At 39.0% G+C, this 72,089-nt stretch overlaps 1 protein-coding gene, 1 long non-coding RNA gene and 2 pseudogenes across 2 annotated transcripts; 2 read left to right on the top strand and 2 right to left on the bottom strand.

Annotated features, from left to right (window-relative positions):
- Nucleotides 1-40,244: 40,244 nt before the first annotated feature.
- Nucleotides 40,245-40,314, bottom strand: LOC116153766 (small nucleolar RNA U3; annotated as a pseudogene).
- Nucleotides 40,315-45,819: 5,505 nt separating this feature from the next.
- On the top strand, nt 45,820-46,634 carry LOC105086267 (NAD(P)H dehydrogenase [quinone] 1-like; annotated as a pseudogene).
- An 11,778-nt stretch (nt 46,635-58,412) lies between these two features.
- Nucleotides 58,413-66,657, top strand: LOC135321312 (uncharacterized). The gene is made up of 3 exons (XR_010380991.1): nt 58,413-58,658; nt 64,551-64,730; nt 65,796-66,657. It is a non-coding gene; the product is annotated as an uncharacterized LOC135321312 (long non-coding RNA).
- On the bottom strand, nt 62,122-65,594 carry SIX6 (SIX homeobox 6). Its single transcript, XM_010976682.2, has 2 exons — nt 64,806-65,594; nt 62,122-63,715 (listed from the first exon to the last, which is right to left on the bottom strand). The coding sequence occupies exons 1-2, from the start codon at nt 65,375-65,377 to the stop codon at nt 63,547-63,549; spliced, it is 741 nt and encodes a 246-aa protein (XP_010974984.1). The 5' UTR covers nt 65,378-65,594; the 3' UTR covers nt 62,122-63,546.
- Nucleotides 66,658-72,089: the final 5,432 nt, after the last annotated feature.

Below are 72,089 nucleotides of genomic sequence, written 5' to 3'. Positions count from 1 at the left end.
ATAGATATGATGGAATACTACTCAGAGATATAAATGTAAAAAACAAAACTATACAACATACATGTGTGTATGTATTATGGCATATATATGTGGTTTTGTTTTAAGATATTTTATGTATATATTTTGATATATATACAGAGAGAGAGAGAAAGAAGAGAAGAGAAAAGAAATTCTTCTCTATATATGACCTAGGAGATTCCAACTAAATGATTCACTCACCACCCAGCTCTACAAAGATTGAGTCACCAGACACTGCAGTCAATTACTGACCTTCAACACATCCTGAAAGGAGTTCAAGGCAGAGATAGGAATGAGGCTCTCTGTGCTCTGGGAAAACTGGCAGAACAGGCCTTCAGATAGATATTTTCAGGAGAAAATTTTATGAAGCCAATTTTTTGTGTCTTCCCATATTTACAGAAGCACTAAAATAATTTATCAAGGTATCTGTGCCTCGTGATTAGCAGAAACCTTCTACCAAGAAGTGTGCTTGATTGCATGTACCTCTTCCCTAAAATCATGTATATGTTGATCTCTCCCATTACCTATTCGGAGCAGCCTCCTCAGAGCTATCTGAGAGGCTGTATCCTGGGCTATAGTTCTCAGCAAGTCCCCAAATAAAACTGAAACTCATGAAAAAGAGAAATTGTGGCACATCCATACAATAATACACTCTACCGCAAGGATAATTAACAAACTACAGTTACATGCAGCAATATGGATGATTTCACAGATATGAGGTTAAATGAAAGAAATCAGTAAAATAGTTTAAATTTGTGTGATTTCATTTATATTAAATACCAAAGAAGGCAGATCTATGCTATTAGAAGTCAGTGTAGTGTTTCCTCTTAGGGAGGGAGTAGTGACTGGAAGGAAACATAAGGGTGGCTTCTGGGTTACTGGCAAGGTTCTGTTTCTTGATTTTGGTATTGGTGACATGGCTGTATTTAGTTTGTAAAAATTTATTGAGCTGTGCATTTATAATGCATCCTTTGTGTATGCACATTATTCTACAATGAATGGCTAAAATTAAAGCCATATGATCTTCATATATTTGGAAATTTAAAAAGTATTTACTAAGTAACTCATGAATAGAAGTACAGTCAAAATGGAAATTTGTAAATGCCTAGAACTGCTATAAAGAAAATGCTAAATCAAAATTTATGAAATATAGCAAAAACAGAAGGAAATGTCTACTTTTTAATGTTTACATTATAAAGAATGAAGGCTGAAAATCAATGAGCTAAACATCCAACATAAGATAGCAAAAGATCAGCAGAATAAATCCAAAGAAAATAGAGGAAAGAAATAAAGATAAGAGCAGACATGAATGAATAGAAAAAATAAAGATAAAATAGAGAGGATCAACAAAGTCAGAAGTTGGTTCTTTGGAAAGACTAATAAAATATACAAACCTTTGGCAAGACTGAGGATAAGGAAAAAGAAAAAGTGAATAAATAAACAATATTAATAATGAAAATGTTATCTAGTGCATATTCAGCAGAAATTAAAAAGATGATAAGAAAAAGATACGAATCACTTTATGTCAATAACTTTGCAAATGTAGATAAAATAAACTATTTCCTAGAAACATTTAACTTTCCAATACTGACTTAAGAAGCAACAGAAATTCTGAAGAATATGTAAGAAATATTATAACCCCTCACCCCCACTGCATGTAGAGTGCAGTCCCAGCAGGCTCCCATTGTGAGCATGCAACGTGGTGTGCAGCCTTAAGATCTGGTTGGACAACAATCTAGTACCTGTAAAAATCAGATATTGATATAAGCTGTGATGATGAGGTCCACATAGGTGATAGGTTGGATTTTGGACTAAGATGGTGGGGTGGGCCGCTCCTAAATTCCCCTCCTCTCACTGACATACTGAATATAGAGCTACACATGGAGCAACCATCTGAGAGAAATCTGAAACTAGTTGAGTGACTCATACACATTGGTGACTGAAATAATACCCACATTGAAATGGGTAAGAAAGGCTGAAACATACTCTTACTGTAAACCTCATCTCTAACACAATGTCATACAAGAAAGAGGGAACCCCAACTCCCAGCTTCTCCCTAAGGAGCAAATGATTTGGACCACATATCTAGTGCCCTAACTTTTATGACTGCCAACTGAGGGATGGGCTTCTGAAATGCCTTGCTCTAGTACCCAGTGGGGCTTATATTCACAAGTCCCACAGGACTATAGCAGCTCCTGCCATAGTCTGTGGCTATATACCTGGGTTCAGTGCAGAGGTAGCACACAAAAGTGCCCATCACCCAGTTTCTCCCTGGTAAGGATTTGACTGCATACTTTACCAGTTGCTTCTTGAGAGTCTGGCTTCTAGTAGCCTGCATCTAGATACTGACTATGATCCTCCCCTTTGGGACACTGATGGGTCTTGGCACACCCTCAATTACTGATAGCCACTAAGAACAAAGATGGCAGATTAAATAATCACAATAGTTAGAGCTAACATAGAGCTTAGGCTGAGCTGATTGATGTCAAAAAGACCAGAGATAACAAATGCTGGCAAGGATGTGGAGAAAAGGGATCCTTTGTACACCATTGGTAGGAATTTAAACTGGTATAGCCACTGTGGAACACAGTATGGAGGTTCTTCAAGAAATTAAAAATAGAGTTATCATAAGATCCTGCAATCCCATTTCTGAGTGTATGTCCAAAGGGAATGCAATTGTTATCTTGAAGAGATATGTGTGCTTCCATGCTCATTACAGTATTATTCACAAAGCCAAGGTGTGGAAACAACCTAAGTGGCAATCAGTGGAGGAGTGGATAAAGAAAATGTGATATATACATAAGAATATTATTCTGCCTTAAAAAAGAAGCTAATCATGCCATTTGCGATGATTTAGTTGGAACTTGAGGGTATTATGCTATGTAAAATAAGCCAGATAGAGAAAGGCAAATACTATGAGGTATCACTTATATGAGGATCCTAAAAAAAGTTAAACTCATAGAAACAGAATGGTAGTTGCCAGGGTCCAGAGGGTGGGGGAAATAGGGAGAACCTGGTAAAAGGGCACAAATTTTTAGTTATTAAATGAATAAGTTCTGAGGCTTTCATGTATAACATAATGACTATAGTTGGTAATACCCTACTGTATAACTGAAATTTGCTAAGAGAGTAGAACTTTAGTGTTTTCACAATAAAAAAGAAGAAAAGGTAAATGTGGGAGGTAATGGGTATGTTAATTAACTCAATCCTTTCACAGTATATCCATATATCAAATCATCATGGTGTATATTTAAGTATAATACAATTTTCTTTTTTTAATTATACCTCAATAATGTTGAAAAAAGAGAAAAGGGAAAAAATAAAGGAACGCTGCCATTTGAACTACTTGCTTTGTTAAAAAAAATCTAGATATACCTTTGTAAGAGACACATCTTAAACATAAAGACACATGAAACAACAGGATGGAGAAAGACACCTTGGGGAAAAAAAGCACAAGAAAACTTTTGTGGCTTTATTACTATAAGATAAAATGGACTTTAAGACAAAAAGTATTTTTAGAAATGGGAAAGATGATACTATAATGAACATACTATGATTCTACGCATGTATGCACTGAATATAATAGCCTCAAAATATGGGAAGCAAGTCTACAGAAAGAAATGGATACATAAATCCAATCATTATCATGGGAAATTTTAAGCATTGTTCTTAATTATTGCTAGATCAAGCAGACAAAAAACAGCAAAGATACAGAGAAACTGGATGGTAAAATTAACACATTTAATCTGATGTAAAAATATAGAGTTCTGTGCCCAACAACTAGAGAATATATATTTTTATCAATCACTTTGATAATATTTTTAAAAATTATTCATTCACTAGGCAATTAAGAAAGCCTCAATAAGTTTTAAAGACTATCACACACGCCATAATCTCTTGACAAAATGCAAGTAAATTAGAAGTTAATTACAAAAACATAAAAAATGTTCAGTCCTTGCATATTTCAAAATCTATAAAACACTTTGCTAAATAATTTGTAGTTTTTTAAGTAGAAATTTAAAAAATACCTAGAAGTGAATAATAATTACTGCATACAAAATTATTCTTCCAGAAAATTTAGCAAAGCCTGAAAATTAATGAGATAAATGTCCATTTTAAGATATTGGTAAAAGAATAACAGAATATATCCAAGGAAAATAGAAGGAAAATACCAAAAAAATGAAATAGAAAGCAAAGATTCAATATAGATCAATAAAGTCAAAATTGATTTTTCAAAACAACAACATCAACAAGGCACTGACAAAATTTATAAAAAACAGAAGGAGGAAGACACAATTTTGTGAATAAAAGGGAGAATATAACTAGAATAAAATAGAGGTGAAAAAATAAGAGAACACTGCCAACAATTTTGCAAATTTAGGTAAGAAGGAGAAAACTCTAGAGGAAAAAATTTACTAGAAGAAATAAAAGTTTTGAATAGTCTTATACTATTATAATAATTGAAACAATAGTTAAAAATCTTCCAACAGAGAAAACACTGATAGTTTTATAAGAAAGTTCTGTGAAATTTTTGAAGAATAGAAGAAAATTATTGAGGACAATCGAAATAGAGAATACTACCCAATTTGTTCTACAAGGCCAGTATAAGCTTCAAAGTAAAACCAGAAACACATTATAAGAAATAAAAATTGGAACAGAAAGAAAAATTGCAGGCTTATTTCTCTAATGAATATAAATGCAGTAATCCTAAACAAAATATTAGCAAATTGAAAAAACTGTATGAAAAAGATAATGCACTATAGCCAAGTTAGATTTATCCCAGATATGCAAGGATGGTTTAATAGAAGTGGGAAAATTCATCATGTTTATGCATTAAAAGAGATAATTCAATGTGATCATCTCAAAAGTTTCAGAAAAAGTGTGCATCATTCAACACAAACACTTAGGAATGGAAGGGAGCTTCTTTATTCTGATAAACATATTTATTAAATACCTAGTGCAAACATCATCCTAAATAAGGAAATGTTAGAAGTAGTCTCTTTAAACATCAGAAGTGAGACATTGTTTCTGAATTTGCATTGTCATCACTTATATTCCATATTGTTCTAGGGGTTCAAGCCGGTAAAGACAAGGAAGAGACAATGGAGGCTAAAGACTGGCTTCAACTAGTAGAATATAGCAGAAATGACTGTCTAGGACCTCCAAGCCCAGGCTTTAAGAAAGCTATGGACTTGTATGGCCTGCCTCTAGGAGTAGAGCCCCATGTAAAATGTCCAGCTCCCCTGCTAGGGAGACTCCATGAAGAGATGATGTGGAGCAGCCACAAGAAGAGGGAGAGGCCCTGAAACTGAAGGAACTGAGAAATCCATCCAAAAGAACCAAGGCCCCACAGTTATGACCCCAGCCATTTGAGTCATCCTCGCTGAGTCTCCAGATGTGTGAGTAAAGATCCCATTTTGAGCATGCCAGCCCCGGCAGACATCAGACAGAGAAGAGACAAGCTGTCTCTGTTGTTGCTCGTCCAAATACTGACCCAGAGTCTCATGAGAAAAAGAAAATGTTTATTGTTAAAGCCTCCAAGTTTTGAAGTTGTTTTACAGTGATCAATATTTGAGATACAAGGAGTCTAACTTTTTACACTACTTTCTTCAGCTCCATGATAATACATGATGTTCGTGATACATATATGATGGAGGAATGCTTGAGGCCTTTTATCTGAACTCTTGCTGTGGAAAAGTTTTCATTTGGTTGGCAATTTGTATGTGATATGGATTGTGTGGCACAAAGATGCCAAAGTGACCCCCACTGATTCCCATCTCCTATGTATGTGATGGGCTTTCACTCCCATGATTAGGTTACATTATGTTGTAAAAGTGATGGGATGTCATTCCTTTAATTATGTTACATTATGTAAGACTGCATCTTAGCAGACTGGAGCTAGAGATTCTCCTTGTTGGATGAATAAACAGCCATACTGAGAAAGCCCACATGTCAAAGAACTATTGGTAACCTCCAGGACCTGAGGAAGTCTCCAGTTAACTGCCAACAAAAAGTCAGAGCTCTTAGTCATATAATCACAAGAAAATGAAGTCAGCCAACAACCTGAAGAGCTTGGAAGTGAATTCTTTCCCTTGAGCCTCCAGAGGAGAATTCAGACTGGCTGATGCCTTGATTGCAGCCTTGTGAGAATCTGAGCAGAGGATTCAGTCAAGCTATGCCTGGACTCCTGATCCATGAAATTACAAGGTAATAAATATGTCATGTTTTAAGGCCCTAAATTTGCAGTCATTTGTTGCATAGCAATAGAGCATAACAGGAAAGCTTGTGTTGGAGTGAGTATTGATGGAGTATCCCTATGTGTCGAGCAAAGGAGAGCACTGCTAGGCAAGTAAGAGGTTATACCAAATTCCACACATTACTTCATTCATGAATATAGCTGGTGGTCATCAGTTTGCCTCCTGATTTTGATTTGGAATTGAAGAAAATAAATGATTCATTGTAGTAGATTGAAACTTTGGGATCACGTTGTGGTGAGAGTTGGTATAATATTAATGTGAGGTTTTGTTTGTTTGTTTGGTATTTTTGGCGCTCGGTTTGTGTGGTTGAGTAAGGCACTTCCATGGACCTTTCCTAAGATTTCTGATGGCTTACTTCTTTCTGAGTTTCCCTGTCTCCATGCTCCTGAAACCAGAAGGCTTTTAATATTCCAGCCGTGACATATTGGGTGCAGAATTCCATACCTTCCTGGTTTCTACAAGAAAGCCAGTGACACCAAGTGTTTTGTGATATTTTGGAAGAGTGAGAGGGGTAGTACCCCTTTACTGAAATTTTGGAGAGAATCAAAGTGGGGAGTCATGTGCAATGCCCTGTCTAATATCATCTTGGTGTTTCTTCTCCTCTCTTCCTCTTAGTCTCTCCTCGTTTGCTTTGGGAGCAATGAAGTATTTCCTCTCCTCCTCTCTTGCACAGCAGGTCTACTCTGCCTCTAGTCCCCTCAAGGTCTTAGCTTCTATCTGAATTGACTAATCAAGAGATTTCTTCCAAATAAACATTTTGTATATGTGGCAGGCTCTGCCACTTGCCTACCCAATAGCTATTCATCCCTTTTTCTTACCGACAAAACCCAGATAAAGTAATAATTTCCCCAGGCTTTTCTTACAGCCAGTGAGATGTATGTAGTCTGGTGCTTTGGGGAGAACTGTGCTTTTCTGACATAAAGGGACAGACTCAGCTGACAGGACCCTTTTGCCCTTCCCTCTTCTTCCTGCCTGGATAGATGCAGTGATTCACAGGGCTTCATCCATCTTGTAGGTGGAGACTTGGAGGAGATGGCAGGGCAGGGAAATACAAGGACTACCTTGAGGCTTCACTGAGCTGCTTCACTTGCCCTGATTATCCGTCTCTGGACCTATTATCATGGAGGAGAACAGAATCTCATATTGAATTGAGCCACTTATTAGTGGATTTCTGTTCTGCCATCCTGGTTAATACAGTTCTCTTCCTAGAAGCAGTTATGGTGAGTAGTTTGTTTTCTTTCCTACCTGTAGTTTTGCCTTTTCTGAAGAGCTTATTTTGAACAACTCAAATAACACTGGACTTGTTTGCTCCCTCCTTAAGTGCTCCCTCAGAGTGGTGGTTTATCCCAAAGAAACCCAAATCTGACTTCAAGAAGCTGTGCTACTTTCCCTTACAGCATACACAAAAATAAACTCAAAATGGATCAAAGATCTAAACATAAGACAAGATACAATAAACCTCCTAGAAGAAAATATAGGCAAAACATTATCTGACATACATCTCAAAAAGGTTCTCCTAGGGCAGTCTACCCAAGCAATAGAAATAAAAGCAAGAATAAACAAATGGGACCTAATTAAACTTACAAGCTTCTGCACAGCAAAGGAAACCGTAAGTAAAACAAAATGACAACCTACGGAATGGGAGAAAATTTTTGCACATGATGAAACCGACAAAGGCTTGATCTCTAGAAAATATAAGCAGCTCATATGACTCAATAAGAAAAAACAACCCAATCCAAAAATGGGCAGAAGACCTAAACAAGCTATTCTCCAAGAAAGACACACAAATGATCAATAGGCACATGAAAAAATGCTCAATGTCACTAATTATCAGAGAAATGCAAATCAAAACTACAATGAGGTATCACCTCACACCAGTCAGAATGGCCGTCATTCAAAAGTCCACAAATGACAAATGCTGGAGAGGCTGTGGAGAAAAGGGAACCCTCCTTCACTGCTGGTGGGAATGCAGTTTGGTGTAGCCACTGTGGAAAACAGTATGGAGACTCCTCAAAAGACTAGGAATAGACTTACCATATGACCCAGTCATCCCACTCCTGGGCATATATCCAGAAGGAACCCTACTTCAAAAAGACACCTGCACCCCAATGTTCATAGCAGCACTATTTACAATAGCCAAGACATGGAAACAGCCTAAATGTCCATCACCAATGACTGGATAAAGAAGAGGTGGTATATTTATACAATGGAATACTATTCAGCCATAAAAATGACAACATAACACCATTTGCAGCAACATGGATGTCCCTGGAGAATGTCATTCTAAGTGAAGTAAGCCAGAAAAAGAAAGAAAAATACCATATGAGATTGCTCATATGTGGAATCTTAAAAAAAAAAATACAAAACAGAAACAGACTCATAGACATAGAATACAAACTTGTGGTTGCCAAGGGTGGGGGTGGGAAGGGATAGACTGGGAGTTCAGAATTTGTAGATACTGACAGGCAAATGCAGAATAGATAAACAAGATTATACTGTATAGCAAAAGGAAATATATACAAGATCTTGTGGTAGCTCACAGGGAAAAAAAATGTGACAATGAATATATATATATGTTCATGTATAACTGAAAAATTGTGCTCTACAATGGAATTTTGTAAAATGACAATTTTTTTAAAATGACAACATTGTAAAATGACTATAACTCAATAAAAAATGTTTAAAAAAAAAAAAAGAATAAGCTATGCTGGTGTTTCTTGGAGCCTCCTGAGCACAGGGGAAATTGCCACATGTGGCTCACAGCAAAACTTCTCCAAATCCTTTTATGCAGCTTTCTCTCTAAAATCACCCACTAAACTACACCCCTCCCCCATCTCTTTGATAACTCTTCCTCAAAACTCTGTCCACCTCTCTTTCTTCCTGTTCCTCTTCCTTTAAGTTAAGTCTTCTCTTCAAGAAAAAGCTTTATGCTGCTGCTTTAAGTCAGCCTGCCACCTTCTTTTTTCTTTTACTTTGCAGCTTTACCTGTTACCCCTGGCAACACAACAAAGAATCCATGTGCAGTCACAGACTTGTCCTCAGAAGGCAGTTAAATGAGAGAGATGTGAACAGGAACCTTTGGGTAAATTTCCTCATGTATTAGTTGGGGCTCTCCAGAGAAACAGAACCAATAGGGTTTCTTTATTTCTTTTATTTATTTATTGTAAGAAATTGGCTCATGCAATTATGGAGACTGAGAAGTTCCAAGATCTACTGGTAGTAAGCTGGAGACCCAGAAGAGCTGATGGTGTAGTTCCGGTCAGAGTCCATGGGTCCAAGACCCAGGAGACTGGAGGTGTTCTGCTCTGAAAGCTGGTGGCTTGAGACCCAAGAAGAGTCAATGTTTCAGTTCAAGTCTGAAGGCAGAAAAAACCTGATGTTCCTGATGTTTCAGCTTTCAGGCAGTTAGGCAGGAGGAATTCCACCTTACTTGAGGGAGGGTCAGGCTTTTGGAATTTTTTTCAGGCCTTCAACTGATCAGGCAAGGCTCACCCACATTAGGGGGAGCAATGTGCTTTATTCAGTCTGCCAATTCAAATGCCAAGCTCATCCAGAGACACCCTTACTGACACACTCAAAATAATATTTGACCCAATATCTCGGCACCCCATGGCTCAATCAAGTTGACACATACCATTAACCATCACGCTCCATCACACTTATATCTCTCACACAACTCTCCACAACATGGCCAACTCTCTGAGCTCATTTTTTCTTACTTTCCTTATCTCCTCCCTTGTTCCTTTCACACCAGGCTGTTGTTTCCACATCCTGCAGTACTCTCTTTCCTCCCTACCTTTCTCGCCTTCAAACCTCAGTTCATCCTTTCAGACTTAGCTCACACGCTATTTCCTCTACAAAGTGGTTCCTTGCTTCCCCCAGTCAGATGTAATTCCTCCTTTTCGGCATGCCCCAGACTGTGTGACTCTCAGACACGCACTTATCACAAGAAACCTGTGTTCTGTTCATATCTGTATCTGACATGTCTGCATCTTGCAAGTGCTCCCCCAAGAGTTGTGGGTGTGGCTGAAGTGGTGGGAAAGGCTCAGTGATGTCGTATTTGCATAATTATAATTGGGCATGAGAGTAACTATTTTCCTTCTGCTAGAAAAGATGGTTTAATTGGAAGTTTTAAAATAGATATGTTGATGGTAATAGTACAAAATAGCTGTTACATAAAAGCCCTTATTGTGTCCCGGGCAGTGTGCTAAATGCTTTGTATAATTACTTGATTTAATCATCACATCAAAAATATGATCTAAATCCTAATAACCCCATTTTACAAATGAAAAAAACCAAGACAGAGAGGGGTACAGTACCTTAGCAAGGTCACAAAGCTAGCAGGTGTGGAGAAGGAGTTTGAACACAAGTATAAATGTGTAATATCCATGTACTCACTGGGAGGGGCAGAGGTGTGTGAAGTTCCCAGGAGGAAGTGGCACACCTATGTAATCTATCACACAGTCTTGGTTCCCCCAGCCCATGTGCCCAACAGCATTTCTGTATTCTTGGCCAACAAAAAAGGTGTTTTTCCCCTTTCCTTTTCTCCTCTGTTTTCCTTCAAAAATACTATTAATCACTGTAATAAAAACCTTTCTGTAAAAGCAACACCAGGCACCACATGCATTCCAAGTCTGGTTTTTGTTACCAAATTTGTTCCCCACATATGATTCTCACCATGAGCGTGAAGTTAATGGTGCCCTTCTTGTGACACAATGTTGTTGGCTCTGTTTTGTGCTTGGTGCTGCCAACCTCTGGATTAAATAATAAAGAGCCAGTTGTATATTTCAGGGCCATTAGACCATTTAATCAGAATTTTCAAAAAATTCTATAGAGTAATGGATTCTGTAAATGCATTTATAATTAATGCTATTTTCATTTCACTAAAGTAAAACATATTATGTGGATTATTAAGGGAGAAATATCCTAATTTTTCTTCTGGAGAAGTGAGCAATTTTCCATCTAAAGTCTTCTTCCTCAATGCCAAAAAATATATGTTACTGTAATTACTTATTGGATAAAATAGGGTTGATCAATTCTAATATATTTTTATATTAAAAACTATACTAAGTAATAGGATGTTGCTCTCATTACCATATAGAAATAAAAGTAGTGCCTTTATTTAAGTTTCAAACATTGCAATATTTTTTTAAAAAGTTACTGAAATGAGGTTAATATTCTTATAATTTAATTTCCTCCTCAGGAATTTTCTTGCAGGAATCTTGTAAAATGTGCTATTGTAGGATGGACCTTTACCTTGGAGGATAATGAATTGTCAGTATATAAGCAGCCATTCTATAAATCATGATGTTTTCAGAGCAAAATCACCATTCTTTGACAATTTTTTCAGTAAGCAAATGAGGTTAAAGAAAATAACTATTCCTCACAAAGCTCTTTTTGATAGAAGGGTACATAAATTGGGCATTTAAATGTAAGAATGTAGAAGTTCTCAAGATGATTCCTTGGTACCAAACCTGTCCATATGTTGCAGGCTCTGAGGTCAAGAAACTGAACTTACAAGAGAGTTTTGCTTTGAGGGAGCAGAATGGGCTTTGGTAGCAAGTCATCTATTATGAAATAGCTTGGGGAAGGCTTCCAGAGAAAATAGGAAAAATCTGCTATGTATTTAGAAATGCTCTTTCCCAGATAGGGAATGGACATTACTTGCAAAACTAAAATATTTTGGAAGACAAGTCATTGGCTCATATTCATTTAATTAGGACATTTCAGGAGTCCTTACCCTGGTTGGCATGGAAAATAACTTCTATTTCAGAAAAGTCTGATGGTCCCATGAGAAAAAAAGATATTCCCTCTGCCTTTTAAATTCTTTTGGGTGACTTTGATTCATCAATCTAGATGATTTTGTGGGAGAAGTAGAGCTAAATACTTGGAATAAAAGTTTCTGGGGCCAAACTCATATTGACCTTGAGCAAGTCATTTACCACTTTGGGTCTGGATTTTTTTTCCCTCTGCTACATTTAAGTAAGCTGGACTGGATCCGAGGTTTGCTGGTCTGGTGGAAGAAGAGAATGTGTCCTTGGCTGGAGAAGTAAGAGGTGATGTGAATTTCATGTGTGTTATTTTTAGCTGTTAAAGACTTGCTTTCTTAAACAGAAAGTTAGGATGGTGATATGTATTTGTCAAGAATTTGGTCAGTGAATGAGAAACAATGATAGACATGCAAATTATTACTTCCATGTGGCTTTCTTCTCTCAAGGATCATAGAGACAAACCTGCCTCTAATTATATGTCGCTTGAATATGGCACTTGTCATTAGAGGATGTCAGTGTTTTGCAAACATTAATTAAGACTTGCATCTTTCCTGTGAAGTGAATATGATTGTTTTGCTGGTACACAGAGCCGCAAACTGAGACACAGGATACTTTAGAAGCTGCCCAAGGTTATCCTGCAGAACAGTGCCATCAAGAACCAAAGGGACTGTTTATGTAAGTTACTTGTTCAAACCTGCAACACAGTAACAACATGGTTACTTGGTAGAAGTCAAGTAACGAAGAAACTTTTGAAAGAAGGCCAGTCAACCTTGGAGCCACTAGCTAAAGTTCACAGACACTTTGGCATCCTTGTCTTCTAGGCAGAAGTGGAGGCAACCCTACCTAGTGAGGGAGGGAAAGCAACCGTGAGAAGGACTGGTTCTGTCTTCAGAAGTTGCAAGCTTCATTCCCACCTGGTGTGTGGGTAGGTTCTATGGCATTAGGTAGAATTTTTAAAAGCAGAGTTTCTGCGGAATTGGAATACTCCCCAGGGTGTTATCGTGGGTACCACTGGGGGTTTCAGGGTCTAAGCAGAGCAGGCTAAAGGGTTGGATAAATTATCCCTCTGCTGCCTCATCTCACTTTTCACAAAAGCACAAAAAATGGAATCACCCCAGAGACTACTAGAATAATCCCTGTATGTCTTAATAGGATTATTGAACTCTATTTTTACAGGTTCTTAACATGGGAAGTTTTGCTTTTATGTGTGCTCACTTGGTGGCTGTGTGGAGAGGAAACTGACAGATTGAAAAAAAATAGCAGGTGGAATTAAGTTTTTCCTTCCTCTTCTCTCATTGTCTTATTCCTGGACCAGTGCCGCCTTGTTAGTTTTGTCATATTTAGTTGTCCCTCCTTCATTCTGTCCTGTGCACAGCTGCCAGATTAGTTTAAAGCTTTCATGGTACAGCTCTTAGAAATCTGCCACAGTTCTTTACTGCACAACAGCATCAATGATAACAGCAGCAAACATAAGCTGAGTCCTTAATTATGAGCAGACATTGTGCTAAGGGCTTTACATAGCTTGTTTTTATTTAAATCCAAATATTTCTGTATAATTTTGAAAAGCCGTCCAAAATTGGATTCTACCCTCCTTTTCCAATTGTATTTTCTACTATTCTAACATGAACTTTCTGCTCTGGTGAGACGATGTCTCATTTCTGTGCCCACCCCACCCTTCCGCCCCAAATGCCATTCTCCCTACCCTTAGCTCATTCTGTTTCCCACTCATTGAATGGGTCCACTTTCCTCTGCCCATTCAATTCATCTTTGACAGAGCAGCTTAAATCCCCCTTCAGGGCTTCTATCAACAATTTTATTTTTCTTCTTTATACTTTTCTTCACTGTTGTTGCATTATGTAAGTAGCACTCAATTACCTACCAATCTATTTTCTGATCGACTATCAGGATATATTATGCACAAGATGTTCCTTGAACCCTCTATTTTCTCTTGGATTACCATCTCCTTCTAGAGTTGGCTTCTATATCAGGCAGGATAGGCTAAGTTATGCTGCAGTAATAAATACGCCTTAAATCTTAATGGTCTACAACAACAAAGGTTTGTTACCTATATCATACATCTGTTGTGAATTGGCTGGAAGCTCTGCTCCATGTCTCCTTATTCTGGAAATCGAGCTGACAGAAGAGCAACATCTGGAACATTGCCTAATGTAGTGACAGGGAAAAAAAAGATGTGGCTAATAGTGTACCAGCTCCTGAAGCCTGATTCATGTCTCTTCTGCTCACTTTTCATTGTTCAAAACAAGTTATGCAGCTATGTCTAACTTCAAGGAATACAGGGAAGCACAATTCTATCACATACCTGACAGAAAGGAAACCAGAATATTTGCCAGAAACCCTGCTGACTAATATAACTTCCTTTTCTGTATAGCCTAGACCAGAGGTTTTCAAACTTTTTGACTAGATTCCATTATGAAAACTACCTTTTACGTAACAACTCAATAAACAATACACATACATATATATGTAACTGAGACAAAAGTTACTTAAAAGTAATTTACTCTGCTATTTTTTGTTCCATTCCATTTAATATCATTTTTTTAAAGTGTTGGACATCACCTACTAAATTGATTTTATGATCCACCGATAAATTGTGACCCAAGATTTGAAAAACCTAGAAGTCATCAGCCCAGCACCCTTAACCCTTTCTCACTGCAAATCCCAAACTTTCTCAATGAAAATCCCAATTCATAAGGCTACCTTCTCTGTATTTATACTCTTGCTGCTAAGTACTGCTGATGGAAAATTATACTTATAAAGACTTGGTGGAGGCTGGAGATAATACATTTGTAGAGGTCTGACCCCCATAACTGCATGATTTCATCCAGCAGCTTTTTGTGTTTCCTATCCCATCACCCTCTTCTCTCTGCAAATGCATCAACACACACACGTAACTGAGGTCAACTTCTCACCTTATGTATATAACCTTATCAATATCTGAATCCTCTCTTCCTTCCTATTGTCTGGTCTCAGAGGAGGAAGTACCACCTTATGACATCTTAAATGCTCTTATTATTTATTCAGGTGTTCATCTGCTTCCTCCAGGAGTAGTTTCATGTCATTGGGCTTGCATCCTAATCACCCAAGTAGTTCCACCTCTTCCTGGCTGTTGGACTGCCTGAGGTAAGGAATTATTTTTCTTTGGGGTTCATTTGGGACTCAAGCCTGGTTGCTGATATATTCTTAAATGGCAGGGATCCTGCAAGAAGTGCAAGGCAAGTGGATCTTCAGCCCAGACACCAGCCCTTCCTGAGACACCTGGAGGAGTCCCTCTGCTCTCTGCTATCCTAGCTTGGAGGTCAGGGAAGATTAGCCTTACCGTTGGCTCTCTCCTGGCTTTTAGGAGTCAGGAGGACCAGCATACTCACATGTGGGGTCAAGATAGACTATCCTAGGAGCTACAGTTTGATAAACGCCAAGCTCTTCCCAGTGTCCACTGACTTTGGTCCTCATCCTTGAGTCTGGTTCACAGGGAAAGAAGCCGCACACCAGGTCACTCCACTGGGAGCCTGCATGACTACGGCCCTACTTTTACCCAGTTGCCTGAAGGTCCCAGTAGCCCCTTGTCTCAGGAGAGGTAGTTAGCTTGTAGAAATAGACAGCAGGGTACTACCTTCAGGATGGCCTTTTCTAGGATCCAGATAGCTAACTGTCTCTCTAGTTACCTCCTTATCGATCTCTTTCATTTATTGCCAACCTTCTCAAAAAATAAACTATACCTGTTTTCTCCCTTTCCTATCTCACATTGCCTTCAAATCCACTGCAGTGAAACATTAGTCCTGACACTTCCCTAAAACTGCTTTGGCAAATGCAACCATTGACCTAATTGCCACATGCCTCAGAAGCTTCATGGTTCTCAGACCTTTCTTGACTTCTCAGCTACACTTACTCTTGCTGCTCACTCCTACTCCCTTTTTGCCTCTTTGGCTTCGCTGACAATACTTTCTTCTAGTCCTTCCCTTATTCCTCTGGTTCTTCTTAGTCTCTTTTTCTAGCTTTCCCATTTCTCCTATGCTCTTAATTTTGGTGTCACCCATAGTTCTGTTCTCTTCTTTTCTCACTCTACTTGCTGTCCTCTGGGTAATCTCACCTAATCTTTAAAAATTTATATTTAGCCACTTGTACATGAATGATTCCCAAATTCAGGTGTCTAGGGCAGTTCTCTCTTCTGAACTCCAGATCCATTTATGCAACTGCCAACAGTACATTTCCACCTGGACATTCTGTATGCATTCTGAACATGGCATTCCAAAGTGGAAATGATGATCTTTCTCAGAAGTGGTACTGCATAGCTCAGGGGTTGGCGGACTAAGGCCCACGGGCTAAGTCTGGGCTGCCGCCTGATCTTTGTATGGCCTGAGAACTAAGAATGGTCTTTAAATGTTTAAATAGTTGGGAAAATGGAAAGAATAATATTTTATAACACATGAAAGTTATATGAAATTCAAATTTCATTGTTTATAAGGAAAGTTTTATTGTAACTCAGTCCAATCCATTGTTTATGTTATTGTTTATGTTTGGCTATAGCTTTTCACAGCAGTGACAGAGATGAGTAGTTGCAACAGAGATCAAATGACCCACAAAGCCAACAATATTTACTACCTAGCCCTTCATGGAAAAATTTGCTGACCCCTGGTGTAGCTAAGTGGACCTAACTTTGATTCTCAGCTCTACCGTGTATTCTCCGTATAACCTGGGCAAATCACTTCTTTCAATCGTAGTTTCCTCAGCTGTAAAATGAGAATTGTGTTTATTGCTCATGGTTTTTGTAGGGTAATGAGATAAAGCATGTAAGACACTTGACACAGTACTTGATGTCTATTACCTTATACATGTTAACTGTTGTTATTTCTCTCCATACTCATGCTCCCTCTTATTTTTTTCTATCTTTGTGACAGCTTCATGGTCTACCAGTCACCCAAGCCAGACACTTGGGAGTCATTCTGAGCCTTATATCCTATTTGTTGATTTTACCTCCACAAAACCCAAGGCGTCCATCCTTTTTTCTTCACATCCACTGCTATTGCTTTAGTTCACACCCTGATCTCCTCTTGCGCAGACTGTCTCTCTGACTCAGATCTTGTCCCCATTTCTGTGTTTTCTGTGCTGCAACTTGTGTATCTTAAAATGAAAATCTTGTTGTGTTCCTCTCCATCTTAAAACCATGCAAGGACTCCCCATTGTCTGCATGATAAAGCCCTAGCTCCTTTCACCGTCCTCCATGGTCAGTTCTCTGCTCAGACTTAATTCTCACCATGCCTACCTTAGACACCATGCACCAGCCTTATTATGCCTTGAATTCCCAAGGCAACCTGGAATGCTGCACACACCTCCCCCCCCCCCCCCCCATTAATCCAGGTGGCTTCTAGTACTTCACTTTCAACATTGAGTATTTGAGAACCACTGTGGCTACGAAGTAAGTTTTTCTTTCATTCTAACCTCTCCCTATTCTCATGCAGAATTGAGCACTCCCTTCTTTGGGTTCATATGGACCCTCATGTTCTTTAGTCACAGCAAGTAATTGTGATTCTAGGTTATAAGCTTCTGAGAGCAGGATACATATTCAAATCCCAGAGTCCAGTACAGTGTTTGACACATTATGGAAACTTACGAATGTTTATCAAAAGAAAGAACAAATTCCTACAAAAATTAGACACACACGGAGATACCCAAATGACTGTTTATCTACCTCTCTTTCCCTCTGTGATTTTTCATCTTTTAAAAATTGAAGTATCATTGATACTCTGTGTGATTTTTCAGAAGATCAAAGTGATTCTCTAAGTGTGATCTCCCTGGAACAGCACCACCTGGCCATCTGTTAGAAATGCGGGTACTTTGGTCCCAACGTACACTTCCTGAATGAGAAACTCTGGAGGTGGGGCCCAGTAAACTGTTGCAGTAAGCCCTCCAGGTGATTTGGATGTATGTTAAAGTTTGAAAACCACTGACCTAGACTATTTTTCCTTAAATTGTGGCTGTGGATCACCTCTATTAGAATCACCTGGGCTGATTGTTGACACTAAAAATGCCAGGCTCCATTCCAGACTCTCGGGTGCATGAAATAGCTATGCTTTCAACCCTGGCTGCACATTGGAAGTACCTGGGCAAGACTTTAAAAACAACAGCAGAACACTGCTCTGAATTTGTTCCCAGAGACTCTGACTCTTTGCGTTTGGTACAGGATGCCGACCAAGTGCTTATAAAAGCTCCTCAGGGGACACAAATGGACAGCCGAGGTAGGGAGCCCCTGCTTTCTGCCTTGTGAGCATGGGCTCTGGTGTCTCATGACTCACTTTCTAGTCCCAGCGGTGTGACTTTGGGCAAGGTAACTCTGTTTCAGCTTTTGTCTGTCATGAGAATTAAATGAGGTAATATGTGTGAAGTGCTAAACACAGGGTCTGGCTCACAGTATGGTCTTAATAGATGTTAATTATATTTTCATTAATGAATATAAACTCCTATGGTCCCTTATGTACACTAACATTTAGGAACTACGGAGCCAGAAAATCTTATTCGCTGAAACTAATTGAATGCTGGTGGAATTACTTTGCTCTTCATATGGTTTAACCAGGAACCATGTAAATCTCTCAACTTCCCGGTGTGCTGTTCCCTCCAGATAATCAGTCCTATCTAATCCTGATGGTGGTGAAAAAGCTCAGGTGAATCTGCAGGGACACACAGCATGGGAAGTACTCCAGCAGCGCATTGTCATGGTCTCTTGCTCAGAAGTGTTTCATAGGTATATCTTTCTTCCTAATTAGGTTCTAATTCTTGGAGGGGCATGGATTGAATCTTATATTTTGTTTTCATATCATAGAGCCTGGCAGAGTTAGGAATACAAGAGACCTTCAACTTGGCTGAAATGGAGGCTCCTCACATGCCAGTTTCAGTCCTGCCTAGTATGATCCTGATGAGGTTTTCTGGATTCCTTGTGTCAAGGGAGGGAGTTAGTTATTTCAATTTACTTCCTAGGGCTGATATTGAAAACAAACAAACAAACAAACAAACTCAGCCTTTCTAGTGTGCCTTCAATTTGCAAAGATTCAAAGAAAATGGACACAAAGTTTCCCCATGGCCAGCGTTGGAGCTCTAAGTGTTTATTTCAGGCTGACATTGCAGGCATCACCAAGTATCCACTTAGTGCAGTCCTCCCTCACTGTGATGTCTCATTGTAAGTGGTCATTCTACTATGAATTGTATAAATACCCAAGAATTAAGTTTTCAGACACAGCTGCTTTTTAAGTCTCAAAACTTAAAGACTTGCCCTTTTATTTTTCTTCTGAAATTCCAAAAGGCATCCATTCATGAAGATTTAATTGACACCTTTAAAAAGGAAAATAATAATTAATTTTAAAAGCACGGAGGGTGACTATATATCTCATATTCATTATGGACAAAGAGTTTGTTAAATAAATTGCAATTCTGATTTTCATCCATGATGAACTGCATAAATCGTATTTCCAGGAGATCGATGTGGTTGTTTCAGTAATTAGGGCTTTGTAATGATGCCATCTACATGATTCTTACCATTGGATCCCATTAGGAACGACTGCCACTGTTGCAAGTTTTTGGTCAGAAATCAGTACATCAGAGAGTGGTCCCTTTGAACAAAGTTGAAGCAGAACTTTGAAAGTCAGAAGCAGGCTGGCGTTATCCTCAAACTCACCTCTCCTCCCTACAGTAATGTTCTGTGCCTTTCTCTGTCCTTTGTTAAATCACAGAGCATTGTTCTTACATTTTTGTATAAACTTACTATAGTGCTTTAAGCAGCTGGTTTTTATTTTAGTTAGAATTAGTCACACTGTTCTCTGGCCTTGGAATTTGTAAGAGTTTTGGGTGGAGAGACTGTTCTTGGAAGCTAAGGTCTGTGTAATTTTGTTAGTTTTTTTGGCTTACTGAATTCATTGCTGTGGTTCTTGACAGATGAAGGGTGTATGTGAATTGGCTGTAATTTCTTTGTTGTATCAGGCGTAACTCTCCACCAAGTGACTCTTGGTACATCAGGTTTACTTACTTTCTGAATGTTAGAGCATTACATAGGACTCCTAGAGAGAAGCTGGGTGGTTGTAAGTGCTCTTAGATTGTTTTATCTCCGTAAGATTCTCCAAATACCTCTAATTGTACACTGATACACTACATGAGATGTAATTTAGGGTGATTCTGGTGTATTTGTTAGAGTGTTAGGGCTTGGATGATCTATTTAAGAACTTCTCATTTATATCATAGTTTATCCTTCAGATAAGCCAATTAGGAATGACAATTTTCCACCACTGAAATTTCCAGTCACATCAATGTACCTTTATATTTCAAAGCTGGTTTAATTTCCCGCATTTTATCAAATTCTAATGGTAATTTTTGCAATTCAACCTGCAGAGCTAATTGGTAGAAAACATTTACTATTGATGTTACAGCTGATTTGTTTTCCTATCTAAAAATTCCACTGAGTTCTTTCATTTGTCAGATAATTGTTGAGTCTCTGCCATGTGCCAGAGGCTGGGGGACCCTGGGAGTGCGGAGGTGGACAACAGTCTCTTCTGTCAGGAGCTTGCCGTCCAGACTGTGTCAGGTGGGTTGTAAACAAGACAGCCCAACACAGCGTGCTAAGGACTGTGCTGGAGACTTGCACTGCCTTCCTCGTATGTGTTCCTTCTTGCCAGGGGGAGTCAGGGATGGCCGTTCTGGTCATTCTCTACCTCCGTCTCTCCTGAAAATGAGTGGAGACTCCATGATTCAGAACGCAGAGGGGTACAGGCTTTCCAGCTGGTTCTTGAAGAAACGAAACAAAACAAAAAGCTTTTGCACACGAGGTGGTGCTGCTGCTCTGTAGTAAGAGCTGGCCATCACTCTCAGAGGCGGGTGGGAGCCTCCTGTTATCTTTTGGCTTGTGCTGAAAAGCTGAATTCTTAGAATCTGCCCTCCTCGGTCTTTTAGAGCTTTTAATTCCTAGATGCATTTACTTTCAGAATGAAAAGACCCACTTCATCTCTGAAGTGCTATTCATCGCCCACCTTACAAGGGAATGCTTTTGCTTTCATTAAAAGTTATTGGGGCTTTCCTGGGAGTGTTTTTGAGAAATATGGTATTTGCTACCTAAATGCCCTGGGGTTTTCTGTTTTGTTTTGTGATTTTGGTTGGCCTGATGAACTTTTGGAATGGCCTTAGCTGTTGAAGGACTTTTTTGAGAAGGTGGGATGGAGGCCGGAGAGGGAGGTCCCAAGGCATGAATTGCATTTGAGCTTTTTACAGTTGCTGCAGTATTTCTGGTAAGAAAAGTTATTAGGTGTTTATGGATGTTTCAAAAGACCAAGGGAAAAAAAGCAGATTCCACGTTAAAATATCCACTTGGGGACTCTTAACACTCAGAACAGAACCTAAGTTGGGACTGCTAAGGGGTGTGATCAGCGTAAAGCAGCAGTTGTTTCTAAAGGGGGGGGGGTGTTAGCTGGATGCAGTCCAAGAGGAACAGGGTTGCCAGAGCATTCCCAGAGGAGGATGGGTCGGCTTGGCCAGGTGGATCAGGAATATAGGTTTTCTTCCTACTGAGTCACACCCAACTTCTTCCCACACAGGGAAAGCCCAGTTCTGTTCACAGAGGCCTCTCTCCTTGTCTGCCTCCTCCAGGAGGTGTGGTGAAAGCAGGCTTATGGGAAGAGATAAAAAATCAGAATTCCGCAAGGGGCACAAAAGGGAAAGTATTTTTGGCTAATAATTTTGGGTTGCTGTTTTAGAATAAAGTGATTTTTCCCCCTGTTGGAGATGAAGTTGCTTTGAATTGGTCTTTGCAGGGCAGATGAGGGAGTGGCCTTGACCTGGTCCACTCTCCCATCTGATCCACTTTGGAAACCACAAGCTTCATATGCTGTTCAGAATCTAGCATTTGGCCACGGGTTCCTTTAGAATTCAAGTTCTGGAATATTCTAGGGAAAAATCTAAAAGATATGCTTAAAATGTTATAAAAATTATATCAGATATTCTTTTCAAAATATTGTTTTGACTAAGTAGTATGAGTAAGGGGACCCAGTGTTCATGTCTTTCTAATCTCTTCAGTGCTAAGGTAGTAAATACAGAGTACACTGCAACATAACATATCATGATACCATTTGTTCCTAGACTGATTTAACGTATATATGCATTATACTATATTATATGATGTCCATGTAATATATGCATGTTATATAAGATTATTATATAAAATTTTGTGTATGTGTGATGTGTGCAACATTAATATAGGTTTATAATGCATATTTTAATTATACATTAATGTACATGGCTGTTCTTTATTATATATTATGGGATATAACAGTAATAAAAAAACCTGCTACTTAGTAAGATTTAGGGCTATATAAATAGTAATTATATATTCTAAAGTTCCAATCAAATTAAATATTAATTTGGCACCCACTCCCTATAAAACTCTTTTCTAGTTACTATTTGAAACACTCATAATAAGTTCAGGACAGAATCATAAAAAATTAAATGAATTAGCCAAGACCCAACTTGTAAATGGGTTGTGTTCCATAAATTTCTTGTAAAACTTTGTAAATCAGGACACGTTCCTATTAAAAGGATAACACATAGTGGTTAGTTTCCCTGGTTAGATAACAAAAGCTCGATGAAACCATAATGACTTTTATAATAACTCCAGCCTGATTTCTGGGGCTTGGGAGAAAGGAACCATGTGATATAGAGATGAGAGGAAAGTAGAGTTTTTCTGCTTTTCTAAAGTGGAGCCAACCCTTAAAAGAATATTTTAAAACAAGAAAAATTTATATTTGGCCAGTGCCAGCTTCCCTTTCCGTACCCTTCTCCCAAGGGTTCAGGACTCTCATACTAACCTACATGCTTCCCACCTCGTGGTTCTCTACTCAAGTTTAATATACTCCTAATGTGCTCCATGTCCTAGAATTCTTACCCCACCCATTATATCAGTGATTTGGGGAATACAGTCTTTGCACAATCTGCATCAGAATCACCTGAGGTGCATGCTAAAAACAGATTTCTGGATCCCACTCCAGACCATCCATCAGAACATCCAAGGATAGGGACTGGGAATCTATCTGGATTTATAGCAAGCTCCTTGAATCACATTTAGATTGGGCACCTTAGAAGTGAAACTCATTTCATCAGAAGGGCCAATCTTGTAGAATATTATTCATCCTTAAAAGATGAGATTCTGCCATTTGTGACAACATGGATGAATCTGGGGCAGGGAAATGAGGAGATGTTGGTCAAATGGTACACAATTACAGCTATGTAGGTTGAATAAATCTAGAGGTCTAATGTACAGCATGATGAATATAGTTAATAAAACTGTATTGAAACTGAAAACTTGCTAAAAGTAAATTTCAGGTACTCTCATCACACACACACACAAAATAATAATTATATGAGGAGAAAGATATATTAATTAGCTTGATTGTACTAATCCTTTTACTACATATGTATATCAAGACATCATGCCATATACCTTAAGTGTATATACTTTTTTAAATTGAAGTATAGTTGATTTACAATGTGTTAGTTTCAGGTGTACATCAAAGTGATTTAATTATACATATACCTATATACTTTTCCAGATTCCTTTCTATCATAGGTTATTAAGAGATATTGAATATAGTTCCCTGTGCTATACAGTAGGTCCTTGTTTAGCTATTTTATATCTAGTAGTATGTATATATTAATCCCAAACTCCTAATTTATCCCTCCCCACTACCCCTTTCCTCTTTGGTAATCATAGCTTGTTTTCTATGACAATGAGTCTACTTCTGGTTTGCAAAAAAGTTCATTTGTATCATTAAAAAAACTCTACATATAAGTGATATCATATTTGTCTTTCTCTACGTCTGTCTACAATTTTTACTAAAAAAAAATTAATAAAAATCATGAGGAAAAAGAAGAGCCAATAGTGTAAATGTTTCTCAAGCTATGGTAGGCACTGGTTGGCTTGTGAAAACACAAACTACTGGACCCTCACCACCAGAGTTTCTGATTTAATAGGTCTGGAGTGGACCCCTGAATTTGCATTTTTAACAAGTCCTCAAGTAATCTTCATGCTGCTGGCTGGAGGACCACAGTTTGAGAACCATTGATCTATTATGTAGATTCAGTGGAATCAAGAGATATTTGCATTTTGAAAAGCGGTTACTTATTAACCCAAATGGATCTCAAGCAGTGGAACATAGCAAAAGTGAAAATGAGAAGGACATAGAGGGTTAGGACTGTTGGATAGAGGCTGAGATGTGTGTGCATGTGTGTGTGCTGGGGTGAGGTGACTGGGCATCTTGAGATCTAATTAGGAATCTGACTGGATTTCCATCCCCCCAAACAAGGTTCTGCTTTTCACAGATTCTTCTCTCTAATCTAATCTCAGATCTTCCCACTAGCAGTTCCAAAAGCAGTGACAATAAGAGGATAAGCTGCGGGAGAGAGGTGTGTAAGCTGTTCATTTCTGAAAATCTATTGTGCTCCATTTCTTTAAATTTGCCAGTTAGAATTTTACTGTGGCCACCAGAGGGCTCTCCTAACATTGTATAAATAGATCGTGCAGCCTTGGAAGAGAGAAGTGGAAGTGATTCTTCCATCTGAAAAGCCTAGACTGAATAAATTTGCAGTTAGGGAGTTTTACACTGTTTTGATTGTTAAGTTTTCCATGAAATTATAATCAGATTTTAAAAATCACTAATTGGCAAACAGAAAAGGACAATAATAGATAAGAACAAGAAATAAACAGGCTTGGAAATTTGAGTTTTACTGTAGTTGTTGGCTAGTAAAATTTGTACAGTGGTAATTCCCAGATGTGTAGGGGGGGGGGAATTTGAGAATTACTGAGTATTTAAAAAGGAACTAGCTATTCCAGACTCAGAGAGTATTTTTGGGTTTTGTTTGTTTGTTTGTTTGTTTCGGTTTGGTTTGGTTTGGTTTTTGCTTTCTAGACCAAGAAGCCTGCATTCACAGTCCCTATTTCATAGGTAAGAAGTTTTTCCTGCTGTGGATATGAAGTGTAAGTCCCAAATGTCTCTACATATTGATTCTTGGTTGAGCCTTTTATTAGTCTTGACAAAGTGAGGGAGCTTTCAAGGCAAATCGGATTGTTTAAATAGACAATAATGTTGTGCACAGATTAGTTATTTGTAGGATCTTAGAGACAAATAAACCCACCACATTGAGAAAGATGACATATTTCCTAGCCATTCCAAAGAGACGTGCTCCTAAATTATAAAGCAAAATAGTTTGGTTTAGTAAAGAGTGGAATCAAGGCTGGTTTCACAGGTGTTTGATCTGTGCAGTTACACAGGGCCCTGAGCTTAGAAGGGCCTTGTGCTTAGTTTAATAGTCTTCTCTTGTCATTTTGAATTCTTAATAATTTTTGAATAAAGGGCCTCACATTTTCATTTTGCACTAGACCCTGAAAATTATGTAGCTTGTTCTGAATGGAATAGATTGTCTTCCATCCTCCTGTTTTTGTTTTTGTTTTGTTTTGTTTTGTCTTTAGAAAAGTAGTTCTTGTCTTTGGTTGTACTTTAGAATCACTTAGGGAGTTTTTGAAAACCTCAAGACCCTGGCTGTCCCCAGACCAGTTACACCACAATCTTCCTGGGTAGGTTCCAGGCATTGGTATTTAAAAAAATTCCTTGAGTAATTCCAATATGTCGCCCAGGCTGAGAGCCACTGTAAGTTTGAAGCCTTGTTTTCAGAACCTTCCTTCCATATCAATCTCCTCTGCTTCAATTGCCCTTGCAATTTAATGGGCTTGTAAGATTTTATTTATTTATTTTTAATTGAAGTATAGTTTATTTACAATATTATATAAGTTCTAAGTGTACAATATAGTGATTTTTAAAGGTTATACTCCACTTATATTTTTTATAAAATATTGGCTATATTCCCTGTGTTGTACAATGTATCCTTGTAGCTTATTTATTTTATACACAGTTGTTTGTGCCTCTTAATCCCCTACCCCCATCTTGTCCCTCCTGCTTCCCTCTCCCCACTGGTAACCACTAGTTTGTTCTCTATGTCTATGAGCCCGTTTCTTTTTTTGTTATAGTCACTAGTTTGTTTTATTTTTTAGATTCCACATGTAAGTGATGTCATTCACTTATAAGACTTTAGATTCTTCACACAGGCTTTACGTGTTAGAAGAAAAAATTGTATGAAATTTGAGTTCTTTATATGATGTTTTTCTTTTTTATTACTTTAAAGATTGTGGAGTTACAAAGAAAACCATCTTTCTTAAATATAGGTCTAATCACACTTGCATTTCCTTTAAAGTAGCAAATTAATGTACTTTGAAAGAAAAACCTCAGATATTTAGTGAGACTAAAACTAAAGAGGGTAGCATATAGACTCCTCTTCTTTGCTATTGGCTTAATATTCACTAAGCACCTTGCCCTGGTCAGACCTGCATCAGGTTTCATTAAATGCCTCTTTGCTATCTGAAGGGTTTTGTTTTTGTTTTGTTTTTTTTTTGGATGCTAATTATTTTTTCCTTATGAGTCACCTGTGGGCTTTGGCAATAATCTAGAAGCGTCTGGTCCCAATCCTTCTGGATTACAGGAATTGAAGCTCCCAATTAGGGACCTGGGGTCCTGCAAGGGCAAATCCCTTTAACCTTAATTCACTAGGGGCCTCCTCCGAACAGAGCTGTTTTGCTGCCTCCAGCCTTCTTATTCCCTAACAAAACAGCACACAAGGAATTTCTTTATCCTTAGCATGTCTTCCTGAAGTTACGTCTATATATACATAATTTAGGGATTAATTCCAACCCTTTTTAGATATTTTACTGTAAGAGTTGTATTAAATCTTTCTACTTGTTAGCCTTGAATTGAGCATGGAACAGAGAATCACTTAATGGCAAAGTAATTAAATGTTTAATGAAAATATTAGTAAGCTGAAACCCAAAGGGAGATGAAAAACAGAATAATCCTTTAGCTCTCGGAGCTCAGAAATTAAGACCCACAAGGAGGCAGTGTTTTACTGCTAAGACTTACGGTGAAACTAGAAATAAGAGATGATGGTGAAGCTAAGGTTTGGAATAAGTTATTTTGATATTAAATGTTTTTTCTTTAGCAAATCTAAGAGTAATCTAAATAATTTATGTATAAAACTTCAAATTTTGGAAAGTGAATTTGCTTTTTACATATATTATCCTCTGAACTGGATGTGTATTTTTTTAGACTCATAAAAATAAGATTAAATGAGCACTCAATATCACATATGATGCCAGGTGCTTTACATACGTTATCTCTAAACCTCAGGACAGCCATGCAAAGTAAAGATGATTGTCCCATTTTAGACATGAGGAAACTGAGTCTTGGAAAAGCTAAATGGCTTTCCCTGGGTCACATAGCCTGTAAATGTCATAACTGCAACTGCAACTACCTTTATCTCCAAACTCTGCCTCTTTCCAATTTAAAAAAAACTGTGGTAAAAATACACATAAAATAAAATTTACCATTTGAATCATTTAAATATACAATTGAGTGGCATTAAGTACACTCACATTTTTGTGTAAACATCACCATTATTTGTCTCAAGAGTTTTTCTTTATCTTAAACTGATAATGTTTTCAAGGTTCATCCATATTGTAACATGTATCAGGATTTTATCCATTTTCAAGGCTGCATAATATTCCAATGTAACTGTATATCACATTTTATCTGTTCATCCATCAGTGGACACTTGGATTGTTTCCACCTTGTGGCTATTATGAATAATGCTGCCTTGAGCACTGGTGTGCAACTATCTGTTCAAGAACCTGCTCCCTATTCTTTTGGGAATATACCTAGAAGTGGAATTTCTGGATCATTTGGTAATTCCATGCTTAATTTTTTTGAGGAATCACCATACTGTCTTAAAGGCGTAGATTTACATTGGGGCATTTGACCTAAAAAAAAAATCCTCTGTGTGGAAGGCTGAGATGAAATTCAGCTATTGAATGGACCAACAAGACCAGGTCTGTCTCCTTGGTTTGTGGGTTCTGATTTAGCCATAGAGTTAAGGGAACATAAAAGTCATTGAAGGGGGATAGGATGAGAGAGAGATCCTCCTCCTCTCACTGTGGGCCCTTTACCAACAAGTGGTTGTCTACATCTCTCTGGCTCTTGCCCTGGGTATTCCAGAAAAAAGGAAGTTCTTTTGAAAGTGTACACTTTTAGGGTGGGGTTATCCTTCTCAACACAACTAAACCCAAACATCTCTCTTTCTGGACTCTGAAGGGAGCAAGGCCTAATTTCTGATCATTTTATTGTTAAAATTACAGACACACAGAACCACCTTGCAATCACAGATATTGAATAATCCCATTTATGAGCCACTTGTCATGTTCTTATAATCATGGTAATAGAACAGAAAAAATAAAAACAGTTTGGCAGGGTGGATGTTGGTCAAGTAATGATGACTTAACAATAGATTTCAGCTGTACCGCTAATGCCTTGTGTATTAATGGACATTTAATGGTTTTCTATGGATTTGCTTTGGCAATAATCATTGTGTGTACATTTTCAATTCAACAAACATTTATTACATATCTGCTCTGTCCTATTATTAAGAGTAGAGGAAAAACTAAAGGGCTCACTAACAATTACCCCTATGCTCCATCCCAGACCTTCTTTCTCATTTCTACAACTATAGAGCTGGAAGAGGATCATAGAATTTATCCAGCCCAGTCTCTCTTTCTCTTGATTCTACTTCCTCAATGTATTGTGGATGAGGAAACCGGGGCCCACAAAGAAAAAACTGTTATGAACACAGAGATGTTGGTTTGAATCCCTACGTGTGTGTGTGTATATCTTTCATTGGCTTACTTAAGCTTTCTTAATCTCTATTTCATCTGTAAAGGTGAGCTTCAGACCCTCCCATTGTTCTGAAATATTGTCTCTACTCAGCTTGTGTGGTATCATATTTTTTAGGTATTCTTTCTTCTTCTCTGGTTATTCATTCTCTCCTTTCATAGTCCCTCCTCCTCTACTTGTCTCTCAATATTGGAATTCTTAGAACATTGCTTTGGGCCCTTTTCTCTTCCTCCTCTATACTGTTTCCTTGAGCAATCTCATCTGTCCCCATCTATGGGCTGGTAACCTCTAAATACGTATCTCCTTAGCCCTGAAATTTCTCCTTTAAAAAAAATTTTGGGGGAGTAATTAGGTTTACTTATTTATTTATGTTTGGAGGGAGTACTGGGGATTGAACCCAGGACCTCGTGTATGCTAAGCATGCGCTCTACCACTTGAGTTATTCCCTTCCCCCTGAAATTTCTTCTTTGGTATTGTACTAATGTTCCAAACCAATACACCCATTTATGTGCTTGATCTCTGCAGTTATCCCACAGGCACTTCAAATTCCACATGATCAAAGTGGGGCTCAGGGTCTCCCTCATGCCTGCTCCTCCTCCTGTATTTTCTATCTTAATAAAAGGCACCACAGCTCCCTGAGGTTTCCAAGTCAGAAACGGAGGGATCTTTATATCCAGTTGAATTCCCAAGTTCCATTGCTTCTACCTACTGTTGAATTCCCAAGTTCCATTGCTTCTACCTACTGACTATGTCTGGTATCCATCACCATCTCCATCTCCATTCCCACCAACATTTTATTGCCACCATCCTTATTCAGAGACCCATCAATTCTTACCTAGACAACTACCACTGTCTCCTAAATGTTCTTTCTGCTTCAAATGTCGCTCCCCCCAATCCATTCTTCACACTATCCTCAGAGTGAACTGTTACTCAAACTCAACTGATCTATCACTCAAAACATTTTAAATAGAGGAATACCTCTATTTAAAACCCTCCAATGGCCTCCAGTTGCCCTTATAGACAAAACCAAAACCTCTAAACCTGTGCAGCAGGGTAGAACATTTATTTTCTTAACAATGGGAACTTTAAGAATTTTTCTTATCAGGAAGAAAATGGTCTTTGTTAGGAAAAAGACTGCAAAGAACTACTGGGGATGGGCTGAGAAAAGTTCTAATGACACGAGTTATCAGAAATCAAGTTCACAAATAATTGTCAATCAAAATAAATAGGAATATAAAGTTGGTTCAAGTCCTGATAATGAAGAGGCTAAGAACTTTGGAGAACCAGAATTCTGTTATTCACTTTAATTTTTACATTGCAATGTTATAACCCTCTCAATGTACTCTGTAAAATCTGCTACTTACACAGATTACCTGGGTGTGTTGGTGATTATGTGTGTATATATGTGAGTGTGAGTGTGTGTGTGTGTGTGTGGAAGAAAAGAAAGAGCAGGTTCCATGTTCTAATCAATATTGTGTAGGAATATTACCAGCACTCATTCATGGCAGTGATAATCCTTTAACTGAATTAAGCAGGAATTCACAGTCAGTAATATAAACCTATTAGAAATTTGATGAAGTCCTGGGGAAGGCTTTGGACTTTACAAACTCCTGTGGAATGAGGTTTTATTTTATTTATTTTTTATTTTATTGTTATTTTTTATTGACATACAGTCAGTTACAATGTGTCAATTTCTGGCATACAGTGCAATGTCCCAGTCATACATATACATACATATATTTGTTTTCATATTCTTTTTCATTAAAGGTTTTTACAAGATATTGAATATAGTTCACTGTGCTATACAGAAGAAACTTGGTTTTTTAAAATTTATTTTTATATACAGTGGCTAACATTTGCAAATCTCAAACTCCCAAATTTATCCCTCTCCACCACCTTTCCCCTGGTAACCTTAAGACTCTTTACTATGTCTGCAAATCTGTTTCTGTTTTGTAGATGAGTTCATTAGTGTCCTCTTTTTTCTATTTTTTAGATTCCACATATGAGTGACATCATATGGTATTTTTTTTTTTCTCTTTCTGGCTTACTTCACTTAGAATGACGATCTCTGGGTCCATCCATGTTGCTGCTGGCATTATTTTATTCTTTCTTATGGCTGAGTAGTATTCCATTGTATAAATATACCACAACTCCTTTATCCAGTCATCTGTTGATGGACATTTGGGTTGCTTCCATGTCTTGGCTATTGTATAGTGCTGCTATGAACACTGAGGTACATATATCTTTTCAAATTAGGGTTCCCTCTGGATATATGCCCAGGACTGGGATTGATGGATCATATAGTAAGTCTATTTTTAGTTTTTTGAGGAATTTCTGTACTGTTTTCCATAGTGGCTGCACCAAACTACATTCCCAGTAGTGTAGGAGGGCTCCCTTTTCTCCACACCCTCTCTAGCATTTATCAATTGTGGACATTTTAACGATGGCCATTCTGACTGGTGTGAGGTGATACCTCATTGTAATTTTGATTTGCAGTTCTCTGATAATTAGTGATACTGAGCATTTTTTCACATGCCTGTTGAAAATTTGTATGTCTTCATTGGAGAATTGCTTGTTTATGTCTTCTGCCCATCTTTGGATTGGGTTGTTTGGGGGTTTTTTTATTATTAAGTTGTATGAGCTGTTTATATATTCTGGAAATTAAACCTTTGTCAGTCTCATCATTTGCAATTATTTTCTCCCATTCCATAGCTTGTCACTTTGTTTTGCTTATAGGTTCCTTTGCTGTGCAAAAGCTTGTAAGTTTAATTAGATACCATTTGTTTATTTTTGCTTTTATTCCTATTGCCTGGATAGACTGCCCTAGGAGAACATTGCTAAGATTTATGTCAGAAGATGTTTTGCCTATGTTTTCTTCAAGGAGGTTTATCATGTCTTGTCTTATATTTAAGTCTTTAAGCCATTTTGAGTTCATTTTTGTGTATGGTGTGAAGAAGTGTTCTAACTTCATTGATTTACATGCTTCTGTCCAGTTTTCCCAACACCACTTGCTGAAGAGACTAATTTTTCTCCATTGTATGTTCTTGCCATCTTTGTTGAAGATTAATTGACTGTAGGTCTGTGGGTTTATTTCTTAGCTCTATATTCTGTTCCATTGATCCATATGTCTGTTTTTATACCAATATCACGCTGTTTTGATTACTGTATCTCTGTAGTATTGTCGTCTGGGAAGGTTTTTCCTCCAGCTTCATTCTTTTTCTTCAGTATTGCTTTGGCAGTTCTGGGTCTTTTGTGATTCCATATACATTTTAGGATTATTTGTTCTAGTTCTGTGAAAAATGTCATGAGTAATTTGATAGAGATCACATTAAATCTGTAGATTGCCTTGGGATGTATGCCATTTTAACAATATTGATTCTTCCAATCCAAGAGCACTGGATATCTCTCCATTTCTTTAAGTCATCTTTAATTTCCTTAATCGATATTTTATAGTTCTCCATGTATAAGTCTTTCACCTCCTTGGTCAGATTGAAGTTTTAGATCTGGCTTATCTAGATCTTTACCTGACAGTGGGTTGCACATGATTATGTATGTATGGAATCTTCCATTATCTCTCCACTGCCTTTCTTTTCAGGTTCATCTCTCATTTCTCCTCCTTCCTGGACTTTATACTCCAGGTATGCTCAACAAGTCATCTCTAACATTCTTGCCTTTTCAAATGAAGCACTTCTCTTCCCATTTTTAATTGGCCTAACTCCAGTTCTTCCTTCACATTGCTGCTTACATGTCATTCTATCAAGAAACTTTTCCTCATCTTTATCTAACTCTGTTTACAAGGTAGGCTGCAGATGGATTTAGTACTTAACCTATATGGGTTAAACTATAAAGTTAATAGAAGTAATATAGAAAAAATATCTTTAATGGCCTAGGTCGGGGAAGCAAAAATCATAAGGAGAAATGATGAACGTGATGATTCTATCAAAATTTAGAGTTTCATTCAACAAATGAATATACAGACAAAGGTAACAGACATGATAAATTTGGAGGAAATACTTGCAAGGACATAGTATATAAAACATGTAAGGTACTCCTACAAATCAACAAAGAAAGAACAGAAACTACAACAGAAAAATGGGCATGGGTTATAAACAAGCAATTCATGGAAAAAGAAACTCAAACGGTTAACAAGCATGTGACAAGAGCTCAAACATTAGTAATTAGAAAAGTGAGCATGAAAATAATGAGGAAAGAGCACTTTACATGCATCAAATAGGCAACACTTAGGTGATGTGAAGTGCTGTCAGGGAGTGGAGCTGGAGGAAGCTTCATGCCCTACTCAGCACTTTTTAGAGAGCAGTTTGGTGCTCTATGGTCAAATTAAGTGCAGCTAGTCCGGAAAAGCCACCAGTTCCCTCCTAGTCACATATCTCAGGGAAATCTTTCCACAGGTCCATAAGGAAACATATTTGTGGATGTTAATTTTGAGTTGTTTGTGTACTGGGAAACTGAGGGCAAAATTAGGTGCCCATTACTGGGAAAGCAGAAGTGAAAAAAGTGTGGTAGATACACACTATGGGTATAAAACAATTCAGAAGTGATAAATTACATGTTAATACAGTAATGTGGAAAGAACTAATAAACATGATGCTGAATGAAAAAGTAAGAAATAGAATGAGGTCTGTAGGACAATATGGCTTAGGAAAATGAAAAATATAAACTAAACACTACATGTTTCATAAAAACATATAAGAAGGGACTTCTGGTTTCTAGCCCCAGACAATATAAAGAGCTTGGAGACTGTCACTCCCATCATCGCAAGATGAAAGCTGAACAAACTGAAAATCAACAACCCTTCTTAGATTCATCAGGGACGTGAGGCCACAGGGTAGACTGCTGCCCCCAAACTGCAGAGACAGATGGGTGAATACAGGGACTCAAAGCTTAACAGGAGCAGAAGCCCAGAGCTGGAGGAACAGCTATCAGTAGAAATTCTTTAAATTTTAATTGACCAGTTGCTAAGCATCCAGCTTAGACTAGCTTGAGTGTTAAAAACTCCAAAGGGTCCCAGTCTTAGGGTATTACATTTTCATGAGTTTTATCTCTAGAAGTCCCCACCAGGTTCTTAGGGTAGAAATTAGAGAAAATAATCCTCTGGTACATCTGACAGGGGGAGAGAAGAGTAACCATTTTGAAATATGGTTATTTCCTGAGCTCACTGTTCTTAACAAGCCCTGTCCTCGAGGGAAACTATTTTACCAAAACCTGATCAATTGGGGTTTTCCCAAAGCCTAACCAGTCTGGGGAAAGGAAGTATCCAACTCCAGCTCACACTGGCCTTTGACATAGAGGTAAAGAAATACCCAGCTCAGGCTCACTAAAAGACTGAGGCCTAACCACAGGACTGTACATTTCCCTTCCCCCAACACCTCAACAAGGCTTCTGGGTAACTAGGGATAACAACTAAAAGAGCTGAAAGCCTCAGATTCTATTTAAGGAAATCTTAGGGAAGCCCAAAGGCAGCAGAGGAGACAAAAACAAGGACACCAGAGGAAATTTTAGCCCCTGACATCACAGCTACAGCAAAGAGTAAACACAGCCTAGCTCCTAGATGGACTAGGGGATACAAAATGGTACAGCCACTCTGGAAGACAGGTTGGTGGTTTCTTACAAAGTCAGACATAGTCTTTCCACGCACTCCTAGATATTTACCCAAATGAATTAGAAACTTCTGCCCACACAAAAACCTACACACAGACACTTAACAGCAGCTTTAATCATAATGATTAAAAGTTGGAAGCATCCAAGATGTCCTTCAATAAGTAAATGGATAAACAAACTGTGGTATATCCATGCAATAGAGTATAATTCAGTGATAAAGAGTAATGAACTACCAAACCATGAAAAGACATAGAGGAACCTTAGATGCATTTTACTAAGTGAAAGAAGCCAGTCTGAAAAAGCTGTATGTATACCTGTATAACTCCAAGTGTATGGCATTTTGAAAAAGGTAAAACTACAGAGGTAGTAAAAAGATCAATGGTTGTCAGGGGTTTAGGGGAAAAGAGGGGTGAATAGGTAGAGAGTACAGAGAATTTTTAGGGCAGCCAAACTATTCTGAATGATCCTGTAATGGTGGATACATGTCATAATACATTTGCCAAAACTCATAGAACATACAACATGGTGTAATGTAAATAATAACTTTATAATAATAATAATAATAATAATAATAATAATAATAATAATAATAATAATAATAATAATAATATATCAATACAGGTTCAATATGGTTAATAATAATGTATCAATACAGGTTCATCAATTGTGCCACTCCAACACAAGATGTTAATAATTACAGGACCGTTAACACTGGGAATGGTAGTGGGGTTAGAGAGATAATATATAAGAACTCTTTGTACTTTCTTTTCAATTTTTATGTAAACCTAAGTTATCTCTAAGAAGTAAAGTACATTAATTTTTTTTAACAGCTTAAAACAAAAGCAACTGCAAGACCCAGCACAGGGAAATGGAGAAGCCAGTATGCCTGGGGACTTTTGTTTTAAGCTCTTTCTACTTGGCAGTCCTGAGGTTGATCGTGATAACCTGGAAGATACTAAGTATTGTAATAATACTTTATTAATAATAATTTATTAATAATAATAGTCTTCAATTCTCAAGAAAGCCCCATCCATCTGTGATTTTATAATCAACAGGTACACATCAACACATTAGAATGATTGCCTATTTGCGGAGAGGGGAATAGGAGTGAGGAATGGGAATAAAAGGTCTAAATATATAAAACTAGAGATGACCTTATACAGACCAATGATAATGATGTGTCCTGTGCAGAAGGTGATTCTCTTAACTTTTGTAAAATGACTTTAAAATTTATCAGTAATTCTCATTTGGGGTGGAGAGTGCCATACCACAATCTCTCCAGTATGTTACAGTGGATCAAAGGCTGAAGAGGAATGAATTAGGTAGTCTTACCAAGCTTATTGAAAGTGGTTTGATATAGTGAAAAGAATGCCAGATAATAGTCAGAAATGAGTTCTGCTTAGGCTACTTCAACAGCATAGGCAAGAGATGAAAGCCTGAATTACACAAGCAATAGCAGGAGTGCATGCAAAGGTGCTTTGGAAGTAGAATCATTAAAATAGTTTGTATTTGGGGGTATGAAGGGTGAAGAAGAAATCAAGGATGACTATATAATTTCTGCTTTGGATGACTAGGAAGGTAGAAAACACAGATGGAAAGGGAGGTTTGGGAAATGGGTAAGAGAAATTCAGTTGGGGTGTATTGAGGTTGAGGTGTGTGGAGGTAAGGAGACGCACCTCACAGAAGCTGCTCACTAGGGGCAGCTTGCTGGATCAAGAGCTCCAGGTGCTGCTGTGCACTGACATCCATTATATCAATCAGACCCAGGTCAAGCCTCCCATGTGTGGCTCCCAGCCAGTGACTGGATGTGGCAGGAGTGCCAAACAGGTCCTCTAGGTAGATTTAGAATTTCCTCCTTTCATCAGCAACGTTGGTTGGGGACTCTCCATCAGCCTTGCCAAAATTTCTTAGAACTGCATAGCAGTCTATGGTTCTTCCACTCAACTCCCCTTCCTCCTTTCTCCCCCCAAAAAAGGGACAGACTAGTCTGCCAGCCTTCACAGCCTCACTGACTTCCTCTCCATTTTTCCTCACCAGTATTGCCCTCAGTTCATCTCCTGCACATCTAATTCTGTTTTGGCATCTACTTCTCTGACAACCTGTGCTGACACAAGGTGTTATTGGGACATCCACTTACAGACACCTAGCTGACAGTAACAAATATACGTTGAGAGCTTTAGAGAGGTTATATCAATTATCATACAAGTAATAGGAAACCCAGCTCAAACTGACTTAAATGATAAGAAAATTCATAATCTCGTAATCTCACTCGACAGGGAGTCCATAGGGAGGATAAGGTATTTCTAGGAATGGTATGATCAGGGCTGTGGCTACATTTCTCCCAGACTCCTTTGGTTCTTCCCAACTCTGGTTGTGGATTTTGTCCTCAGGTGATTGTCTTAATCAGAGACAGCTCTTCTTCCAGCCTCAGCTCAAATATCTCACATTCTGTGGAGGTTTACTCAATCAAGTCAGTTGGATGCCATTTTCCTTCCTTTCAGAATTGATTGTCTTAGTTTAGGCTGCAACAACAAAAACACTGTAGACTGGGTGGTTTAAGCAACAAACATCTGTTTCTCACAGTTCTGAAGGCTAGAAAATCTAAAACCAAGTCATTGGAAGATCCACTCTCTGGTGAGAGCTTGCTTCCTGGCTTATAGACAGCCCACCTTCTCACTATATCTTCATTTAACTTGGAGAGAGTTCAACTCTTGCATGTCTAGTCTTTTTTTTAACCTGTTTTTCTTTTTCTTTTTTTAAATATGATTTAAATGATTTACAATGTGTTAGTTTCAGGTGTACAGCAAAATGATTCAGTTATACATACATATATGTATAAAGAATATACATATATTCTTTTTCTGATTCTTTTCTGCTTTATGTTATTACAAGATACTGAATATAGTTCCCTGTGCTATACAGTAAGTCCTTGTTTATCTATTTTATATATAATAGTGTGTATCTGTTATTCTCAAACTCCTAATTTATCCCTCCCCACTTTCCCATTTGGTAACCATAGTTTGTTTTCTATGTCTGTGAGTCTATTTCTGTTTTGTAAGTAAGTTCATTTGTATAATTTTTTTTAGATCCAACATATAAGTGATAGCATATGATATTTGTCTTTCTCTGTCTGACTTCACTTAGTATGATAATTTCTAGATCCATCCATGTTGCTACAAATGGCATTATTTCATTCTTTTTTATGGCTGAGTAGTATTCCATTGTGTATATATACCACATGTTCTTTTTTTTCTCCAAAGAATACATTGCTTAATTTTGTTTGGTTTTGAATTATATAAACATGGTATCTTGATTGTTTTTTATTCAACTTGATTTTTTATTCAACAGGAGAATGCACGTAGCTGTAGTTCATTCATTGTCACTGCTACATAGTATCTTTCAATGTGAATATACCATATTATTTCCTGTTGATCGATATTTGGTTCTTTCCACATTTGTTAGGTTTTTTTTCTATTATAAATGATGTTTCTGTGAACATTTTGGAACATGTCTCTTCACATATATGTGCAAGGATTTTTTTAGGGTGTATATTTAGGAGTTGTTACTAGGTCATAGAGTATGTGTTTGTTTAACTCTACAGTATAATATCAAATTGATTTCTAAAGTGGTTGTATCAGTTTTGACTTAGACTAGCAGTGTTTAAGGGTTCTCAATTATCTATCTCCTTGTCAATTTTTGGCATTATCAGACAGGCTAATTTTTGTTGATACATAAAATGTTATTCATGTAGTTAATTGACATTTCTTTATCACTAACTCTTGCTATGTAATATAATTTTTACATCTATACAAGCTAGTCATGTTTCCTCTTCATATCTATTTCTCTTTTTTTAAAATTGAAGTATAGTCAGTTACATTGTTGTGTCAATTTCTGGTGTACAGCATAATGTTTCAGTCATACATACACATACAGATATTCATTTTCATATTCTTTTTCATTAAAGATTACTACAAGATGTTGAATATAGTTCCCTGTGTTATACAGAAGAAACTTACTGTTTATCCATTTTTGTGTAGATTCTTCTTGTATATCTGAAGTAAGAGTTATTCTACCAAAGTTCAGTAGGTATTCTGTGTGAATTGTTTCATATGTAGATGCAGTTTTTGGTATTCAAGAGAGACAGTGAGCTAGTCATCCTTCTACTCCACCATCTTGGCAATCTCCTCATTATCACATGTTCTTTATCCATTTATCCATTAATGTTCTGTGTCCATTCTTATAAGATCACTAACCCCACTCATGAGGGCTCCATGACCTAATAGCCTCCTGAAGGCCCCAAATACCATCACATAGGCAATTAGGACTTCAACATATGAAATTTGGGGGACACAAAAATTCAGTCCAACGCTTGAATCTATTTGGTACTATTTTATTTTGCTTGTCAAAGTTAATTGTTTATATGGCTGCCTGTCCTAGACTAAAAGGGAAAGTAAAAACAATATTATATTAACTTTTATCCCTACTTAATGCTTTGCCTTTGGTTGATATTTAGTGAATATTTATCCAATTAAATTTACTGTCATTTCTTTGAATAGAGAAATGGAAATGGAATTTGTACTTGAATTCATCTAACATTTCAAAATAAACTAGAAAAGGAAGTACACAGAAAACATTTGACATTCACTCATGGCATTTAGTCTCATTAGCTAGTGCAATAATTTGCTGATGTGGACAAAGTGCAGGAAGATAGAAAGAGCATGTGGACAGATGGGTCAAGTATAAGACTTGAAATTTGGAAATAGTACATTTGGCTAATGTGTTCCAAGCTATGATTTTCAACATAGGGAAAGGATTTAGAAGGCCATCTGTATTATTTCCTGGAGGTGTTGACCTAATATTTTGCCTCAAAACCAACCAAACAAAAGTAAAAAGAAATACGATCATAACTATAGAGGTAAAAATAAATAACAAATCCTCATACTCAAAATTAGAAATAAAATAGAAAATGTTATCCCACCTATATACAAACCCCTATGTTTTAAATTTTTGAATTTTGACTCTCAAATAAAGAACTAGTAAAGACTATAAATCCTGTAAGATGATTAAGAGAATAAAAGAATTGTTGAGTGAAGATTGACTGACAACACCAATCTTGGGTGTAGAAAAATAGTCTGAGAGAAAATATAATCAAACACTAGGCATTGCTTAAGATGAAAACAGAACATTTCTGTCAAATTACAAAATTCAAAACTTAGGGGGCACACTTTAATATTTGACAAAGCAATTTTAAAACAAGTAAGAGAAAACAATTTTTTTAAAAGGCAGTTTTTAAAAAAATTTTTAATTGAAGTATAGTCAGTTTACAATGTTGTGTCAATTTCTGGTGTACAGCATAATGTTTCAGTCATACATGTACAAGCACATATTCCTTTTCATTATAGTTACTGCAAGATATTGAATATAGTTCCCTATGCTATGCAGTAGAAAGTTGTTGTTTATCTATTTTATATTTAGTAGTTAGCACCTGCAAATCTTGAACTTCTTGTTTCTCTCTTCCCACATCCTTTCTCCATGGTAATCATAAGTTCATTTTCTATGTCTGTGAGTCTGTGTCTGCTCTGCAAATCTGTTCATTTGTGTCATTTTTTTAGATTCCACATATAAGTGATCTCATATGGTATTTTTCTTTCTCTTTCTGGCTTGCTTCACTTAGTATGACGATCTCCAGGTCCATCCATGTTGCTACAAATGGCATTATTTTGTTCTTTTTTTATGGCTGAGTAGTATTCCATTGTATATATACACACAACACAACTTCTTTATCCAGAAACTTCTCTAGTAACAAACTGTAGAAGTGATTCCTGAAAGTATAGTCTTTAACAGGCAGTTTTAAAACTCAGTACTCCAAGAGGTAATATGGACTAAGCTGTATTAAATTCAGGGCTATTCAGTTCATACCAAGTTATAAAAATTGGGCCACTTTAGAAACACACAGAAGTATTTTGAAGTTAATGTTGGCGGAGAACCATCATGCCCTTCTGCCAAATACCTTTTTTGCCATGGATGGACCTGTTGCCTAAGATGAGTATTTTTTAGTGATCAGTAGCCACCTGCTCCTCTTGGTGGACTGTGAATGGATCCAAAATTATGAGTTCATTGGCTTTCAGTTTTATATGTGTCTAAGGGACTATTTACACATAATCCACTGTTATAGATGAGTTGTGTCCCCACCTCCAAATTCATGTATTAAAACCCTACCCCCCAATGTTACTGTATTTGGAGATAGGGCCTTCAAGGAGGTAATTAAGGTTAAATGAGGTCATAAAGGTGAGATAATTAAGATTAAATGAGGTGATAAGGGTAGGGCCCTAATCCGATAGGACTGGTATCCTTATAAGAAGAGAGAGAGACACCAGACTACCCTGTGAGGACACATCAGGAAAGCACTGTCTGCAAGCTGAGGAGAGAGACCTCACCAGACACCAACCTGCTAGAACCTTGATCTTGGACTTCCAGCCCATAGAATTGTGAGAAAATAAAATTCTGTTGTTTAAGGCACCCAATCTGTGGTATTTTGTTATGGAAGCATGAGCAGACTGATACACCCATTAACTGAGTCACTAAAACTAAGTGAAATAATAAAATTTGGGGGAGTCCATAAATAAAAAGCAGTATATCACCCAGAATACATATATATATATATATACACACACACACATACATACACATATATATAATATATACACAAATACACACATATATATAGTTTACATGTATAGACTGATTATGTGCTGGGGCCTGTTCTATGTACTTTACATATAAACACTCTTTTAATCTTTATGATTACATAAGGCTGGTGCTATTATTAACTCTATTTTACAGAAGATGAAACAGACCTACCCCCTTCAAATTAGTAATTTTCCTAATATCACAGACTGGGTTTCATACTGACTCCAGACTATGCCTCTAATCACTGAATATCATATAGAACAGTTCTGTTCAATAGAAATATGATGTAAACCACGTATGTAATGAAAATTTTTCTAGGAATCACATTTTAAAAAGTAATGAGAAACAGGTAAAATTAATTTTGGTAAAATCTTTCATTTAACACAATAAATCCAAAATATCATTTCAATAGGTATTTAGTATAATTATTAATGATCTATTTTAATTCTTTCTTTAGTACTTAAGTCTTCAAAATCCAGTGTGCATTTTAAACTTACAGCACATCTCAAGCAAAATTTATATTTCAAGTACTCAATAGCCACATGGCTACTAGCTATTGTATTGGACAGCTCATGTGTATAAGGCATTATAGCTTAGTAAGAAGCCCGGACAAGATTCTGCAAAGCTCCTACTTCATATATACACTCATAGTTGGATTTCTTCCAATTTTTCAGAAGGATGTTTTCTTATCACAGCATACCATTAGTGTTGTCTCAAGTTGGTTGTGGTTTTAAACTGCTACTATTGGTGTATGAATGAAAATATTTGTAGAATTGCTATTGCTTTTTCTTGTGAGTGTATGTGTGGTTGACATTTTGATATTATCAAGTTCTTTTTTCCCTAGAAAGTAGGAACATGTAGAGTAGGAGGACTTCCTAGCCTTTTCCCCACATATAGTTACAAAAAAAGATAAAGAAAACTACTGAGGTAGATGGATTATTGGCTTGACCTGGACTAGCACTGTTTACTTTATTTGTTTATAGTAAGTAAGACATAATTGTGAGATATGGTTAAAGGTGCTTATATTACCATGAAATAGAGTGATGCTAACCAGTTTACATAAATCCATCATGTCAAATGCAGTAGAACTGTGGGCCTTCCCATGACCTTACCATACAGGTATGGTTTAGAAGTATTCTGAAGGGGTCTTTTCCCTAACATTAGCCTAACTCCAGTGCATACAGAGAAGTGGTTATTTCTAAACCAAATGAAAAAAAGAGCTTCACCATGTTATAATGCCCACACATTTATTGTCTCTAGATTCCAAGGATAAGTGGATAAATGTGATGGTTCACATTTGCCCTTCAACTAGTTAGAATTGGTTCTCTAAGGCAAATGTTTCTCCTCCTTTGCTTTCACTTTACCAAATGATTGGAGCTGAAGCAATCTCTTAAAATGGTCGTGATGCACTCAGTGTTTTCTAAAGTAAAGCACTGTAACCATTTAGATCCTTCATCATTATTGCAATGCGTCCAGTGGCTCTTCTTGTAGAATTAATACATGGAGCTTCCATTAAGTGTTCTCAGAATCTACTCATAAATAGGCCAATCTATTGTCCTCTCAACTGAGTATTCATATATAAGAGTTGAAAAATATTCAGAAACATCCCCAGTCAGGAGGGAAAAAAACCACACACAGCAGTTTTGATAAGAAAGAGTTGCTCTTTAAAGGGTTCTTAAGAGATGGGGTCCCCAAGGGATGGTAGAATAAATAAACTCTCAGAAAAAACAGCTCAGAGTTTGGAGATCTGATAGTGGCCCTCCAAAACCCCCAAATGGTTGTCAACTTAGAAAATCCATGGAGAAAAAAAGATTAAGAAAAACAAGCTGATTAGACTAGCAAAAAAGAAGAGAAAATATTACAGCAGTCTTCAAATATATGAACTGTGCCTTAGTCAAGAAGCCTGGGAGCAAGTGGAAGGAGCCTAATTCAAACTAGTTGAAGTGAAAGAGACTATTATCTGTTCACATGACTGAGGAACATCCAAGGAACACCTGCCTTTGGGCATACCTGGGTCTAGGGTCTCAGACAATGCTTTCTTGATTCTCTTTCCTTATCTGTCTCTCTTTTCTGCTTAGTTTCTTTCTTTTCTGTTGTATGTGGCATTCGTCCCCATGGCAGAAATACGGCCTCTGGCAATGCAGGTGTCATTGCTCTATAGTTCTGGCTCCAAAGGGAGAGAAAAAACTGTCCCTTGGCCTCTAGTTTGGAAAATTTCATGAATATTGATTGTTCTGAATGGATTACTTACCAAACTCTCCAGCTGGACCAGTCACCGTGTCCAGGGGCTCTAGTCCTGTGATCAGCTTAGCCTGGCTTACAGGCCTGCCGTGGGTGGTGTGATGGGGAGGGAAGGTAAGATACTGTGATTAGCAGCTCCATCAGATCCACAGAGAATGGAGGGGAGGTAGTGCCTCCAATTGGAATAGTGAAAGATAAAAATAGTTAAGTGTTTTCCAAAGGTATTGAAGAAAATATAGTTAAGGTTCTAGGAGTTCTAAAAAAAAGCATTTTTAAAATTTGGAGATTTTGTTAAAGTAGCTTCCAATTCAGTAGGTTTGTGTCAATTTCCAGTGTACAGCATAATGTTTCAGTCATACATATACATACATATATTCCTTTTCATATGCTTTTTCGTTATAGGTTACTACAAGATATTGAATATAGTTCCTTGTGCTATACAGTAGAAACTTGTTATTTATCTATTTTATATATAGTAGTTGGTATCTGTAAATTTTAAACTCCCAGTTTATCCCTTCCCACCCCCTCTACCCCCTGGTAACCGTAAGTTTGTTTTCTACGTCTATTAGTCTGTTTCTGTTTTGTAAATAAGTTCCATTATGTCTTTTTTTTTCTTTTAGAATCCACATACAAGTGATATCATATGATATTATTCTTTCTCTTTCTGGATTACTTCACTTAGAATGACAGTCTCCAGGTCTACCCATATTGCTGCAAATGGCATTATTTTATTCTTTTTTTATGGCCGAGTAGTATTCCATTGTATAAATATACACAGCTTCTTTATCCAGTCATCTGTCGATGGATATTGAGGTTGTTTCCATGTCTTGGCTATTGCATATAGTGCTGCTATGAACATTGGGTTGCATGTATCTTTTTGAATTAGAGTTCATTCCAGGGGAATAGTGTAGCTCAAGTGATAGTGTACATGCTTACCTTGCATGAAGTCCTGGGTTCAATCCCCAGAACCGCCATTAAAATAAAATAAAATAAACCTAATTACCCACCCCCCAAAAAAGGGTTGGGTTAATAACAGTTGCTCACTGTATTGTTATAAATAATGAATTAGATAAGGCATGCAAAAATAAAGATAAAAAAGAAATATGCCACAAACACCTAGCATGGTGTGTCTGCCATATAAAAAGACCATTAGTAGAGTTCCCTCCAGATATATGCCCAGGAGTAGGAGTGCTGGATCATATGGTAAGTCTATTTTTAGTTTTTTGAGGAATCTCCGTACTATTTTCCATAATGGCTACACCAAATTACATTCCCACCAGCAGTGTAAGAGGGTTCCCTGTTCTCCACATCCTCCCCAGCAGTTATCTTTTGTGGGTGTTTTGATGATGGCCATTCTGACTGATTTACTTTTCTCTGATAATTATCAATACTGAGCATTTTTTCATGTGCCTATTGGCCATTTGTATGTCTTCATTGGAGAATTGCTTGTTTAGGTCTTCTGTCCATTTTTGGATTGGGTTGTCTGGTTGTTGTTGTTGTTGTTGTTGTTGTTGTTGTTGTTGTTGTTGTTAAGCTGTATGAGCTGTTTATATATTCTGGAAATTAAGCCCTTGTCAGTCGCATCATTTGCAAATATTTTCTCCCATTCCTTAGGTTGTCTTTTTGTTTTGCTTATAGTTTCCTTTGCTGTGCAAAAGTTTATAAGTTTAATTAGGTCCCACTTAAACATGACTTTTTTAAACCTTCATCCAAGTCCAGAATGAAAATATTGACTTTAGATGGTTACCTGTGGCAGGCACTATGATCCTCCTTGCTGTTAGAGAACTTTGGCTCAAGCTGTTTTTCTAAAATCTACCCTTTTTCTTCTTTCTGAAATAAGGAGATTACCTTTCCATTCCAGGGTTCTGCCACCTCTCCAGTTGTCCATTGATCCTCTGAGATTCCTTGACTCAGAGACCACTTGAGCAAGTTCTTCTGGGTCCAAGAATGTAATTCATTAAGATTTAGAAATTTGAAGTCATTTAATGTGGCTAAGTGCTCCTTTCTGATATCTACCTATTGGACAGTCATTTACTGATAATTACTTAAACTATGAAAAGGGTTAAACAGATTCTTTAGTGTGGATAGAAAGCTGATAATGCCTTACATCACGCTAAATGCCCAATACATGAGTGATTGGATGGACGGTTATAGGGTGATTGAATGAGTGAATGAATTTCTGACCAGTTTGAGTGTCTGTAATAGTGTTAGTGATACCATTGGGTGTTGGCAATGAAAGTACTTCTTCACTAGAGGAATAGGATTTGTGATTTATACAAGTTAAGATACTATAGACTTGTGAAGTCTCCCGGGTTGCAACCGGTGCAGCAGTGGAGACCTTGTCTCCACCCATCCCCGGCTTGAGTCCCCCCGGCAACCAGGAGCTCAGCCAATCAGCACACCGCCAGAGCCATGTCTGTAAGAAAAGCACTGATCATGCTAGCGCACTCAGAGAGGACGTCCTTCAACTATGCTATGATGGAGGCCTCTGTAGAGGCTTTGAAGAGAAAAGGATGGGAGGTCATTGTGTCGGATCTGTACGCCATGAACTTCAATCCTGTCATCTCCAGAAAGGACATCACAGGTAAACTGAAGGACCCTGGGAACGTTCAGTACTGTTCTAGCTTATAAAGAAGGCAGCCTGAGCCCAGATACTGTGATTGAACAAAAGAAGCTGGAAGCGGCAGACCTGGTCATTTTTCAGTTCCCATTGCAGTGGTTTGGGGTCCCTGCCATCCTGAAAGGCTGGTTTGAACGCATGCTCATAGGGAAGTTTGCTTACACGTATGCTGCCATGTATGACAAGGGACCTTTCCGGAATAAGAAGGCAGTGCTTTCCATCACCACTGGCGGCAGCGGCTCCATGTACTCTCTGCACGGTATCCACGGGGACTTGAATATTATTCTCTGGCCCATTCAGAGTGGCACTCTGCATTTCTGTGGCTTCCAAGTCTTGGAACCTCAACTGACATAATAGCATTGGCCACACTCCCCAGGATGCCAGAATTCAGATCCTGGAAGGATGGAAGAAACGCCTGGAGAATATTTGGGATGAGACGCCGCTGTATTTTGCTCCAAGTAGCCTCTTTGACCTAAACTTCCAGGCAGGATTCTTAATGAAAAAGGAGATTCAGGATGAGCAAAAAAATAAGAAATTAGGCTTTTCTGTGGGCCTTCACTTGGGCAAGCCCATACCAGTGGACAACCAGATCAAAGCTGGAAAATAAGATTCACAAGACCTGCATTCCTTCTAAAATGTAGGCAAATCTAGCTTTCTTTTTCAGGCTTCCTTGACTTGCTTGCTTCTTTAAGATTTGTGTTTTTTCTTTTTCCACGACAATAGGAGAGAGAAAAGACTGTATTCATAAATATAACTGATTCTTATGATTGCTATCATGGCAAAATCTGATTCGGCTCAAGACGCCTCTGAGGATAATGAAGACAGGAAAGGTATAGAAAGATGCCGGACAGTATTCTTTAAGGTCCTCAGCACAATTTAATCCTTCTCTTTAGGGATATATTTTTAGGAATAAATCTGACTAGAGAGCACCCAACGTCTCAATTATCTATTTTTCTTTTAAGTCCCTCTCTGTGGTTCATGGCAGAAGGGAATTGCTCAGAGAAAGAAACGATGGAATCTGTCTGACCTAAGGTACTTGTTTAGTAGTTACTACTCTATGCTTATTTGTGATACATGTTGTCTTTAATTACTGCACAGTGACTATTATTCCTAATATGAGTGTCATTCTTCCTTCAACTTTTGTTGTTAGTATACAATCCACATAGATACCTTGAAATGAAAAGCTAATAAAAATCTCTTCTTTACCTCAAAAAAAAAAAAAAAGATACTGTAAGTTTACTAGTTAAGATGTTATAAATCAAATACCAAGCTGCTTCCCTCAGCTAATAGGAGTGTTATTTTAGCTAATTATAAATTAGTATCTAAGTAGATTATGTGTCAAAAGACCTGACTTTTAAGTTTTAAGCTAGCAGAGATTAAGACCTTTTTTTTAAATCTATAAACCTACTTAATTTTGTTGTTTTTTAGCATTATCCATTACCTTGGTTTATATGATTTCATTTAGGTCATCAGATCTTTTAAGTTATGGGAGTCTATGATTGAAAACAAAATAAAGGAGTCCTTGGATAAGAAGATTGGGAATGACTAGACAAAAATCTCTAAGATCCCTTTCAATCTAACATTTTACAAGTTTTTAAAATCAGCTTTATTGATATATATTTACATACAACAAAGTTCATCTATCTGAAAGTGTAAATTTCAATAAGGTTTTAAGAAAATGCTTTTTTTTTTTTTTTTTTTACTGGAAAGAAAAACACTAATTAGTAGATGGAGAATTTTGAGTTCTCTTTTATCCTTTATTTATTATATGAAACAATTTTATTTGAACACTTTGCATTTAGCCTCAACATTAATGTCATTATCATCACCAGGGCTGTTTGTTCCATTTATTGACGCCTTTAACAGAATTTTCTAGGGTACATCATCTTCATTTCTATATAAATTATTTGAGCTATTGCACTTTCTAAACCAGAGCATGGTGCTAGCACTGCATGCATATTACATTAGGAAAGTAGGTTCTTTATTTCATGTTGTAGGTGAATTTTCTCTACAACAAAACCACTTTACTTAGTTATTATTTTATTCATTTAGTTTTAATTTAACTTTGAATAAACAATGAATCACTTGGTTATAAATTAAAATATACAAAGTATACAGTGAAAAGTCTCCTCACCTCATCTCCTGTCTGCTCAGTTGCTCCCCGAAATTTGAAATCACTTTATAGTTTCTTTTGTATCATACAAGAGTATATTTATTCAGATACAAATAAATATAAATACAGGTCTCACTTGCCCAGCTTTTAAAAAACATTGGCACCCTTCAACATTCACCATTTTCCCCTAGCAATTGATGAGCCAATTCTTCTTTTATTTTTCCTTTGCAAAATAAAATACTTTTTATTATTTTTAGAACTTCAGATTATTCAGACTAAAATTTCCTGAAATTAAACATAGAGATTCCAGATATCCTTTAGTGATGTCCATTCATCCATTTAATTCATTCCCTCGTCAAAAATCTATTGATTTTCTGCTGTGTCAAAGATTCTGTACTCAGTGCTTTTTTTTTTTTTTAACATTTTTTATTGATTTATAATCATTTTACAATGTTGTGTCAAATTCCAGTGTAGAGCACAATCTTTCAATTATACATGAACATACAAATATTCCTTGTCACATTCCTTTCTCTGTGAGCTACCATAAGATCTTGAATATTATTTCCCTGTACTATATAGTATAATCTTGTTTATCTATTCTACAGTTTTGAAATCCCAGTCTATCTCTTCCTACCCCCCACCCCCTTGGTAACCACAAGTCTGTATTCTATATCTATGAGTCTATTTCTGTTCTGTATTTATGCTTTGTTTTTGTTTGTTTGTTTGTTTGTTTTAGATTCCACATATGAGCGATCTCATATGGTATTTTTCTTTCTCTTTCAGGCTTACTTCACTTAGAACGACATTCTTCAGGAGCATCCATGTTGCTGCAAATGGCATTATGTTGTCAGTTTTTATGGCTGAGTAGTATTCCATTGTATAAATATACCACATCTTCTTTATCCAGTCACCTGTTGATGGACATTTAGGCTGTTTCCATGTCTTGGCTATTGTAAATAATGCTGCTATGAACATTGGGGTACAGGTGTCATCCTGAAGTAGGGTTCCTTCAGCATGTAAAACAATGAAGCTAGAATACTCCCTTACACAATACACAAAAATCAACTCAAAATGGATCAAAGACTTAAACATAAGACAAGATACAATAAACCTCCTAGAGGAAAATATAGGCAAAACATTATCTGACATACATCTCAAAAGTGTTCTCCTAGAAGAAATAAAAGCAAGAATAAACAAATGGGACCTAATGAAATTTACAAGCTTCTGCACAGCAAAGGAAACCATAAGTAAAACAAAAAGACAACCTACTGTACTCAGTTCTTAGAGGATTACAAAGATTATGAATCTTGCCCTTGAAGAACATGTAATATAGTAGGAGATATAAGACATGAAGCTAAATAACTATGAGAGATGTATAAAATGCCACAGCAGTTCAGAGAAGGAAGAATTAGTTAAATCCTGTGGATAAAGGAAGGCTCTGGGAGGAAAATGGCCTTTGAACTGAGCCATGAATGTTGGGTCTACGTACCTGTGGAGATGAGGTGAGAAAAAAGGAAGAACGTTTTAGGTTATATCTCAACACTCTTGTTAGCAAGTGACAGAGACTAAAAGTAGCTTAAACAAAGAAAAAAAAAGTAGAAAGGTAATATATTAGTTCCTGTAAACAAATCCAGAAAAAACAAGGCTGGAGCTAGCATCAGTGTCAACAGCATATAAAAACTTTATTAGTGTTAGCCTTTTCTGTCTCTCCTCCCTCCATCCTGCTGCTTCTCCTCAAGGCTCCTTCTTGTAACAAATGATATAGTTGCCACTAATTTTGGCATCATATTCTTACTGTTCTCAATCCAAGAGTAAAGAGATAATTATTCCTTTGCTTCCAAATCAGAAATTTTGGGAAAGAACTGGCCCAGCTTGGTGGTTATACTGCACTGTGAGTTGGATAGGGAGGGGCTATGTTTGGCAGTCCCACCAGAAACACACTGAATTGGGGAGGAGCAGTGCTCTAAGAGGGCTGCTACCAGAGGAAGGTAAGAAGGGGTACACGGCAGGTACGAGGCATGGAGGTTCACTTACTACATGAGCAAAGGCATGAAGGCAGAAAATTAGAGTGTGCTTTGAATATGATGAGAAGCTCAGTTATGTTTTAGAAGCAGAGCTGGGACAAGTATGAGGGAAGTGAGCCGTCTATGGTGCACAGTAAAGGAGCTACTCACTCTCACGTGCCAATCCTGAATTTGTAAAACTTTGAGAAGAGTGCCTCCTTAAATTTTGTACTTTAGGCAGCTAGCTTGTCTCAACCTAATCCTGGCCCTATTTAGAAAGAAGGGATGGCCAACAGTGTTGAAAATCAACAGGCTGAATAGTTTGAGGACCAAGTAGAGTGACCTTTGAGGGAACAGTTTTGATTGATGGAATGATGCAGGTGAAAACCAGATTGCAGGAGGTTAAGAGTAAGTGAAGAAATGAAGGCAAAGAATGTAGGCTACTTTTTCATGAAGTTTGGTTGTTAAGGGATGATAAGGAAGGAAGTGCAACTTGAGGGAAAAGCTGGTGGCCCAACAAGTTTACTTTCATTTTATTTTTGATTTTGGCAGTATCTGACCCCAAAAGCAGTCATCTGCTTCCTTGGAATGAGTTGAAGCGATCCTGGCTCCCTTCCAACCAAAATTAATTTTCTACTAGCCTACTAGTGATGTCTGAATTACTACCATTAGTGATTTGGGGTTATTGAATTAAAGGATTATCTCCTAGCAGTAACTACCCTCCCAGGCCCCCATCTGTAAGTAATTCATTAAGCTTTTAGCAGCTATTTGTGTTGATGTGAATTGGTTTATTTGATTTTTTGGTGACAACTGAGAATAGATTTTGATAAAGGGAGGGTGAAGAGCACTGAAGAGTTTTAGGCAGTTTGGGATGCAGCATTTGCTAAAAGGCAAAGTAAAGACCTCACCTCCAAAAAAGAAAAGGTAACCAGGTTCTAAGAGGTTACCTTTCTACCTCAGTTCTTCCCAAGGCCAACTTTCTATTTGCAATCTTAAGCTCTCCCTCCCTTCATCAGTGAATCACTTTTCAAGGCAGTTTTGAGTAGAACCCTGTCAAAACTTTCTGAGAAAATATATTTTGTCCCAGATAATAGAAAAGAGTGCTGAACTTGGTACCAAAACAGACATATAGACCAATGGAACAGAATAGAGAGCCCAGAAATGAACCCACAAACTTTTGGTCAACTCATCTTTGACAAAGGAGGCAAGAATATACATTGGAATAAAGACAGTCTCTTCAGCAAATGGTGTTGGGAAAACTGGACAGCAGCATGTAAAACAATGAAGCTAGAACTCTCCCTTACACCATATACAAAAATCAACTCAAAATGGATTAAAGACTTAAACATAAGACAAGATACAATAAACCTCCTAGAGGAAAACATAGGCAAAACATTATCTGACATACATTTCAAAAATTTTCTCCTAGAAGAAATAAAAGCAAGAATAAACAAATGGGACCTAATGAAACTTACAAGCTTCTGCACAGCAAAGGAAACCAGAAATAAAACAAGAAGAAAACCTACGGAATGGGAGAAAATTTTTGCAAGTGAAACCGACAAAGGCTTGATCTCCAGAATATATAAGCAGCTCATACGACTCAATAAGAAAAAAATAAACAACCCAATCCAAAAATGGGCAGAAGACCTAAACAAGCAATTCTCCAAGGAAGACATACAAATGATCAAAAAGCACATGAAAAAATGCTCAATATCACTAAGTATCAGAGAAATGCAAATCAAAACTACAATGAGGTATCACCTCACACCAGTCAGAATGGCCGTCATTCAAAAATCCACAAATGACAAATGCTGGAGAGGCTGTGGAGAAAGGGGAACCCTCCTACACTGCTGGTGGGAATGCAGTTTGGTGCAGCTACTATGGAAAACAGTGTGGAGATTCCTCAAAAGACTAGGAATAGACTTACCATATGACCCAGGAATCCCACTCCTGGGCTTGTATCCAGAAGGAACCCTACTTCAGGATGACACCTGCACCCCAATGTTCATAGCAGCACTATTTACAATAGCCAAAACATGGAAACAGCCTAAATGTCCATCAACAGGTGACTGGATAAAGAAGAGGTGGTATATTTCTACAATGGAATACTACTCAGCCATAAAAACTGACAACATAATGCCATTTGCAGCAACATGGATGCTCCTGGAGAATGTCATTCTAAGTGAAGTAAGCCAGAAAGAGAAAGAAAAATACCATATGAGATCGCTCATATGTGGAATCTAAAAAACAAAAACAAAAACAAACAAACAAACAAAAACAAAGCATAAATAAAGAAATAGACTCACAGACAGAGAATACAGACTTGTGGTTACCAGGGGGGTGGAGGGTGGGAAGGGATAGACTGGGATTTCAAAATTGTAGAATAGACTACATTGTATAGCACAGGGAAATATACACAAAATGTTATGATAACTCACAGAGAAAAAATGTGACAATGAGTGTGTATATGTCCATGAATGACTGAAAAACTGTGCTGAACACTGGAATTTGACACAACATTGTAAAATGATTATAAATCAATAAAAAATGTTAAAAAAAAAAAAAAGAGTACTGAACTTGAAGTCAGAAAATGTGTTCTCTTCAAATGCTCACTGGGCATGTGCAGAGGCAGAATTACCTTGAAGCAAATGATGCTTGGGTTTCAAATTACCTCACCTGCACAGGCCCCTTTCAAGGCCCTGGGAGGGACTCTAGCAATATGTTCACACAATCATTCATTTTTTAAAAATTAGCAAAATAAGATAATTTAACTACAGTAGACTATTCTCTTTCCACTCCTATTTCCCCTTTGTCACATTTCCCCTAGTGCTGGGTGGCACTTGTCTAACCATAGTCATTTTTATGATCCAGTAGCTAAAGGGAGGTTGAGTTGGAGATACAGTTAGTTTGGATTTAGCAGTACACATTTTTATGGTTTGCTGTCACTTTTGTGTATTGTTAGGTTATCGCTAGCTGCTTCAGTGCAAGGATGTCTTGCAGGAATATTCCTACTGCCCACTGTGCTGATTTATGTATCACAACATGAATGTTTAAGGCTCTTGATCACAAACTGGTTAATGAATGTTAACTAATGCAAAGATCATTTAAAGTGGATCACTGTTTAAGGAAACTTGAAATGTCATAAGAACTTACTGCTCCTATATGAAAGAAACTTCACAGAGGCCTTCCCAAATTTAATACTAAATTAAATATGGCATTGCCAATAGTGAGCTATGAAGCTGAAAGAAACCTTTCTAAATTATGAATACTAAAAATACTAGAAATCAACCCATACTATAGGAAAGACTGAATTATCTTTCTATTTAAGATTGTATTATAAGAAGCAATCAAAGAGCATACTGAGGTAAAAAATAGGGAAAAGTATTCTAGAGGTTTATACAACAGTTAATTAATAAAATTACTTTGTTATTATTTGGACTTTGTGATGCTTGTTATATTTGCCAGGTTTTAAAATTTTGTGATTGGTGTAATTTCTTTTTTTATACCCAATTTTTAAAAATCAAAGTATAGTTGATTTACAATGTTGTGTTAGTTTCAGATTCTTTTCTGTTATAGATTATTACAAGATATTGAATATAGTTCCCTGTGCTATACAGTGGAAACTTGTTGTTTATGTATTTTATATATAGCAGTGTATATCTGTTAACCCCAAACTCCTAATTTATCCCTCCACCCTTTCCCCTTTGGTAACCATAAGTTTGTTTTCTATGTCTGTGAGTCTGTTTCTGTTTTGTAAATAAGTTCATTTATATCATTTTTTTAAAGATACCACATATAAATGATACCATATGATGTTTGTCTTTGACTTTTGTCTGACTTACTTTACTTAGTATGATAATCTCTAGGTCCATCCATGTTGCTGCAAATGGTATTATTTCATTCTTTTTAATGGCTGAATAATTGTGTATATATATATATACACACACACATATATATATACACACACACACAATATATATCTACAACATACTATATATATAATATATATATATACATATATGTGTGTATATAACTGTACCACATCTTCCTTATCCATTCACCTGTTGATGGACACTTAGATTGTTTCCATGTTGTGACTATTGTAAATAGTGCTGTTATGAACATTGGGGTGCATGTTATCTTTTCAAATTAGAGTTTTCTCCAAATATATGCCCAGGAGTGGGATTGCTGAATCATATGGTAAGTCTATTTTCAGTTTTTTAAAGATCCTCCACACTGCTCTCTACAGTGGCTATATCTATTTACATCCCACCAATAGTGTAGGAGGGTTCCCTTTTCTCCACACACTCTCCAGCATTTATTATTTGTAGACCTTTTGATGATGTCCATTCTGACTGATGTGAGGTGATACCTCATTGTAGTTTTGATTTGCATTTCTCTAATAATTAACAATATGGAGCATCCTTTGATGTAGCCATTGGCCGTATGTATTCTTCTTTGGAAAAATGTCTGCTTAGGTCTTTTGCCCATTTTTTGATGAGTTTTGTTTTTTTGATATTAAGTTGTATGGGCTGTCTGTATATTTGGAAATTAAACCCTTGTCAGTCACATCATTTGCAAATATTTTCTCCCATTCTGTAGGTTGTCTTTTCATTTTGTTTCTGGTTTCCTTTGCTGTGCAAAAGCTTGTAAGTTTGATTAGGCCTCATTTGTTTATTTTTGCTTTTATTTCTTTTGCCTTGGGAGACTGACCTAAGAACACATTGCTACAATTTATGTCAGAGAATGTTTTGCCTAAGTTCTCTTCCAGGAGGTTTATGGTGTCATGTCTTATGTTTGTCTTTAAGCCATTTTGAGTTTATTTTTGTGTATAGTGTGAGGGAGTGTTCAGTGTTCTGACTTCACTGATTTACATGCAGCTGTCCAGCTTTACCAACACCGCTCACTGAAAGACTGTCTTTTCTCCATTGTATGTTCTTGCCTCCTTTGTTGAAGGTTAATTGACTGTAGGTTTGTGAGTTTGTTTCTGGACTCTCTATTCTGTTCCACTGAGCCATATGTCTATTTTGGTGCCAATACCATGCTGTTTTGATCACTATAGCTTTGTAGTATTATCTGAAGTCTGGGAGGGTTATGCCTCCAGCTTTGTTCTTTTTCCTCAGGATTTCTTTAGCAATTCTGGGTCTTCTGTGGTTCCACATAAATGTTAGGATTATTTGTCCTAGTTCTTTGAAAAATGTCATGGGTAATTTGATGGCGATCACATTAAATCTGTAGATTGCTTTGGGTAGTAAGGCCATTTTAGCAATATTAATTCTTTCAATCCAAGAGCATGGGATATCTTTCCATTTCTTTGAATCATCTGCAGTTTCCTTTATCAATATTTTATAGTTGTCATTATGTAAGTCTTTCACCTCCTTGGCCATTGGTTTATTCCTAAGTGGGATTTTTTAGATGCAATTTTAAAAAGGATTGCCTTTTACTTTCTCTATCTGATATTTCATTGTTAGTGTAGAGAAATGCAACAGATTTCTATATGTTAATCTTGTATCCTGCTACCTTGCTGAATTCATTTATCAGTTCTGGTGGTTTCTGTGTAGAGTCTTTAGGGCTTTCTATCTATAGTATCATGTTATCTGCATATAATGATAGTTTTACCTCTTCCCTTCCAATTTGGATACATTGTATTTCTTTTTCTTGTCTGATTGCTGTGGCAAGGACTTCCAATACTATGTTGAATTGAAGTGGTGAGAGTGGGCATCCTTATCTTGTTCAAGATTTCAGCAGGAAGGCTTTCAGCTTTTCACCATTGAGCATTATGTTCACTGTGGGTTTGTCATAATAGTTTTTATTATTTTGAGATATGTTCCCTCTATACCCACTTTGGTGAGAGCTTTTATCATGAATAGATATTGAATTTTATCAAATGATTTTTCTGCATCTATTGAGATGATCATGTGGTTTTTATCTTTTCTTTTATTGATGTAGTGTATCACATTGATTGATTTGCATATGTTGAACCATCTTTGCAACCCTGTTTTTATAACCAATTTTGTACTTATAATCTTGTGTTTATCATAAAGAGTATTCTTCCCTCCAAACTGTTAATTTCAAGCCCTACAGTATACGGATTCTTCCCTTATCCTATGACTTTGAGCAAGTAATGTGAGCCCCCAGTTTTCTTATCTGGAATGTAGGAATCACCGTATCTGCTGATTTACCAGTCAGAGTTCTTGTGAGGAAGTGAGAAGATGCAGTAAAAGGGCATTATTATTAGTTGTAAGAGCCATAAAAATGTAAATAAAGTAGAATCTCTGCTTCCTTCTCAAAGAAATTAACCTTGAGTTTTCTCCAAGATATTGTTATCTTTTCAGGGTCATTCTTTACATTTGGAGTTGTCTTGACTTTCATCATGGGTCAGGCTCTCTTTGGAGAGTTTCACATAGGTGGCAAGAAGCCCTAAGCAAAGTAAAAAGCCTAGGAAAGGATGATGGTGCATTAGCACAAGCCCATTCATTACCACTGTTGGAAAACCAACATACAGGTCCTCCCTGCTGAGTATGGGGAGCTGAGCTGCTTTTGATACTAAGAACAGCATTTGGCATATAATTCAATAATACTCCAAATATGTAGATGACATCTATTAAAAAAAATTTAAGGGGAATTGTACAGCCTATTTCACTGCCCTGACATTTAACCCCTCCAAATGGGAAAAAGAACCACACCTATTATATGTGTGGTTCTGTGCTAGATGATTTATATACATTATCCCAGACACCTACAACATCCCTGGATATTATCAACCTCTTTTTGCAAAAGTAAAAACCAAGGCTCAAAGAATTGAGTGACTTGCCCAAATTCACAGTGATTTTGTATTTTAAGCAAAGTGTGTTTGATTTCACCCTCTCAGGTCCTGCTTACAATACAGTTTTCCTTTTCCTATTTGCTTGTGTTTTAAACTGATGAATCCAGCTCATACAGTTATAATCGCCTGCAAAAGTAATTTTATAGATCAGATGGCTAGTATATACACACAGGTCTTTAGTTGAAATGCATACTTTATCATGAATTTATGGAAAGTCAGGAGTATATCCAATGCAATAGAATATGCTTTAAATGGTGCTTAATTTAAATAATAAAAATATGATTTAAAAAAACAAATATTTATTAGGAATTTTAAATAATCTGAAAATGTTTGAGATGCACAATAAACTAGTTTACCACCAACTAGACTTTTCATATATCAAGTTAATATGCACCATCTGAACTTAGATATTTGATTTCATGCTAGAAAATTCAAGACTAATCTCTTCAGCCAGAAAAAAGAAAGTAAATCAACATTCTCAGGTTGCAGATTGACAGTACTAGGCTAAAATGACTTTCCAAGAGGCAGCTTTATATATATTTTATCAGAAATTATACACAGTTCACTTGTTTCTTTCCATTAAATTTTAAAATAGAGATGAGTTTGGTAACCAGTAGATTCTCTTGGGCATTTTGTGATTTACAATTTTAATGAAAACTATGTCCTCCACTCCCCAGGTTTGCCTAAACATGGGGTGGGATGCCAACCCACTGTCTCAAAACTGGACACCTTGTTTGAGCTTGTGATTTTCTTTGTATGTTTACTTTTTAATGTGTAGGTTAAGACTAAAATGGAGGAGGGAGTGAGAGAGAGAGAGAGAAGAGAGGAATTATTTTGAAAAGGAAACTTCTGTCATACTATAATAGACAAAAATATTAGGAATTATATTCTTTTGGGTTCAGAGAATGTAATAGCTAGAAGTTTCAAAACCTAGGGAGATGGCTCTTTCTTTACTATTTGGGAAAATGTGTTTGTGAGAAGATAATTTTCATGTTATGAACCCAAAGCCACAGGATTCTGAAAAACTATATGCCTAGAGGGAGAATCATCCCAGAGAACCTGACAAGTAGGTACAGCCATTAACCTGAGCTGAGAGGATTTAAGTGAATTTAGGATCCAGTCAACATCAGTCATCTTTGCTGTTCAAATGAGCTCAGAGCTGGCAGAACTTCTCCACTAATTTGGGGTCGAGAGGCTTCAAGGAAGTTTCATTCATTCATTCAATTTAAAATAGTTATTGAGCACCTACTACTTATGCAAGGCGTTGGGATATAAAGATGAATAAGATTCTTTCCTTGCCCTTAAGGAGTTTACACTCTAGTGAGGAGTGGAGGGCAGAGGAGCAAACATACAGGCAAATACACAAATGTATTACAAACTTTAAAACAGACGTTTACGTAAGGTACGGTGACAGCTTTGAAAAGGAAGTGGAAAAGTCTCTGTGGAGAGCCCAATGAATCAAGAAAGACTCCTTCGAGGTGGCGCAGGCTTGAAGGATTGACAGGTTAGCTGTCGAGGTAGGGGGCGAGGTTCCGGGCAGAGGAAACCACTGGACAAGCGGAAACAGCGTGAGCAGAGGCACGGAGGCGTGAAACTGCTTGTTCTACCCTGGGATCGCCCTCACACCCCTTTGTCTCCAGACAAGGAGGCGAAAAGGGGGAGAAAACCAGTTCGATCTCTCACGGCAGGGTAGGTCTAAAGAAGTTTAGGGATATAAAACTAGCAAATAGAGCTGCAAGGCAGGACCTAGCCTGAGGAGATTTGTTAAGAGCTGAAACGGGAGTGGCCAAGTTTCCGAAAGAAGGGGACTCTGGTGGCTCCGGGGGCTTGCCAGAGTTTAACTGCGTTCGCGGATCTTTGGTTCTCCTGGAGCCCTGCTCCGGGTCCCCGCCCCGACGCTGAGCCCGCGGATCTGCCGGGTGCACAAAGCCCTCTTGAGGCCTCAACGCCTGCAAATCTGGCTCCCCTGAGTCTGCAGCGCCCTGCTCTCCAGTCCCTACGCGGGCGACTAGCTCGGCGCCCCCGAGAGACGATAGTGACAAAAGCTTTCTCCGGACCGGCCCCGTCCAGCTGCTGAGGGCAGCTGGCTCGGGCCAGACGCGCGGGGCCCGCCCAGCGCGGGCTCCCAGCTGGCGGGCCTGACGCGCGCCGCACCCTCCGGCTCCGGGTTCACTAACTGCCGCGCCGTCAGAGGCTCGAGGGCGGGCGCGCGCCTCAGCAGCTGCCAGAGCGCGCATGTGTTTATCCCCTCACCTTGGTTTTTTATTTAATTATTTCCCCCTGATGTTGAGAGATTTCTCTCCTCGAGTTATTTGAGTCAGGCAGTCTATTAGGAGTGGTTCGAGGCCTACACGTCTGAGAGCTCCCAGGGCGCTGGACGCAAAAGGTGGGTGTGTGGGGTTGTCACCTCACAGAGTTACGATCCGCACCCTAAAGGAAGGACCCACTTTCACGGGTACTGCCGGCCCACTCTGGGCTTCTACTGGAGAGCAAAGTTCGGGCCCCACCTCCTCGCTCCAGGCCGCCTCCCTAGGGGACCCACGCGCCCGCCGCTCGGGCCGCCATTTCCCAGCAGGCCTCCAGGGGGCCTCCCGGTCGCCGCCTTCCAGTCGGCCGCTCCCGGCCCCGAGGGCGGACGCGCGGCGGCGACCGGGCCAGTGCGCGGACAATGACCCCTTCTCCCCTCCCGGCCTCCTCCTCCGACACCGCCCCCCTCGCAGCCCCCGGGCAAACCTATTAGCCATTCAGGTCGACAAAACCCCGCGGCCCCGCGCATTGTCCCGCCGAGCGCCCGGCCACCGTCATTAGCCCTGATTACGCTGAGCCGCCTGACAGCCCCGCGGGCCGCTCGGCAGACCCCCTATTCACGGCCGCCCCCCGGCCCCGCCTCACAATAGGAGCGGAAATCGTCCGCGCTCCCGCGTCCCGGCTGAATAGACCGAAAAGCTGCTTCTCCTCTCCTCCCGCCCCATTCACTCTCTCTTTGGATACAATATTTTTTTCCTTGTTGTTAAAATTAGGGAGAAAGAACGAGGTCAAGAAAGATTTTGCTTGAGCTCTTTGCCTGTCATTTGTTTAATGTAAACAAAGAGCAAGTCCTCCCCTACCCCCAGCCCCTCATCCCCTCCCTCCCAGATTTTTATAAACAAACTGGTGATGGGAAAGGCGGCTCGGGGGTGGCGGGGCAGGGGGGACAAGGACGGCAGTGGAAGCGGAGTGGGTCATTAGAGTCGAAGAGAGAGGAACTGCGGCACTTGGGGAGCAGGAGCTATCGCGCTTTTGGTGGAACTGGCGGGTGGTTGGAATATTTTTAACCGGTAAAGGAGCGCGAGCTGGGGCTGAGAGTTAAATCTTCAAACTGGTCAGGTCTGCTGAAATGCAAAAATGCAGATTCTTTACACTCTGCTGGAGTAACTGCTTTTGGGGAAATTATTACAGAAAGAATTTTAAGGGAAAAATAAGAAAACCCATCATCATAGAGATTTCTCCAAATTCAAAAACCTTCAGCATTGCTACTAACTGGAATTAAAAAAAAAAATCCTTTCTAGACCAAGAGTAAACTGATATGGAAAAAAATCTTAAAAGGAAAACGAAAACCTTTACATACTTGTGCTTGGGAAGATGTGAAGCAATTAAAATAAAATAAATCTGTGTGAAGAGTTGGCCCAATTTCCAATATGTAATCATAAAAGAATTGATTAACAAAGAATTATTATTCACAGTTAGGTGCCACCAGGTTTCTGATAAACATTTAGAAAATCTTTTAAATATGTCACCGCTTAAGATGCTAAAGTGAAATTATATAAATAAATCTACACATTGGTGAAACAGAATAGCTGCTTTATAGTGTAACCCTTAGGCAGCATGTTACTTTCAGCAAATTAGATATACTTCAAAGGCTTTCACCAAAGCAGGACGAAAAATCATCCCTCACTGTTTTGCCTTCTCTCCTTTGCCACACAATTAAGCATTATTTTAAAATTATTTGTAAAGAGAAAGCTTGGTTCTTAGCAATGTTACTTTTTTTTTCCTTGAGAAGGCAGAATGGACAATTTCTTCTGCTTTTAAGCATTGTTTGAACTGCTGAGTGGGGTGTGATTTTTAGAATCTTAAATTCCTTCACATCATTTCACTAATTAGTCCTTTCCCTTCCCTCTTAGACCTGGAAGCATCAGATTAAGAGATAAAATATGCCAACTATCTTCTTCAAATGGTGGTCTGGACAGCTTCATTGTTAGGATGGGGTCTGGCTGGGGAACAAAACTGGAAATCTCTTGATTTTTTGTTGAAGTGCAATACTCTTTAGCAGATTCAGGTCTAGCACGAGACAGGGGAGGCACGTAGAGTGCAAAATTTAAGGAAGTACTCACTCCCAGATGCCATACACTTGCTGCATTTGCTTGACCTTGATAGTGAACGCCTCTCAAAATTTTGTAGTCTAGATACCTCCCTTGCCTCTCCCCAGTCCTGGCCCTGCTACTTGGCATTCTAGGGAGTACCAGGGTCTCTAGGAAGCAAAATAGAGCCTGAGGAAGCTCTAGCATCCTAGCCTTTCAGGACCTACAAAGGGCATTTGCTTGCTTTCCTGAAGAACATCAGCTTGATCACAAAGACTTCTCCACTCCTTCCAGCTAGACCTCTTGTGCAAGAGAGTTTTGATTGTCAATAATTCTCTGGGTAAGGGCCGCTATATAAAAAGACAACCATTTACAAAGCTCAAATGAAGCCAAATCTATTTAAGCAATTTAGAGACCAAAAATCAACCCTTATTTATGTCCTGGACTTTCCTCATATATCTTGCCATTTGACTGTCTTATGTCTTCTGTGACTTCACTTATTTTTGTTTGGTTTGCATGTTGACATTTCTACCCAAATAAGTTAGCAGGCTTCTCAACCAAAGAGCATCTGCTAAGGACAGAGAGTCAAACTGAAAGTAGTCCAATGGAGGAGGTGGTGGTGGTGGTGAGGTGCTCAGGGAGGAAGTTCAGCTCAAGTGATTTAAAGATCAATGTCAAAATTTATAATATGCAATCCATTTCACTAGGGAAAAAGCTTAGAGACTCTCCAGATAGCAGAGAGTCTCTGTTCTTTAAGTGCAAGGACAGTAGATATTTTTGTTTTTGTTTTTGTTTTTGTTTTTGGTGTGCCTGTCTGTGTGCCTGCATGCACCTGCACTCTTTGGGAGGACAAATTAAATCCTGAAAATATTTGATATTTTTAACTGAGGCCATTAAAGGACAACGAGGCTCTGTGTGACTTTTTTCATGTTTAATACAGGAATCAGATTTTTTAAATGCCAGTTCTTTATCTGCAGCCTTCTATTTGACCTTACTACATGACAGGATTACGTCCTTTCCCCATCTCAGTATTTCTTTTGTTGAAAATAATGCATTTGATTAAAACCTGCTTCTGCTTTGAGAAGATGCTAGTCTAGTTATTAAAGCCTTTCCTATCTTCTTTTGTCTTATTTTAATGCAATCCTAATACAATCCTAAATGCAGTATATGCTCACTCACATGATCATGGGTACCTACTGCTTTTGTATGGGAGGGGACCTCAAGGAGATGGAAAGCCTTTATCATTGCAGAGCCTCTGTCAGAATAGGCTTGTATTTTTATAAAGTAGGACTCACTATTGAGTCCCAGAGTTTGGCCTCCAAAATTGTTCCTGAAAGCCATATAAGTAAGTGTCAGGTTGACAAGCTATAGATAGTTACCTGTGCTAGGGATTTGGGGAATTGCCTTACAGGGGGTGCTCATGTTACCATTTTCTAGGTTTAAATATATCATATATGCATGCATATGTACATACATACATACATACATGTACAATCTGACAAGGAAGTGCTTACGGACCTACCTTGGCTTGTTTTAAAAATATACCAGGAGACATCAGAAAAGGCAAAAGATATAGAGAAGACTCTCCTGAGACCATTTGCACAAGGGCCCCTGCCTGTCTGGTGAAGAGAATGATCTCTCTCTCTCTCTTCCAGGAATCTGAGAGCAGCTCCCTTAATTAAGAAAGGTTGCTCACCAGGTTTTTTATTGTTTGGCTTCTTACACAGAACCCAACGGCTCCACCCTACGCCTTTAGAAACACTAAGTTCTCTCACGATATAGAGAAACCTACCACACCAATCTCTTAAATAAGTAAATAAACAACATATATATGTTTTGTTTAAAAAAAAAACTTTAAAGCAAAAGTTATACATATATAACAGCGTCCTTTCGAAGTGAAATACCCACAGGAGATTCAGGGCAGGCGCTCAGCGTGCAGTTCGGGTTCCGGAGGCAACTTTGCAGCAAAATCCTTGGGAAAAGCAAAGCAAGGAGAACGTGGCGCTGGGTCGGGCCTCACCGCGGGCCCCTGTGGTAGTGGCCGGAGGTCGCCAGTGGAGCGGGTCAGGCCGCCGGGACCGACACGGCAACCTGAGCCCGCGGTTCCCTGGCCTCCGGTCCCTGGCCACCTGGATTCGCAAGCGCTGGGTTGCTTGGTCTCTCATCCTCTCTCCCTCCTTCATTTTGTTTGTCTCGATTTTTACACCGAATTCTGTTTCTGAGCGTGCTGGGTAGGCAGCTCAGATGTCGCACTCACTGTCACTGGAAGTGATGGAGATGGCCGAAGTGGCTGCCTTGCTGGATAGGCTGGCGGCGGGGCTGGCGGCGGCGCCGAGAGCCTCGGGTGTGCCCTCTTCCTCGGCCCTTAGCGCCCTCCCGGAGCCCTGCGACAAGACCTGCTGCTGGAGTCTACGGAAAGGGAAGGGAAAAGAGTCACAAAGCCTGTAACACAGCCGCCTGTCCCCTACTCCCTCCCTGGTCCGTATCCCTTAAGCTTGGTGGTCAGCGGCTATCCGCCAGACCCAGGCACTGAAAACGGGTAAGATGAGGCAACAGGGGTCGGGCAGGAGACCTGCGTCCGCTTCTCCGCGGAGCCCTGCAGTTCTTAGTCCTTTCTTGGCTGCCTGTCTCCTCAGTCTTTGGGACGCTGAGGTGGTAGAGTCATTCCCGATTGTTGGCCACCTTTGGAATATTTACAATACTGTCAAGATAAACGAGGTGTGGGTAACAGACAAGGACAGATCAGGTTTTGGGATAGGAGACCCCTTTCCCAGCTTGCGTCTGCCTGGGGTGCATGCCTATGTCAGTGGCCCCAGGCTAGGTTCACCCAAAGCTAAAGGCAAAAAAAAGGCTGTGTGACAGTTGCACGGAGAGTTTGGGCCTGGGAGAAGAGGTTGGATTGTTGGTCAAAATATATGGCTGATTGAGAGTCATACGCTGGGGAAAGAAAAGCCTCAGCCGACTAGTTTGCTGTTTTGAGACAGGGATGCCCACGCGTGGAAAGAGAACTCGACTTTCCACCTCTTACAAACGGAAGTCCATCGAGAAAACTGTTATCAAAGCATTAGAGAAGGATGCATGCGGGCTTTAAAAATGACAGCACTGAATTGCCACATTGCTAATAAGCCAGGCTTCGCTTAATAATAGGAGCCTGGGCCCAGGCTGACAAGAATTAGCTTTGGGCTTCGGGGTTCTAATTGTTTCTGGGATTTTAATTTTTATTTGTTTCTCCTTCTCAATGCAGCCTTGGTTTGGTGACTGGAACCAGCTGCTGGAGCGACCCCAAAGCACCGAGAATGAGAAAGAGAGGGTGGGGAATCTAGAACCCGGAAGAAAACCCCCACCCAAGATCCCAGAATGCAGAGGAGTCAAGACCGAGGACCTCGATCCTAACTTCTTCGGAATCCAAGTCGAAAGGCCCTGGGTAAGTGCGCCGGGGGTGCAGTCACCCGCTCCTCCCCGGTAAGCGCAAGACGCGTAGAGGCCTCTTGGTACCGACCTGTTCTTGGCAGCAGCCGCCCGGTCCCTTTGTCGGCGGTTTTTGAACCAGTTGCCCACCTGCGTAGGGGTCAGTCCGGTTGCTTGGGCTAGCTCACGCTTTTTGCTGGGGTTGGGGTATGGGTCCTGCAGGTACCACTCCCGTAGCAGGTGCCGCGTGCGCTCCTTGAAGCAGTGTGTCTTCTGTTCGCCGTCCCAGATGGTGCGCGGCAGCGGGAACTTCTTCCTCACGCGGTACTTGTCCACTGGCCCCAAGGGCCGTCCGCGCAGCTTCTCAGCCTCCTGGTAATGCGCTTCAAGCCACAGCGCCTGGAGCTTGGCGTGTGACTCCTTGGTGAACTTGTGGTTTTCCAGGATATGGTAGAGCTCGCGGTAGTTGCCACCGTGAAAGGCCACGATGGCTCGAGCGCGCAGCACCGATTCATTCTTGTTGAGCGCCTCGCAGGCCGCAGGGGCCACCGGCAGCGACCAGAGGAAGCGACCCAGGCGCTCCACATCGCCGCTTTCCTCCAGAGTCTCGCATACCCCGGCCACTTGCTGGGGACTGAAATTCAAGATGGGCAGCTGGAACATCGAGGCAGCGCTGGCGGCAGCGGGAACGCTGAGTCCGGAGCGGGACACGCAGCAGATGCCTGCGGGCCCGGCCGGGTGCGCCAGGCTCTCCTTGGTGAAGCGGCTCGGGGCAAGTGGGACACACGCCGGGGCAGTGGCAGTGGCAGTGGCAGCACAACCGCAGGGAGCGAGCGGGAGGGATTGGAGGAGGAGGTGCTGTCTCCGCAGCTTGGGTTTGGCTCTGCTTGGTTAGGGCACGCAGGACAGCAAGCCAGCGCGGCTACTGGGGTGGGCTGATTGGCGGCGCGGGCGCCATGGAGACCCCCTGTCAGTCACTGGCCGGCTCTGCCAATCAAAACTCCGACCAGAGTGCCCCGGCCGTTTCAGCACCTCCCAGCCCTCGACAGCGCCCGCCGTTCACCCGTGGACTTTTCCTCAGTATTTTGCAGAACCTGGAGGACGAAAAGACGTGCAAGTGGATGGGAGAAAAAGACGGACGAGAGCCTCAGCGTTTCACCACGACCCCCTCAGCCTTGTTCCTCTCTCTTCTCCCGCAACACCTCCTCCCCCCTAAGAGGCAGTGATGCTACAGGAATTCACTCTGAGGCGAGGCGCTGCCTGGGTCAAGAGGTCTCCAGAGGACAAAGAGGACTGGGCCAAATTGAAATCCTCTGAGAATTCACCAAGTTTAGTTGTAACGAAACAGAAAACCTTGAGGAGACGCACGAATGGGGAGGGAGGAGAAGCGGATCACCTCTTTTCTTGCCAGCACCCATTCCTGCGTACCTTTCCTCCTTTTCCAGCTGCCAAAGCAGCCGAGTGAGAATCGGGTATGAAGCAGAAGGAACACGACCTAGGATCTGTAGAAGAGGTCAGTTTGGACTCTAGTCCCACCACCTTCAGAAGCCTCCTGAAATCAGTTTAAATATGAGCTAGGACACTCTCACACCTGATAACACAAGTGCTGACCATGAAGTAAAACACTCGCAAAAAAAGGGGCATCGCACTTTCCCAAGTTTATACTTTTCAGTTTTTCCCCCTGTTTAATGGACTTGAACAAATGCGCAGCATAACCACATCTAGAGTGAGAAGTCATTGGTAGGTCAGGACAGCAACTTAAAAGCTTATTTCAAAGATCTTTTTAAAAAAAATATCGATTTGTTCTTCTTGCAAGCTAATTTTGCCATACCCTGTGTTAGAACTTTTAACTCAAGCTGGGGATAAAAACTCTAACCTTGGCCTTCAGGCTCAAAGGTAATTCAGCAAAAGTAAAATAGAGAAGGGGGGCCCACATCAATGGAGGAGAGGGTGCAGAAAGCACTTCTTAAGCTGCTAAGCCCTGACCCCTCCTGAAGAGATGGGAAAGGCCTTTTTGGTGGTTCTGCTTTGGGGACAGCAGATTGAATTGGCAACTTTTACTGATTCCCAATTGACATCCAGATAATACTGTTTTGAGACCTTGGTCAAATGTAACCATGATCTCACTTGCGCTTTTGATAGGGGTTTGCTTAGTTTGAAGAAAATAGTTGGGAGAGGGGAGTCCAAAGAAAATACCAGGCAAACTATCTTTGGAGGTTCATCCCTAGGAAGGAATCAGACAGGAATGTCCACTGCCGAACTAGACTGGGCCCGGCTGCCTTTTCTTTAGTATCAAGTACAATTTGTATGCGGCTTGTACAGCTCTGGTAAATCAGAAGGCAGATAGATAGCACAGATGGTTGGAGGTGTCGGGTCAGATCATGCTACGCCTGAGTGCAGGGCAAAGCTCATTCTGACGGAAAACCCTGATATTATTTTCACAGATCTTCACAGTTCACTCGAAAAAAATAGCAGAGGGAAAGAAAAAAGCCCTGCAACCATTTACATCATTTCTGTGAGATTGCCAACCGCCTCAACGGAGAGGCTTTCTTTTCTGAGAGCTCATTTTCTTGAAATGCGACAGAGCAGGGGCAAAATAGAGAGGGTGATGAGGATAATGTCAAAGCACAAACCTTCTCTAGCTTGGGGCGACTTCCGAATCTGCCGGAAGGACAACTTTTAGTGAGGAACATCGCATACAAGAGCCGGCAATGCGCAGTATACAAAACCTGGAAGGCGGGGAAGGGGTGAAGAAGGACCCCAGGAGGGCCGCCTTCCCTGGCCAGGGGAAACCCTGCACCCCTAGCCAGGAAAGGAAAGCACCCCCCCCCCCTCCTTGCTCCAGTTTGCAGAGGCTCCTTGATTTTTCCTCTCGGGATGTCTCCCCCCGCCGGCTCACAGTAGCCGAATCGCTTACTGCTCGCCCTCCACGAGCAGAAGCTAGGGATCCTCCAGACTTTACAGCCCTTGAGCCCAGAGGGGACGCCAGCCTCTGCACCTACACGCCGGAGGTGGGAAGAAGTCGTCGGTGCTGCAGGGGACCGCGCTTCCCCATGCCCTTTTGTTGTACAGTGAGAAAGCGGCGAATTCCGGGGAAACTGGCTTCTTATTCTAAGTCTTTGTGAGCAAGTCGTGTGATTTCCCGAGTCTAGGTGCCCTATACAGGAAATGGGAATATTTATTTCCAAACATCCCCTTTGGCTTCTGCGTGTCTGGGGCTCTCGAGGGACTGGAACCGAAAGCCTACGTTGCCACCTGGAGACGGGTAAAGGGCGCTCGCGGCCGCAGAGTCCTAACCCCACCCGAAGCGGTGTCTGGGTACCCCGGCGGGCGGGTTCTGAGAAGTGTCTAGAGGCCCAGGTCTACTGCCAGGAGATCCTATCTTCACCCTTGCAGGGGACTTGGCTTCACTTTATTAATTCAAGGGAAATAAACTTCTCCAGGGCACCCTGGGAACACGTATTCGTTCATCAGCTTCACTCTGGGAAGGGACAAGCGGAAGACGTTTCTGATCCCCCGTTCTTGGGAATGAGAGAAGCTCCGAGGGTTTTCTTAGAAATAACTCCATTGTGAAGATGACCCCCACCCCAGGATATAAGCGCATTTCTCCGGGTTTCCCAGGTGAAAGCTGGGCCGTCGTATTGACTTTTCTTAATTTTATGGGAGAATACTTTTTTTCCCCCAGTTTTGGAACTTTGCGCCATCCTTGTAGGCAACTCGCCACCCTCGACTTCATTTTTTCTTGTGTGCTTGACCAAGAAACCTGGAAAGCGCAGCGGCAGCCCTTGGCCTCGGGCCTATCTAGGCGGTCTTGTAACTTTCTGTGATTGGTTTGGAGCTAATAGTAGATTTGGAAGGCCTTGCATTCCTGCCGGGAATCCGTAGACTATATTTTGCTTTCTGCAAACTCAAAACCTTTACTTTACAGAGAAAAAGATGGGGAAAGAGCATGTAGAAGACAATGCCCCTGGGCAGATTCTGTGTCTAATTGTTAAGTGTGGACGCAGCAAGGCTAAGTGCCCCCAGGGAGTTGTGAGGTTTATACCAGAAATCTTCAGAGTTCAGTTCTGGGACTTCTCGCAAATACGGATTTTTCCTCTCGTTTTGCCCCTTCTGATTTTGCTCTTTAGAGTAAAGGGACTTTTGGAGCCCAGATACACCCTGCTGAAAGATTTGCCAGTGGAGAGCACTGTGTCAGTACTTTCTTACATCTAGTTTCCAATCTCTTCTCTTGTTTTGTCTTGTATTTTCTTATCTTTTCTTCAACTTTTCATAAATCAAGCTGTAAAATAAACATATCTTTGTTTTCTTTCCTACATAATTTTGAGAATGTAGTAATTGAATGCTTCTGAATTTTTTGATAAAGACATTTAGTTTGTGCTGCAATGTGAGCATCACAGACTGGAAGACAATGAGGTCTTAGCCTTTTGTGTATGACCATTCTGAATTTGGGGAGAGAGATCTTGGTTTTTCCTTTCCTGGGCTTCAAAGCCATGTGTTGTGGATAGGTGAGAAAAATGTAAAAAAGAAAAAAAAATCCTGAAGATTAAAAAGGTATTTTATTGTCTTTGAAATTACTGTATTAAAATTTCACACTCTCAAGCATTTGTTCTGAATTTAGTATTCTGATTTCCAGATGATAGCATATGCATAAACATAGATATGTTTGTTTATGTATTTGGTGGTTCAGATTATGAAATTAATTCAGTATGCTAGTTTTAAAGTACCAACTATCCTAATGAGCTCCTAAGATAGATTGCTTTCCTTCATGCTTTCCTCCTCTCCCTGTATGCACCTTATAACAAAGAACAGAGATGCCTCCTTTATTGTGTATTCCTGAGAACAAATGCCATTTGAGAAATGTTTTGTAGGTTTCCTGGTACTATAAAATTAACTAGCAAAAAAGTATTAGAATTAAAATATTGATCTAATTTCTAGAGATTTAGGATATATTTGTTGTTATTTGTGAAATTATTCACCAGCTATTTTTAAAATGATGCAAAATTGCTTATGTTGTTAAGTACAGGAACTTTTAATAAGTTTAAATGTAGGGAAATGTACCATTTGAAAGTATTGATTAATTAGGAGTAATGTTTTAAAAAAATATTAGGCTGACTATGCAATTCTGTTTTGACCATTAGTTTGTGGTTGCTTCTACACATTTGGATGATAATTTGTATTTAAGCCAAAAAGTATATTACACATTATATTCTTTATTTAAACCATGGTTTTACATTCACTGTTCTCTCCCTCTTCTGCTCCTGTGAGGGTAAGCCTAAATCTGCAGAGGACTAACTACACCACAGCATAGCTTGCTTAGGGCTATGTATCAATAGGTTCATTCTTAACCAGCATGTCACTTATAAACACTTTCTCATCAGTAATGAAACATTAGTTGAATGATTGAAAGAATAATTAGTTCATGGTTCCCTACTAGAACTTTATTTTTTTCTACCAGCAGGTTTGTTTTGACTATTTTCAAATCCAAGATCAAAGTATGTTTCTAAAATACATATAGAAACCTTAAAACTTAGTGAAGTGAAAGAGTGTAAGTTTGTTTATGTTCTCTGGCATAAGCCAAGCATTATTCACATCAAGTTTTATGTGTGTTATATATATGTATTAATTACGTGTATTACATATGCAGTAAATAATAATTCCCTCCCAATTATTGTAAAATCAAATAGAAGCACAAGCCTCCAATAAATACCTTAAATTATCTGAGTTGATCCAGTTGGTAAGCAGAAAATACTTTTAAAAAATTACATTAAAAATATATTTTCATGACATCCTTCAAAGTAGCAAACCTCAGGAGGGCAATTTTATATCCTTTTTCTAGGGGACATTTGGCAATGTCTGGAGACATTTTTGGTTGTCACAACTGGCATCTAATGCATGGAGGCCAGAGATGCTGCTAAACATCTCACAGTGAATAGCATAGCCCCCCTCCCCACAACAAAATGTCAATAGCACCACTGTTAAGAAACCCTGCTTCAAAGGAACTCAAAATAATCAACAAGGCACAGACATGCAAAATCTGCTAAAATTCTGTTCATTCTGGAGTTGAAGCACTTCTAAAGAAATCAGTGCCCTTTTAATTTCACCTTAGGTCTAGGCCACACCAATAAAATCTGTTCCTAAGAACCTACTATAATTTTGTTTCTTTTTAAAATTTATTGTAAATGATACTTATGGTGACTGAATATTTATAAATTTAGAACTGTCTCTGGGGAAAGTGGGGTTTTGTTTCTATCACGTTGGAATCTATGTTCTTTGAATAATTGGTGGGACAAACTATAGAGGTTGAAAGTTATTGTTCAGCCCGTCTCCATTTTACAAGTGAATAAAACATGAAGACCAAAGAGGTTAAATGATCACTCATAATACACAACTAGTTAGTAGCAGAGATATGTTTAAAACACAGATTCAAACCTCTATTTGTCACATACCTTGCCTTCTCTACCCAAAGAAGATGGTATAATGCACACTGAGTTTGAGGGCAGAGGATCTGAATCACGCATAAATATTTATTGGTGGCTGCCATGTATAAGGTCTTATGCTGTTTCCTGATGCTGTGACTTTCAGAGTTTGATGCACTCTAGTTCATGGATCTCAGAGAGATTGAAACTATTCTGGGTCTTGTCAAATGGTGTTCCCTTGCAAGCCCTAAAAAGTCCTTGAATCTCAAATGTGGCTCTGGGACTTCAATTATCTTCTTTGTGTGGTGGGAACATTGGAGTCTGGGTTTACTGAAGACCTTTCTCTGAGTCATCACACTGTATACTAGCAGGAAAATGGAACTGAATCCAGCCTCTTGGGAGGAGAGACTGGACTTGAGGTGCTGTAAGGCATGGTTTAAGTGAAAAAAAAAAAAAAAAAAAAAACCCTCCAAACTCTTTTGTCAGGTCTTTCAAAAGAATAACAGTGCTGCTCACTAGCATTTCTGTAATTAACAAGCTGTCAACATTTCTATTATGACCACAGAAGTCTATTACAGACCACAGAATTGTGATAAATGTTTCTTTAGGTCTGAAATGTTAGCCTTCATCTTCTTTTCAGCCTAAGGCAATTTTTGAAACCAATTTTGTTTCAATCATTTTGGATCAGTTGTGTGGTAATTTTGGAAGTGCAGATGCTCTAGGCCCACCTATTGAAATAAAGATTTTTAAATGGAAACACAGAGAGGAGTCTGCTTAAGCCCTAGTGGGGACCAGCTGCAAAGCTCTGGCAGGGAATTATATAGGCAGACAGTAAGAGCAGATTTAGAAAAAATTAAGAGGCAGAGAAATGTGTGCATGTTTCCTTTAACAGCAGATTTTTTACCCCCTCCAATCTTTCAAACTATGGAATTTTAATCCTCCCTTTTTTCTGTTTT

Source organism: Camelus dromedarius, chromosome 5 (assembly GCF_036321535.1).
Source record: "Camelus dromedarius isolate mCamDro1 chromosome 5, mCamDro1.pat, whole genome shotgun sequence".
In the NCBI taxonomy this organism is placed as follows: Eukaryota; Metazoa; Chordata; class Mammalia; order Artiodactyla; family Camelidae; genus Camelus; species Camelus dromedarius.
This window is presented reverse-complemented; position numbering and strand designations above follow the sequence as displayed.

Coding starts and splice junctions, on each gene's coding strand:
- SIX6 (XM_010976682.2), bottom strand. CDS start 65,377: ATGTTCCAGCTGCCCATCTTGAATTTCAGTCCCCAGCAAGTGGCCGGG. Junction 63,716..64,805: donor GCGGCTGCTGCCAAGAACAG/GTCGGTACCAAG, acceptor CCCTTTCCGTAG/ACTCCAGCAGCAGGTCTTGT.